The sequence below is a fragment of the Coffea arabica genome, chromosome 7c, assembly GCF_036785885.1.
Source record: "Coffea arabica cultivar ET-39 chromosome 7c, Coffea Arabica ET-39 HiFi, whole genome shotgun sequence".
Classification (NCBI taxonomy): Eukaryota; Viridiplantae; Streptophyta; class Magnoliopsida; order Gentianales; family Rubiaceae; genus Coffea; species Coffea arabica.
The window spans coordinates 1,102,363-1,169,811 of NC_092322.1; the positions used below are offsets into that span (position 1 = coordinate 1,102,363).

Sequence of the window (67,449 nt, forward strand, 5' to 3'; positions counted from 1 at the left end):
ATTGTTATTACTCTTCACATGAGTGTTCAGGAACCTTTTTTACGTGCCTACTACTGGAGGTGTTAAAATGGGTTATTTGAAAGGGTTTTGATTGATTAAAATGAGTAATGGGTATAACTGAATTAACCAATTTATATCCATTTGATTAGATGGAAGTTAAAAAATGAATTGGGTAATCCAATTATCCATTTATAACCCATTTATTTTAACTTTTTATAAACTCATTTAAATTTATTTTTACAAACTAAATTATCAATTTATACCACCCTTTGCACCCATCGTTAATTTTAAATATTTACTTATAATACTCAATAAGCCTAATTTCTAATTTTTTTTACATCCGTATTCTATGCCGCAAAATTACATATTATTTAATAATTGAACAATGAGAATATAAAAATTTGAATTAAGTACTATAAAAGTTAACATAAAAACTTAATCCAAAATTTTGAACCTCTAACATTTTTTTCGTGTGTAAATTTAAAATTTCATTTTGAAAAGGTAGGAAAAGAGGTTAAAACTTGTCATAAATTGATAATGCTGAAAAATAAGCAGGTTAACAAACCAAGAGAAAATAAAATAATAAGATAAATTAACAAATAATAATAATAATGAAATAAAAGTAGTTAACATCATGATAAAATGAAAATTTTTAAAAACAAAAATGGGTTGGGAAAGAAAGGAGGTTTGGGGAGAAGACAATTCTAAATAGGTTAATTGGGTTTAATTGGTGAATATTATTGAGTAATCCATTTTATACCCATATGCAAAAATTTAAGATATAAATAGGTATTATTAAGTAACTCATTTATACCCATATATAAAAATTTAAAATACTCATACCCATTTATTCAGAGGCGAATATGGATAAATTTAATTAAATGAGTTTCTTTGCCGTTACCTGCTACCAACATACCGTGAAGTAGCTATAATTGCAAAACTGCCCAGAAAATTGATACTCTGGCTGCAATTAGTTCAATGATCTACTTTTGGCTGTTTTTAGATTATAGGCTTACATTGAGAAAGTTTTAAGGAGGAATCTGAAATCTTCTCAAATCCTCTTACGTTGCATGAATGACATAGAAGGCATTTATTTGGAGTTTGTAAATCACCAATCATTATAAATTAAAATAACTCCCTAATAATCCAAATAACTCAGAGGAATCTGAGAGAATTTTATATCCTTTATCGAATCCCTCAGTCCAAATAAGTCTTTCAATTTATTACTTGGCTTAATTAGTACTAAAAAGGCAAACCGCTTCCATCATCCATCTTATACTTGATTCCTGGGATTGCTTTCAAGAACATGGGGCAAAAAAATTATCGAACCCCAGCAAAGAACATATTTGCACCTCTCTTTTTAACTTTGAAGGAAAAGAAAATTCAACTTTAAACACGAGTTCAAGCACGTATTTATTCCCATGATTCTCACAGGAGAGGAATATGTAAACAATAAACAAATAAAACAAAAGAAAAATAATCCAAGCCTGCACTATTTCTTTACTCTTATTATCATTAATGTTTGGGATGGATCAGCACCAGAGCCAGAATTATTTCTCACTGGGGCCAAAAGTAAATTTTTCCTTCTTTTCTAGACACATCTTACACACTAATAACATTCACACAGCACAGCCACTAATGCATATTTACTCGGTACTGCATCTACTTCTCACAAATCAGTGGAGGCACAAGTGAAGCCTTTCAAGAACCCATAACTAAAATATACATTTTCTTTTGAGTACCAGGCGCAAAATGTACCTCTGCCTGTGGACGGGGTGATACAGGAGTTGGCATGTAATGCAACAGGCCAGTTGTAAGTTAAGAAACCACGAATACCAAATGGCACCAATATGGTCGAAACAAGTACAGCTCTTTAAGCTAGTTCAGTAACTAATGGCATCACATTCCAAATATCAAGTATGAAATCACCCACTTTATATAAAGAAGATTACACAAACTAAGTGATATCCTTAGCTACTAAATCGTCCTGACCGGACACCGACAAAATTGCCTAAATTTACAAAGTTTCAACGGTCAATTTTGGACCCAAACCTACCCGACACCAGAGAGGTAGTTTGAATAACAGAAGAAATTGAGAGGTGGTAGGAAGTCTCGCGTAACATCAGCCCCAACAACTATTATGTTTTTACACTAACTGCTACGCGGGAGAGAGCCTATATGAACACCATCAAATGCTACAGCCCATGTTTTCTCATCAAGCATTGGATAAGTTGCCTAAAATTTTGAAAAAAATTCATGTGCTTCATAGTAACGGTCTAAGACAAGGTTATATAAGGGGTGAAGTTGTTCCAACAAATTAGGGTAAGGACCCAGTATATCTCTAGCCAGTGGTGGAGAACTAGCATCTGCAGATGAGCAATATTGACAAACGGATAATCCACTTAGACAGTAACATGTATGATACTGATCCCTAGGCTTCCCAGGTTTATCTCTGAAACCAGCCCCTTCCTGCATCAACCACGTAATGTGAGGACAGGAACTGCATTTAAACAAAATTGGCTAGGAAACAGGCAAGAATATGCCTTCACAAGAGGACAATTTGTACATTATTAGCAAATAACACCGTGACTGGTTAAAACTTGGATTTGGTACCTGTGAACACAAAAGAAGGTATTGCTGCAAATGCATGCTACTGAAAATAGGTGCAATTGCCCTCTTGCTGCTGATGAAATCAACACCAATGTCTGCAAAACTATCTGGATAAGAAAAATTATCTTGCCAGCAGCAAAGCAAACACAAAGATGCAAGTAGTAAATGTATAGCTCCATCAAAAGAAGCTGAGCAGTGTCCCAATTCATTTTGTTGGGGCAGCGTTCATGAAAGAAAGGTTGCAAGGTGCAAAAAGTAAAGATAAACTAACCAAACCTGTTTACATGGAAGACAGTAGCATTATGAAAATATGGTGTACCTTCTTTTCTATGATGGCAAGTTCCACCAAGAGGGCAAGAAGTTTCCACAGTGCATTCTTCTACATCAGATATATCTGATGTTTCATAATCATGATAACTTTCCGAGTCGCACTCAGAGTCTAAAACGTTTGACAAACCCAACTGTTCACAGATAACTGAATGCAACTTTTGTACAATGACAGCAACTCCTCCCTGCAATGTAATGTATTAAACACTTTAATAAGTTGAAATAAAAATTTCAAATGAGAAAATCAAGCAGGCAATTACCTGCCAAAAGGAATAGCAGCCATCAACCAGTTTATTTGTTCTCCCTTGAAATCCACCTTCAACACCTTGTCTGAAGACAACCCAGTCCTGGCACAGTTGTAAATGCCATCACGTAATAAAAGAATTAATTAATTTGCAACAAATCTAGCAAAAATACTCCCGAAAAGAGGCATATAAAATTGAGCTCCATATTGTTAAGGAGATGCATGTTCCACAACTAATCAACCTGAGCCTACATTCAAGACACCATGAAAATGGTAAACTACACCATGGTAAAACACAAAATACTGAATATCTATGTTGATAATAGTCCAGACTTTAGACTGAAACCTACAGAAAAAAGTCAAGTTCAGAGGCAAAATTCAAACAAAAAGAATCTTACAATCAAGCAAGGCAAATCCAACCGATGGACCTCATTGATCAGAATCATCGCTGCTAAACCACAGAATGTGTACCTAAAATGCAACCCAAGAAAGGGAATCAGGTCCTGGATGGCTGCATCAAGTATGTGAGCACCTAAAATACTGGTGATCTAGTATAAAATCTACGTACAGCGGATGAAGAAAAGAAAAGTTATTTAAACATCAAACACGACACCAAGTAGTTTTCTAAGACAATTATGTCAATATAGTTGACAAACAATTATAAATCATTATACAAGAATTTCATACTTCAATACCTAACCATTAATCTACATAAGTGAAACATTCATGACTTTCCACGGAAACATACATAGTTGAACTTATCCATGTCACAATAATCTAGTGCATCCAACATGTCATATTCCAATTTTCTCAAAAAGAATGAGGATGTGTTATCTCCAAGTCCTCTGGGTTAGGAGCCATCCATCTTTCATGTTCATAAGTGGATCTTACACACCTTAGCACTAGAGTATCTACTTAGTATATGACCGACATTGACATAACTAATATAACAGGAGAATGTAGCTTTACCCTCCATGAGCCTCAGAACCTGGTTCACCAGCTATTCCACCTTCATAAGTTTGGCAACTGCAGATGTAAACATGACTTTGAATCAAGGAAGACTAGTACCAAGCAAGTCGAACAAAACTTGATTTAACAAGGGTACAGATTGGACAAAAGACTTGGCTGATGCTACAAGATGACATCATCCAAAATTTTCAACTTCTTCAATCAGCAACGCATACATTGACTACTGCAAGCCAGTAAACTTTACTATAGAAATGACATAGCCAAGATGCAAAATGCAAAGACAATTCCATGATTGTCTGAAACAGCCTTGTTATGAAGATAAACCATCGGTAATGCATAAATTAATGAATCAAATTGAAGCAACCTTGTTATCACACCATAGCAGAAAAGCTTTCCATGCTTACAAAGTATGCTCAAAGCTGAAAGAGTATTAATCAGACAACAAAAGTAGAGCCATGCACAGACTATAAAGGAACAAACATCTCCACAGAGGAGAACAATGAGGCAGGATGAAAACGGTAAAATCAACTAGATCACTTAAATTTATTAATGGAAAACAAAAAAGAAGATATTAACATGTTCATCAAAGCAGACCCTCCATATATACAAGCTTAATACAATACATTTAAATCTTCAAGATATCACACCTTGGCTTCCGGTTTTGCATGATAATCAAAAGTACTGCATGGGCTATAGTAAGAATGCAGGTTGGAAGGAACTTTATAAGCAATTGTACCATCTATACATCATATGACTCAGGCACTCATCATTAACTCCAAAAGATCCAAAACAGTAGTTGGAGAACCAGCCAACCTGACAATGAATTTGCAGGCACAAATTGCAAATGACAATAAGCAGACATACTTGAAACCAACCTTAAAATGTAATCTCCAACATTTTGTGTCAGCTCATCATCCAGAATGTTCAGAACACTGGCAACCTAAAAGAATCAAAAGATATAGGTGGAATCAATTGAAGCTGGATGCCAAAAATGCAACCCATGAAGAGTGGAAAATAATAAGTCCAAGGCAACGAAGTTAAATTAGATAATGAAGCATGTACAATCCACATGATGAGAATACTTCACAAGAGAGAGAATATCTCCCAAAATTTGCCAGTGGATATTGTCATCAACTGGCAGCCCAAATGAATCAGCAGTCTATTTACCCTCAAGGTTTTACATTTGCACACTTCAACTACCTAGTACAATAAGGAAATAAAGGACATGGCTTCTGTATGCGAGTGTACGGGCATAAGTACACTCTATACCTCAGAGAGTGCTTAAACTTACAGAAATAGCAGTGTAGCAAGCACGAACGTCCACTTCTCCACCATCATGCATCCTGAGGATAAGCTACTTATAAGAAATAATTTTGCAGTGAGCAAAATATTATAATCAAATTAAATACAACTTTAGCAATTGTCCTGATTTTGTTGGAAAAGTTGCTTTTGGAGGAAAACTGACAAATGCCAAAACCTCCGCAATTATATATCAGAGAGGGAGGGAGGGAGGGAGAGGATGGAAAGAGAATGCTAATCAAAAGACAAGAAAGAACTAACAAGCTAAATGTGCAGGGAAAGAAACAAGACAACTTGTGAAAAAAAGGTGTAAAAACCAACAAAATCAAACAGACAACATAAGCACATCTACAAGTGAAGCAAGGAAGCACTAGCTAAATGGTAAATGAGACTGAAATGGGCCATGTGAAAAACCAGAACCTTTTTCACTTGCATTTATTCAGCACGATACAAACTAACATGTAAATATGCTCTGTTCTCCTTGTATGTTTCTCATTTTTGCATGACTATCTCATAAAGTAGAAGCACTGAGGCATGCATACAGAAAGCATGGCAAAAAGAACAATAGGAAAAAGCTAAGATTGGCTAAGCAGCAGTTTAAATTCCTCCCCTTTATCCTAAGATGATTTCCTGAGGGGAAAAATATGTTCCAAACTGTAAATAAACTTTTCAAATTCACCCTCGCAAAATTTCAAGATTCATTATATACTTGAATGATAAATTATGTTAAACCTGAATCCTCCACTTGCATCCTTCATTCGCAGCAAAAATGCACGCAACTTCACCCTGTAACATAAGAAACAATCAAACTGAGATTTTTTTTCCAATAGCAAAGGAACTAGCAAAATTTAATGATGACAAGCATAGATTCTGGAAGACCTATTTATTGATGACAAAGACTTGGGACCACCCAAGGTAATAAGTGAGTTCACTGCAGCATAGGTTGTTGCAAGATGAGGCATCTGAGAATAAGCAAGAAAGCAACTAAATACTTTATGAAGAGAAAAATTCTAGATTAAACAACTATCATTTCTTAATACAAAAATTTTGAATCCGACAACTAATCATTGTTGGCTACTTTGTTGGAATTTTGACAGAATAAACAAACATGACAAATTTCTACAAACTACTCTGATATTCTTAGTAGCAATGAAATAGGAGAGCATGAGGAGATCAACAAAATCTCAAAAAATGTGTGGCTCACCGGGGAAATGATAAATGAGCATATCCATCCAACGCAAACAATGGCAACTAGAGTATACTCTGTTCCAACTAATTCACTAGTATTAGGCAGCTGGTTTCAATTATAGTCTACAGTACTAGTGGAGAAAATATGTAAAAAATTATCAGAATAATGACATGTTTCATCATATACCCCATATAAAGGTTAGCTGGAGAGACACGTAAGCAAACAGAGTGAGAAACGAAAACGACAAATCCTGAAATCTTACTTAGTAGTTCTGCTATTTTAAATGATGATAAGCCACAATATCACCAGAACAAGTCGAGGAAAAAGATAATACTAAGATAGCAATGGCAAGGGTAAAACATTGCCATACAGGAAAAAGAACTTGCCTGACCAGGTCCACCACCATATCCACCGTCCGGATCCTATGGCATAACAGCGCATGTGAAACTCAGTAACAATCTATAAGACAAAATAGTCTTGTAGATCTCAGAAGCTATGATACATAGAGATTCTCCAGATCTAAGTTTTATGCTCTGCAAACTCGTGCATATTACAGAAATTCTGAAGGCATCCAACAAGTTATACAATTTCAAAAATGACAACATAAAGGGTGTTTCACTGAATTTCTCAGATATACTAGTACGACACTGCTCACAGTTGTAATGATGAAATTGCATATCTCAGTTCAGAAAGTGGCGATATCCCTTTCTTGGCTATCTTTTTTTTGTCCCTTTCTGTAATGTACATCTATTCATTCACTTTTTTTCTTTTCATTTCCTTCTCACTTTCCCTGTGTGGCAGAAAATGACATCCTATCTTTTGTTGGTCAGAAACTTGTAAGCTAGGAATGAAACAACAGAATCAGTCTTTAGTACAAGAGTGATAATGTACTGACTGATCTAGATTGTTTTCACTTTGGGAAAAAAATACACAAGGATATCCACAGATAATAATAGGGGTTCACTTGCATAAACCTAAATTCTGACACATCTGAAATGCGTTTCAAGCTTAAGGGAGAAAAATGCATCTAGCCATTAGGTCACCATGGTCAACTGGATGCTGGATATGAGTGAAAGTGCAAATTTCAAACGACACTATTAGTGGAATTGCAAACAGTAAGATTAGGAATTTTAATACAACACCATCCAACGTGTCTAAAATAATCCCAAGAAAGGAGAAAAATGAAATAGATAGCTCTTTTAATAACCAAGGTGCAGCGAGGGGGTGAGGCAATGGAGGTGGATGAAAGCTCCTTTAAGTGAGATTACGAGGATAAAGGCTGTGAAGACCAAGAAAGTCAGTTGAACTCTAGAGAATGCCATCCAACAGCCACGGTCAACTAACATTCTAGAGCAAGTGTTAATCTAAACTATAAGCAAAGATCAATAAGTTAAATGAGCTTCCAATCCAATCGCATTATAAGAAACGAAAAAGATCAAAAATAGAATAACATTGCAGCAAGAAGAAGAAACCTGGCAACGACTAAGAAACTCGATAGTACTATGCTCCAGTTCTCCATCTAACGAATCTCCCAATAGAGCAATTGAGTGAAGGATCCAATAGCAAATCCAAGGTCGACTGCAAATAGATAATTTGAACACCAAATTATACAGCAGCGACTCTTCAAACTCAATAAACGGATAAGTAAATTTCAATAAAGACTAAATGCGATAACTAATAGTTGCAATGCATAAGTTACTCTTTACCTCACTTTTTTACCGCACGTATGCAGTCAACCAATTTTATGAATGAAGATGAAAAACATAGAGTGTATTGTATAACAATGAGAAGAGTAGAATGAATACTTGGCATCGAGAGTTGAGAAAGACGGGGCAAGATTGTTTAGACCGTGCATGAGATATTGAATGTGATTATCCCGCCGGATCTCCAAGCTATTGCATATGGAGGAAGAAAAGTCATTAAGCATACCAAAAGTGTCAGCTCCTCGAAGCAAACACGATATACCGTTGCTAATGCAAAGAAAAAGGTACTATAAAAGCAGTGACAATGACTATATAATCATGAGACCGAAAACTCAATAATGGATTAGATTGGCAGAGAGGGAACGGCGGACTAACAAAACGGATTGGGCATTCGGCGGAATACTGCTGACCCATGAATAAATTTGGCCGACATCGTTCTCAACCATCCATTGCTCTTCTTGAGTCTTCGTCCCCCTCGCTTTCCTTGACGATTCCATCTCACGATCGATTGCTCCTTCTCACTGCTGCTTTAAAACCAAAAAAAAAAAAAAAAAAACTTTCCTTTTTGTTGGTTTCCTTTCCTTTGCCTTTCTCTTTTTTGTTTCGTTTTCAGTTACCTCTCGCTTCTCTTCTCAGCCTCTCACTGCAGAGTGCAGACGGAGGTCAATCGCAAGTCCCGATCCTAATTCCTAAATCGGATTTTCAAAACTCGGGACGTTGAGCGAACCAATCTGTTGTCGAACCGGTCTAACCAGTTCAACCCGATTACCCGCGCACGCACACACATATATATATATATATATATATATATATCTTTTCTACTTTGATAATATATGATTTTAAATTTAAATTATGATTAGCTGTTATACATAGAAACTTGACAATGTACACATAAGATTAATTCATGCTAGTGGACAAGGCATACATCAATGTGTGTACAAGTAATATACAAATTTTTTATTATATTTATTGAAATTATTTTTCAGAAGAATTGATTTTATATTTTCAAAATAGATATGTAGAAAATTCACCAGTCTAAAACGTATAAATAAATAGTTATTTTGGTAGTAATTGATAACTATAATTGATATTTGCTAAATAAATTGAAAAATAAAATAAAAAGAGATACGTGTTGCTTGATAGAAAGCCATATTGATAGTACATAATTATCAAGGATAGTTTTATGAAATACATGAAATGGCAGATTTCTGCTTACATCAAAAGCCCTCTCTCATTTTATATACAGTGTAGGTGTAGATATAGATATGTGTATTTAGATTAAAGAATGGAAGAATTTATAGGTTTTAGAAAACCTTGTGTTAAAAATATATTTATCCAAGAAAAAACAAGTTTGGGAAATTCTTATTCGATCACATTTATGGGTGAAGGAAGGGTTGGTTGGTTGGCGAGGTAGGAGAAATTGTAAATAAAATAGATTGAATTCAAGACATCCATTTATTAAAAAAAACACACACACATAACTAGGGATAAGGGTAGGGTCAACAGGTACCTACCCTGCCATGCTTATTATTAAATTTTTTAAAAACAATAATTTATACTAATTTAATTTTATATTTCACATATTCATTTAAAATTTAATAAAGATTTTTTTCTCAAACAAAGTCTCATACTAAAAAACAAACAAGCGAAGAGAACACAAGGAAAAAGAAAAAATTAAAAGAATTCAAAATCAATAAAAGTTTGAAATAAATTACACATTTTTAAACATATGTTCCACATTAATTAAATTATTTTTTATAAAACATAAAATCATGACTTCTACAAATAAAATTTGTAAACAAACTATAGTCTCTCACATTTGTAATGCAATTTGTTCAATGAAATTGCTTATTTAACTCTAAAAATATTATTTTATAGTATGTGCATAAAAATAAAAAATAATAAAAATATATATATGGGGTGAGTCAAGTACTCGCAGATTCTTAATTGCGTGACTTTAACCCGCCTCACATTTTAGCGGGTGCTTGACCCTCTTTTAATCAGATCAAATAATACAGATTGGGTAGCCATAATTTTTGAATAGGATTAGATCGAATATACCTAATTTTTGGATTTGTAGATAATTTTGCCCACCCCTAAGAAAAAGGGAGAAAAATTAGGGGAAGGTGGAGTGGTTGGGCGGTAGTAGGGTGTGGGAAGAAAGAAATAAAGAGGAAAAAGGGATAAGAAAGAAAAAAGAAAATAAAACATATTTTCTCCAAATCCTCAAACACACAAAAGTTTTTTTTATATATATATAAATTCTACAGTAAGATACAATAAATAAATAACTTTGCTAAATAAATAAATATATATATTTTTTGCTAAGTAAATATTTTCACCATTCACTTTTTAAATAAATAACTTTACATTTCTTACAAAATTAAATCAATAAATGTTGATCCTAACATAAAATTTCAACCACTTTTTTTTTTTATCTTGAATCTATCATGTAACCTACATATTGTCATATATTTAAGATAAAAAAGATTAAATCCTATTTATAGTTAAACAAATGATTCAATTCATATTGATTTTTATCTCTAAAAAAATAGAATATGGCATGAACTATATTCATTTTTCCTAAAAAATGGAATATGATCAAATTTATATTCATTTTTATCTCTGAAAAAATGGGATTTGAGTTTTTTATACATAAAAAATGACAACATGTGAATCACATAGTTATTTCAAACTAATCAGTGATTGAAAACCTGGATTAAGACTAAAATTTTCTAAAAGGATGTAAAATTCATATTTTAAAAGTGAATGGCAAAAAAAATTTATTTAATTAAATGTGAGACATGTTTTAAATAAATTTTTCTTTATATAAACACCAAAAAAACACATCATGTAAATGGACCCCAAAATTTGATCAGCAAAATTGCCAACCTAGTTAAAAATTAAAATTGAATAAATATTCCAAAGAATCCAAACTCATTAAAAGCTACAGAGCAAATTCCCAAATAGTCATTCAACTTTTTAACTAATTTACATTTGGTTTTCCATCTTAAAAATAGGACAGAATGGTTCTTTATCAAAATTTTTTTGGATAAAATTGATTCCTATACGACGGAGCGGTCAAGAAAAAGTAGGACTAAAGTGGTGATGGATTTGAATTTTCTTGACTATTTCGCTGTATAGGGACCAAATTGGTCCACAAAGTTTTGTTGGAGGACCATGGGTTCCATTTTTAAGATAGAGGCCTAAACATGAATTAGTGAAGTAGTTGAAAGATTTGTTTTGGGGATTTGCTCAAAGCTAAACCGGGATTGGCACGCTAGAGATTCAATTTAGCTGGTTGGTCCCTTGCACTGCACAGCTCACTCGATCACCTACTTAGGCTCAAAAAGGTGATTTGAATTTTTAATTACCAGAACGCTACAGCAGGTGCCCATGCATGTCAAGCTTTCCCCCCCCTCCCCCCCCTTTTTTTTATCTTCTTTGTTAGTCAAGTACAATTTTGTTTCATTTTGTTTCATCTTTATGTTTCTAGGTCTATTTGATTTTTTCAACTGTCGAGATAATTGAAAATTTCCAACAAAATTAGATACTCGAAGGTAATCGACGTCAAGATGCAAAGTACAATCTAAGGTGAAACCCACAAACCAACACCATTTAGTCAATTGGTGTTTCTGGGTATGTCAAGTTTTTTCCCTTTTTTTTTTTTCATCTTCTTTGTTCGTCAAGTACAATTTTGTTTCATCTTTATGTTTCTGGGTCTATTTGATTTTTTCAACTGTCGAGATAATTAGAAACTTCCAATAAAATTAGATTAACACTCGAAAGTAATCGAGGTCAAGGTACAAAGTACAATCTAAGGTGGAACCCACAAACCAACACCATCTAGCCAATTGGTGTTTCTGGGCATGTCAAGTTCCCCCCTCCCCCTTTTTTTTCATCTTCTTTGTTAGTCAAGTACAATTTTGTTTCATCTTTATGTTCCTGGATCTATTTGATTTTTTCAACTGTCGAGATAATTGGAAACTCTCAATAAAATTAGATTAACACTCGAAAGTAATCGACGTCAAAGTGCAAAGTACAATCTAAGATGGAACCACAAATCAACACCATCTAGCCAATTGGTGTTTCTGGATCTATTTGATACTCTACTTTTTCTTCGTGCTACCATAATAGTGACTGGATAGCACATTTATTTTAAATAATATTTTATTTTCTTCATAAATATATGTTATTATATTTTTTTCACATATATTATATCATGTCAAAAAAATATTACAATAGTTATTTTAAGTAATAGTTTGGTACTCCCTCCCTTTTTTTATAACTGACGTTTAAGGTTTTGCACACCAATTAAGAAAAGTTTTTCATTGTTTAAATTTATACACTACTTTCCTTTTGTATCCTCATTAATTGTCCCATTCACCCATATTTTCTCTCACTAGAGTATTAAATGGTATTGTTTTACTAGACCAAAAGTAATGCAAACTAACTCCCACCAATTATAAAAAGAGAGATAAAAGGATAAAATTATAAAAAAATAATTAATGCTGCATGGAGATAATAAAACGACAGATAAAAATACTTAAGAGCAAATTTCTTAAACGCCAGTTATAAAAAAAAGGGAGGGAGTACTACATAAAATATGGTGGATAGAGACGAGCTGATGATAATAATAGATGGTGGAGAAAGGGTTGACTTGCCTATAAATGGATGAAGTGAGGAGTCGTCACTCACCCTCACAGCTCGGAAGCCTGTAGCCACTGGCCAGTCACAGAGGTACAGAAACAAGAGATCTTAGTTGGCGATCCGCTTACTAGAAAATATAAAAGTTGCCTCGATCCGGTCGATACATGCAAGCAATTTTGGTTTTAATTAAGGAGGAATTGAGTGGGGTGAAGTGGCAAGAGTGAGAGATCAGAGATGGCGATGAAGCGTGTAGCTGCCTCTGCACTTCGTGCTTTTACTTCTTCGGGGAATTCAACTTCATCACTTCTCACCAGACGCCTCCATGTAGGTCGCCTCTTCTTTTTGTTGTTATTAAGTTTTACCCAAATAAATAAATAAATGAAAAAGAAGAAGAAAGGCACAACCTTCTTTTCTGTCGTCAATTTCTGACTACTGAATTCTTTGATCTGACCTTGTCCTGGAGGGGGAAAGTGTGATGAATGAATTACTATGATCATACAACATCCACTCCTTATCACGATCATCGGCAATGAACTGGGGTATAGACATACATATGTAGTTGCGTGAGGTGTTTGACTCTACCTTTATCTATTTATTTATTTGTTAAAAACCATATCTGGGTCTGACTTGCAACGGCTTGTGCTCGTCTAGTACTTTCTTCTACTATTAAATTGTAGTGCTTGAATTTTTTCTCCTCTAACATCGTTTGGGTTCCAATCCCTAACTACGGACATCAACCCATGAGGGCCATGACCTCCTTTTCCTCTATTCATGGCGCCAACCCTTTTTTTTTTTCAGGTGTTTAATTTTATTGTACCAAAAAAATTTAGTCGAAAAAGAAGAATTCTGAACCAAAATTTGTCCCAGATTGTTACGCTTCGATTAACAGCTAAACTCTTGCAATATTGACTCTCAACCTCACTTGTACATCAAATCATTGATTTTAAATGCAATAAAACTTTCAACAAGTAAGCTCGCACTGAATTACAGGCCTCTCCTGGTAGCAAAAAGATTGTTGGTGTTTTCTATGATGCAAAAGAATATGCTGCAAAGAATCCCAATTTTCTTGGCTGCACAGAAAATGCATTGGGTATCCGCCAATGGCTAGAATCACAGGGCCATCAATACATAGTCACTTCGGACAAAGAAGGACCACATTGTGGTAAGGAATTCAGTATCATATGGTAAATGAACATGTATGTTCAGTTAGAGCACAATGCTTAGTTAACTGGAATATGTATGCTGCTATTGATTAGCTGTTACAAGTCGCACAGTTTTTCGGTTCCTGAGAATGAATTGTGTTGCAATTGCCCCATGTCCAAGTAGTACATCGCTTGGCCGTTTGTTTTTGTGGAGATTGTTTCGTGATTGTAGATTGGGCATTTGGTATATTGGGTTTTGGTACTTTTCTCTCTGTGAGTATTGTATTTTCTAACATGTACCGCTAGTTCAACTTCTCAACAATCATGTTTGAGGACAATTTGTTACTGGATCTCACCCTCATGTTTTAGTATTTAAAATTCAAAGCAGCGCTGGACTATGAATATCAACTTCAAGTTAGCTTGTTTCCCTGACAAGTGCCTATAAGCTTTTAGAGTAGTGACTTCTGACATTGTTTAAATGACACCACTTACTTTGGCATTTCTGATGTATCATTTGCAGAACTTGAGAAACATATTCCGGACCTCCATGTGTTGATAACTACCCCATTTCATCCTGCATATGTCACGGCCGAAAGGATTAAGAAGGCCAAAAATCTGCAACTTTTGCTGACTGCTGGAATTGGCTCAGATCATGTTGATCTGAAAGCTGCAGCAGATGCTGGGTTAACAGTTGCAGAGGTCACTGGGAGTAACGTTGTGTCGGTTGCTGAAGACGAATTGATGAGGGTCCTCATTCTTGTTCGCAATTTCGTGCCTGGACACCATCAAGTCATAAGTGGGGATTGGAATGTTGCAGGTATTGCTTACAGAGCTTATGATCTCGAAGGCAAGACTGTAGGAACTGTTGGTGCTGGGCGTATAGGCAGGCTTTTGCTGCAGAGATTGAAACCTTTCAACTGTAATCTTCTTTATCACGATCGGATCAAGATGGATCCTGAGTTGGAGAATCAAACTGGAGCCAAATTCGAGGAAGATCTCGATAAGATGCTGCCAAAATGTGACATAATTGTTATTAATATGCCTCTTACAGAGAAAACTAGGTAAGCTGTGGTCATGCTTTACATTGTTGTGAGAATTGTGAACCGCTCAATTCTTTTGAATCAATCTCTATATTTTGAAACCATCGCTGTTTGTGTTTGAGCTAATATGGGGCGGACTTGTACCTTACTTTATTGTGAAACACCGAATCTTGTTGCTTGACAATCAGGGACATTACCCTTTTCTTTGGTTACTCATAAAAAAAATGATTTTTTTTGTAATCAGAGGGATGTTTGACAAAGATAGGATCGCTAGGCTAAAGAAGGGAGTTTTGATTGTAAACAATGCTCGAGGAGCAATCATGGACACACAAGCAGTTGTTGATGGTTGTTCTAGCGGACAAATTGGAGGTGATATTATCATTCAGTTTTTCTCATCACTTCAAATGATACAAAGATGTGACTTTCCTTGTAACTTTTATTTTCTGATAGCGAATGTCTGATGCGCCAACTTTGATAGAAATCAATGAACAAATTTCTTACTTTGATAGAGGTCAATGAATAGATTTGTTTTTCTTTCTTCCTTTTTTTTTTTTTTTTTTTTGTTTTTCTTTTCCGGGGGTGAGCATTTGAATTTGTCGGCGTTAAGTTGTTTATTTTTTCTAGGAAGAAAAAAGGGTTAACTTTTTATCAACCTCCCTCTTTAACTGGCTCTTTCTCGCTGCTTTTTCACAAGATTAGGTTACAGTGGGGATGTTTGGAATCCACAACCAGCTCCAAAGGACCATCCTTGGCGTTACATGCCTAACCAAGCTATGACCCCCCATATTTCTGGTACTACCATTGATGCACAGGTACTATTCCTCGAGTGTCGTATCCTCCCGTGTTTTGAATTTTTTCTTCTTTGTTCTTCAACTTTTCGCTTGATTTTTCACAAATAATAGTTGGAACTTCAATTCATCTTTTACATATATTTTTCAAGATTCCAAGGTGTCAAGTGCTTTCAAATTGTTGCATAGGAAAACCCATACTTGCACACACAGCTGCTATGTTTCGTGTTCAATCTTTATTTGCCAGCCTTTTACATAAACTCTAACATGATGAGAAAATGCTGCAGATACGCTATGCAGCTGGAGTCAAGGACATGCTGGATAGGTACTTTAAGGGAGAAGATTTCCCTCCACAACATTACATTGTCAAGGATGGAGAGCTTGCAAGCCAGTATCGTTGAATAAAAAATTAGCTTACGTTGTTTGGTGTGTGCAATAAGTGTCAACTTAGGAAGACGCGTGCAGAATATAGTATGTAGGAGCAGGTGTACATGGGACGGGGAGTCAACGCTTGAAGAGGAAAATTGGCTTTGTATTTCCTCTGAATGAAAGATTTCAAACATTACACAACATTTACGTATATGTATAAGATATCGGTTTGTGAATTTACCTTCAATTATGTCGGATACAGGATTCGAACTTTGATCCTGACAACACAAAAGTGCTGTAAGAGCCTCTTTTAGACTACGAGTAGGTTAACTCCATTGGTTGGGCAAGGTGAAGGTAATTGGTTTCATAAAACATCGTCGGGGGCAGGCCTGTTTTTTTTGGTTTTATACGATCTCGGGTAAAGGAAGGCTTTTTTTTTGGTCGACTTCCTGTGTCTGAGCCGCTTCAAAATGTTTCATGGAAAGAGAAGATGCCATTTCCCATTTTGTGTTAATAATTTCTTAAAATAGATTAAACCCTTTAAATTGGTAAGCATACCCGTAAGCGCTAGTGCTAAAAAATGGAGTTTCGTGTCTTGGGTTTGCTCCCAAGAGCTATTACAAAAGGAGGATTGAAGATTAGTATTCCACGCATAAGTTTTAGGATTTGAGCTGGAATACGAAGCAAACGGTTGCCAAACCCTTCAAATGGACAACTAAAGTAAGGTAGAATGAAACCTGTGATGACAAAATTCGATCGATTGAGTTAATTTATGTTCTGTGCGATTCTTGCGGGATTTGCAGCTGTAAATTGAGACAGAATGTAGCATATTCTAATAAACCTTAAGAAAAAAAAAACCATTTAATAAAGGGTTATTATTTTTGCTTAAAGGGACTAAAAAATTGCAGTAGTAGTGTTATTTGACCATATTTCCTTTTCCGTGATTGTAGTTTCAATTTTTTTGGTTAGTACGGACTGGAAAAAAAAAAATCGTAGTTGAGTTATAGCTAATTTTACATGAAAAATCATAAAAGGGCTGAGGCCTTGACCTAATGATTAACGTTGAGACTACAGAAATTAAAGATCTCAGGTTTAAATCGTCCTAATGTGAAGTTTTTTAAATTATATTCTTCCCCTACTAAAAAAAGGAACCAAAAAATAACCACGTTTGATAATTCAAGTTTCCTTTTTGTTTTTTTTTTTTTTTTGTTTCCACTTAAGGCGTATTTCGTCAAATTTGTGTATTTCCAATTGGAACCTTAGCTTTGACCTTGTTTTTGGTAGATGAAAAGTTTTAAATCCAAAATTTTCTACTCATAATTCTTTACGCAGTACCACCCGATCCGACACCCTCAGCTTTGATTTTGATACATACCAAGTGAGGAACTTCCCTTCTATTTTTTTCTTTTAAATAAAAATTCTTGGTTTGATGATCTGCTAGGATGGGATCCAAACTCCAAATATGATACAGATATCGGGTAGGCCAGAGGCCATCCAGCGGGTCAAAACGTGGACGGTCACGATTGCCTGAGAGGATGCGGTAGATCAACGGTCGGAGATCCAACGACCTTTCCTTCAGAGAGCGACTTACAAGGTCGCTCCAGACGTTTGTGCAATTAAACAGTAGAAAGTAGAAACAAAAATCAGAAGCCAGATCGCCTCCTCCCTCTAATCTCCGGCATCCGTCTCTCTCTGTCTATATCTCCCTCTCTTTCCAGCTTTCTCAAGGTGATTTTTGATGGACTAATTATTCTTTATTTCTTGTGTCAAACTGCTAAAACATCTCGAAGTCCCGATCTGAAGATTAGGGTCTTCGTTCATATTTTTTGCTTGTATGTAATCATTTGCTTATTTTGCAAAATTTTCCGGTTTTGGGAACTGATGTATCATTTATTTTTTCATGCATCAAAGTTGATGGAATTTCATGTATTGACTGATGGAACTTAGAAGAAACGTTTTGCAGTTAGCGACTATTTAAATACTGTTTAGGTGGTCATGCTCACTGTTCAAAAACATGTTGAATTTGCTTCAAGCACAGTGTTTGAGAACTAAGACTCTTTGATTGCATTTGGGATTTGAATGTTTCTTTCATTTGGTTAAAAATATTTTGCAGCTACCTACCATGTGGGATATAGTTATATTAGTGATCTTAATATAGGAGTGTCTGGGAAGAATTATGGTACTGTATTGACATGTGTTTTGGAACGTACTCGAATGAGGTGCAGGACATCGCATGTAGTGGAGTTTCTACTTTCTAACTCAGTTCCATTGTTATTTTGCTCTATCTAATAACTGTCTGTAAATTTCTTGTTTTTGTCACATGAACGATTATCAATTTCATTAGTTCTCTCTGTGTTTTTGTTTTAATTCTGTGCACCTCCTTTCAATTGTTTATGGTTTTGGTTTGTGCTCTTTAATTGGACCAAAAAAACTCTTTGTTATTAGGCTACCTTTAAGAGCTTATCTTGTTGTTCATCTTGCAATGAAAAACTGACGAGTGTATTCCTTTTTGCATGTCCTTTAGATTTTATTCCACAATGGCGGAGAACAAAACTATGAGGAAACCAGTTTTTACCAAGGTAGATCAGCTACGGCCTGGTACAAACGGTCATAATCTCGTTGCCAAAGTGGTTAGTTCTAAGATGGTATTACAAAAGGGCCGTCCAGATGGACCCCAAGTGCGCCAAATGCGAATTGCTGAATGTTTGGTTGGAGATGAAACTGGGACAATTGTCTTTACTGCCAGGAATGAGCAAGGTGCTATTTTGTTTATTGGCAATTTTCTTCTTGTTGATTATTGTGATCGTTATAGATTTGCAAAAATTTTTAAATCTTGTGAGTAATTGGGTAGTTTGTGTGTTTCTGGAGAGTGTAGGACAAATGAAGCAACACCTGCTGTTCCTTTACTATACGCAAGTAGTCATTATGTTAGATTTGTTAATGTATTTATCTTTTGATAAGAACTGATGACTGTTATTTAAATTTATGCTAATGCCACTATTAATATGTTAAGGATGTTTAGAAAGCCCTTTAGAGCAATGGCGCAACTGCTGCCTGGCCCCCGCCTTTTTTTTTGTTGGGGGGGGGTGTTGGATTTTGGGTTTGTTTACGAATTGAGAGAGTTAAGAGCGACTTCTGAGCAGTCCCTACTTCATGTATCATCCTCTGTTACTTCATTGGGATTTTGACAGCTGTTGGCTTATCTTTCTTTCTTCTGTTTTTGTTCTGGGGAAGCTTGTGAGCAAGTTGCAGCTGTTTTTTTTTTTTTTAATGTGTCCTTGTCAGTATGTCATTTAATTGATTCTCAATTATAGTTTCTGTGTAATTGGATATTTAGTCCGAGGTTGATTTTTTTTTTTTTTTTTGGGGTTATATTTCTTATTTGCAGTGGATATGATGAAGGTTGGAGCTACAATAATTTTGCGCAATGCAAAAATTGACATGTTCAAAGGGTCGATGAGGCTTGCTGTGGACAAGTGGGGTCGAGTAGAAGTAGCTGAACCAGCCAGTTTTGTAGTGAAAGAAGATAATAACCTCTCCTTGGTTGAATATGAACTTGTCAATGTGGTAGAGGAATGATGATTCGAATATGATCCCCTTTGCTTGCTGGAATCAAATCAGTGAACCTGGCATGATACAGACATTGTGGTTTTAGGAGGTTGGCAAAGTGATAATACGTTGTTCTTCTCCAAATGCTCTTGTTTTGCGTGATGCGAATGGAATTTCTGGTTAGGAAAGAAGATTCTCGTGAGGTTAATTGCATAGGGGGGAAAATGTGATCATAGCACGAGTGCTATCAGGGCAGCTGGTCGTATGAAATGGTGTCCTTGCACCTTTGGTGATTGATCGCTATAATGAATTGGGATAAAGAAGTTTTTTTTTTTTTTTTTTTTTTTTTTTTTTTTTTTGGTTTTTTCACATAGCATGGGCCTGAATCTTGTGCAATACATGAATTTTAAATTTTGTAAGTTTGTTGTGTGCCTCTTTATACTCCTCAATATATGTGTTCTTGTATACCTGAATTTGCGCCAGGGATGCATTTGGTTGAATGCAGGCTACCATTTAGTTAGCGATTTTGATGCACAACAGTAAAGGCAGTCATAGATAGGAGGGTATCCTTTGTAGACGAGATCAACGTAAGTGTGTGCCCTGCCGGTGTTCTTGGACGTAGTAGTCCTTCATAAATATTTCTAGGTTGGGTCACCAAAACTTTATGTCGGAGTTCCGGAGCATCCTCGCTGTACTAGAAAGGACTCTTTGAAATCTGTATGTATAATTCTGCAGAAAAATTGTGCCTCTGTTTACTTTAAACGGTAATAATAATGCCAACATATTTTTTTCTAGCTTTTTGCGTACTCTTGTTGTGTTTATTTCTCTTTTTTCCATTTAATGGAGTGAGTCGGATCTGTGTGATTTTTTTTTTTTCCACGAGAAGCTCTATTTTTTTTTTAGTCCCCACATGATTCAATTTTGTTGTCAATTTTCTGACTAATATCTATTTCATATTATTGTTTCAATGAGGGCAATGATTGAATTTCTTATTTTGCCCCTAATCGTCAACTTAAAAAGTTGATAAATTGGATGGATCAACCATACAAGGACTAAATTGGCCATGCAAATACAATTGAGGGACTATTTGAACTTAATTAAGATAGTTGATGACTAAATTGGCTCATTATAGAATTTAAGGACTGTTTTTGGGCCAAGGCCCAATAAGATGGCCCAAAAATCCCAGTAGCGCTGGTGGTGTCTTTCATCACCGCCGCGGAGGAAATGAGCTAGGGTTTTTGGCGAGCGGAGGGGTTTAAGTTTAACAAATAGCAGTACTACAGAAAAGATTAGGAATCGCAGAAATCAAAACGGAAATGTCGTCCAATTGCGCAAGAAGATTACTTCAGCAATCTTCATCTTCCGCCAAGGCATTCCTGAGTTCTGGCCCTCGAATATCTCTACCTTCCGTTGCCTCTGGTCCAACTAAGCTTGGGGGATTACCTTCCCCTGCCTCGCGCCTTTCCCGTCGCCACAACCTCTTCTCTAAGTCCAGGTACCTCCTTTCACTTTGTAAACATGCTTTTTGGTAGATTTTTGAATGTGTTATGTTTCTGATTCTTATTTGCAATCCCATTTCTAAAGCAATATGCCCTCCATTTTAATGTTTTATTTTATATTTTTTTTGGGCGATAAATAAGGGTAGGTTGTCATTGATGGGTGCAGGGTACGAATGGAACTGGCTTGCGGTGAGTCATTGATGCCTCTGCACTCCGTCACTGCTTCTGCATTGTTAAAATCTATGCTGTCTTCAGGAGTGGGCCAGTGGGGTTGTCTCTCTGAAGGTACTTACTTTGCTCTTTTACTTCGGGCGATGCATTTCTGCAGCTTCTTTTGTTTTGGTGTCTTTATATAAAATTTTCAGCACTTGTCTTCATGGAGTCATCATGGTTATTTGTTCTTGCTCCTATCACTCGATGAATTGCGATTGCCAAATGACTCATTCCTGGTCCTATTACATCATTTATGGCCTGTGACTTATTAGTTTCCAGATGCAATGGGTGTTTGCCAAGGCTCGATGTTTAGTCGTTAATCCCTTCATGTTCCTACCAATTTATTAACGATCCAGAGTATGGGTCCGTTTCTGTTCAAGGTTGGTGGCCACATTTTATAAGATAGGATTTTGAGGACTGATTTTAGAACTCTTCTAAGTGTTTTATTCGGGTCACAGAATTTCGAATAGTTCATGGCTATGTAAAACTTTGCCCTCTGTTTTGGAGCCTGGTTCATACAATTATGAGCCATTCAGTTCATTGCTGATGTTTATTTGTTGATTAATTTTCATGTAAATAGCCCTGTTAAACTCTCTTTGAGGACTGTGTAAAGAATGAAGGTTGGCATTAATGTGGGAATTCGATTCCTTGTACCTCTTTGATAAGGGAATATCAAGGTCGAACGTGTGAAAAATGTAATCTGACTCTATGCAGTACACGGGAGAAAATCTAGAAATGGCCTCTTCAGTCTATCTGGCTTACAGAGTTAAAAGGACTTTATGGTCCATGGTGCATATAGTGTGTCTCTGTGGCTACTGTGTGATTGTGTGTCTGTGTGTAGAGAGAGAGAGAGAGAGAGAGAGCGTGTGTGTGTGTGTGATAAGGATTTTGGACAGCTTTGAAGAATCATTGCATGTTTCTGCAAATTTATTAGTAATCATGTTCAAACATTGCATTTGAGTTGTCATATTGTTTCTTTATTATGAAATGAGTGCAGTGGAATGTTAAACTATTGTGCTTCAAACTTATGCTATGTGGATATAATGAATGCCATGAAATGAGAGAATTTCAGGACATTACAAGTTATGCTTGATGGTTTTGGTTATACTCTTTGTTTTCTTCTTCCATGACAGGATTTGCAACACCACTATAGCAGGGCCTTTGAATCATTCAGCTCACAAACACTTGGAACAATACTAATGAAAATTGCTCTCTTTCTTTTCTGTTTTCTAGCGCAAGAATAAGATTCTTGTAAAACTCCCCAGTGAAAACTAAATTTGTGTATTTCAGGAGGTGCTGACTCGTGATGTACATGCTCCTTTATAAGGAGAATTTCATTAGCAGCAATGCTTTTAAATTTAGCTGTTCTTCCAACTGGTTTCATACTCATTTCCGTCTGTAGTCATATGGCTGGTTGCAATTAGCAGTCTTCATGTTCAAGGCGGTGATCTATAATCATTATAGGTGCTTGTATCATCAGGAGATCGACATCTCCTGTTTGCTTGTAGTCTTAGGAGCATATCATTGTATTCATTTGCTCAATAACTACATATTGCTTTTTAGATCATTGGTCTACTTGTTACAGTAAGTGGTTTATGCATTTGTAGTGCCACTATATTCTTGGTTTCGTTCTCTCTTCTGTGCCATTTTGTTGAATGATCTCCTTCATGATTTTGGGCTTCACCATAATTTGTAGATGCTCCTGACAAGAAACAACTTTCCTTACAAGAAAGGAAATCATTCATATTTGCCTGGGCCACTAATGGAGTTTGACTTAGCTTCTCTGATAATCGCATAATTTTCTGCAATGAAATGAAAGTGGAACACCAATTGACTCCCGCCTTTACATTGCAGAAGGACGGGCATCATCAATAGCGTGATGTTATCTGTGGTACAAAACATAAGAAAATCTCTTGCGCTTCAAAATCTTATTGATCCGAGTACAGTTGGTTTGTCATTTTCAAATCCATTGGCAGCATGACTTTTGTACAACATTATCTTACCAAGGTAAGATGACTATTGTGTCTCGTTCATCTGTTTGAGGAATTGCAAGTCCTTCATCTGCATCTGCACAGCTTCTTTTGACAAGGGTTTAGGCGGTGGAAACTTGATTTCTTCACTTCCTTCTGCCACTCTCTTTATCTTGTCTTTCACAATCTTCTCAATCCCTGGTTGCCCTACGCTGGGAAAGACGGCATTGAGCATGATAAACAGTAGTTTTTCGTCGTCTTCTTCTATTGGATCCCCTCCAAAACAACAGACGTAAATAGCTTCAAGAGCTTTCTCAGCTCGAATTTCCATTGGGATTGTAGGGGCCGCAGTTCTTAATTTTGCCCGTTTCTGGGTGTTGGACATCAAGCAAATATTTAGGGAGAAAATTATACTATAGATAACCCAGTATTAACAAATATTATGGAGTAAGCAACATTTAATGAGAAGATCATATTGTAGATAACCTAGCGTTAACGAGGATTTAGACTCCAAAAGAGCTGTACAAAATTGACCATGTCGAACATTGACAAAAGGAGGACTCATCAGTAGGGAAAAAAAAAAAAATATATATATATATATATATGTGTGTGTGTGTGAAAGGCCGACTGACCTCCCTTGCGTCATTCATCATGGCTATGAATGTTTCCTCTTCAAATTCAATGTCATTGGATACCCGTAGCCTAGCTACCCCTTCCAATATTTCCTCCGACTTAAGCAGACCAGCGCCTACTGCAGCCAACCAGCAGCATAGCAGCACATACAAAGGGTCCCCTACCTACAAAGTGATTCTAAATCAAATGAAACCGGAAAATTTTCATGTGAGAGAGCAACAAGATAAAGCAAACGACATTTTATGACAGTTATAACGGGGAACGACGGTTGATAGATATTCATACTCGGCCTCGTCGTTCTTGAAATTCATAGAAGGCTCTTGAATCATTAACGGAACACTTGTTTCCGACCCTCCTCCTAAATTCAGCAAAATCAATTACATCACCGCCAACGCCTCCTTCGTCACTGAGAATTCTGGCCACAAGGCCTATCACGGGGAGTGAACCAATGACCTTATTGGCAAAACCAGAGAGAGTGTTGCTTTCTTCCATGTAAGCTTTGACGAGTAAGACCCCATTGCAGTTCGGAGCTCTAGGCCTAGTGGGGATTCCGTAAAGATGGCGCAAGTAAAGGGGAGACGGCGAGACGGCCTTGCAGGTATGGTTTGGGCAGGCAGCAGTAGCAGCAGTAGTAGAGTGTAGATTCGTTTGGAGAGAGGAGAGCACCACCATGATTGCCAAAGGATGGTCTCGTTTAATACTGGCCTCTCATTTCTCCCTTGCGTGATATTTAGATATTCGGCAATGTAGAAGAAAATATTTTAAACAACGGTAAGAGTTTATTAAGTTCCTCTTTTTCTACATTATATTTGCATGTTTTATATATTTAAAATACGGTTTTGTTTATATATTTAAAATACGGTTTTGTCTAATAGGTGGTTATAAGGCACTCGTTAAGATATATTTCAGATGCTATATTATTTGAAAAAATATAAGATTAATTAATAAAAATAAATAAATATAAGAGAGTGTAAGCAAGATTAAATGAAAAAAATATATAAATACAAGAAAGGATAATAATTATTAATACGCATATATATATATATATATATATGATAAATTAGGTGAATATCAGACGTGTTAATGAATGCTTTAGAAGCTCCAATTAGACTAACCCAACATTAAAAAAAAACAAAAAAGAAACACCACCCCCGAGATAATAACCCACTCCTTTACCTTTTTGTTTTTTAATGTAATCCTCCCAGTATTGCCTGATTGCGTTGAACTTCGATTAATTACTTATAATTAGTACTCAAGCACTGTTTGATTCTCTCAACATTATTATTTTATCCATGCACAAGATTCGGACTCGAGACCTTACATGACTGGAACCCAAGGTCTGAGTTAAACAGTAGTGTGTTAAATTCCTTATCGCTTAACCTAACAACCTATAAAACCTCCTTTATTATCCACACACCTAAGACATTCTACAGCTCACGGGTCCCACCCAAAATGATTGTCGTATCCTTGAACATTCCTTCCACAAGCGTAGCTGTTAGTAATAACTTTTCATTTTTCTTTTTGGATCAATTTTCCTTTATTACGAAAAGCATGACCAGGTTGAACATAAGAGTTTAAACCTGGAAAATAGGACTGTTCAGGCAAAGTGGGTTTAAAACTTTAAATCATATAATAGTTATTAAACCCGGCCCGGCCTGGCAATTGAATCGAGCATGAGCCGAGCTGGGCTTTAAATCAAATCATTTAAACACGTAAACCGTTGACTAGTCAACGATTCGACGGTTCGATCGGATTAAAACGAAAACTCGATCGATTTTGTCCACGAACGGGATTTTGTGGAAAAAAAAAATTTTTATTGCCTTAGCTAAAGTTCAAACCTTGACCTCTGGCCAACAATACACCATGCTTGCGACCACGCTACTTCGAAATATGTTAATGGAATGGCTTTTTTATAATATATAAAGGTTTTGTCAATTCTATCTTTTTTTTTATTCTCTAAAACAAATTTATTTAGAATTTTTTAATAAAAATTTATGACCCCCCAAACTCTATAAGTTATAAAATAGATTTCAAAAATAACATATTACATAATTCATTTTAAATACAAATATTATTTTTAATAATTTTTTGTACTTAAAATTCATAAATAAACTAGATAATTACACTAAACATAGATAAAATTTTACACTTGAAGTTTGGTGTATTATTAAATAACTTTATATTTGATTGATTCTTATATGAATTAATTATTTTATAGCAAATTAAATTAAATGAGCTTTTGCTATGGCATTATTTATTACAATTTATAGCATATATCTTATATAAAAAATTATGAAATATAGTATTTAAATATATTTAGTGACCCACCGGTTGAACCACTTATCCACTGGTTGAATCAGTAACCCGTTGACCCACCTCCTTCATCGGGTTCCTTCCTGAGTTGGGTTTAATAACTATGGTTTAAATATCCCACAATTGGCGCAAATAAAATAAGAGAGAATTGTAATTTTGGTATCGAATATTTAGATTTCAAGCATTTTTAGTTCCTAAAGTTTGGATGTAAACAAATGCAGTTCTAAATGTTTAAGTTTTCATTCACATTTAGTCCTAATTAATGATTTTTTCCAATTGATAAAAGATGACTACTTATTCATATTTTAATCACCTGAGTAATTAGTTTTTAACCTAAACTCTTTTTTTAAAAAAAAATTGGATTTTTGGATTCAAACATTAAAAAATTTTAAAAAAGACGTTAGATCACTCTGTATACCTTTTAGTCACCAGTTAAAAAAAAAAAAAAAAAATACAAACGACACAATTGGCGGCACTGCTTTTCGTCACTTCACTTCGCTTTACTACTCTGCCTTTCGCCCCGCAATCCAATCGAATTAGGGAAAAATGCAGAAGCTGCTCCAATATCAAATCAAGTGATACAGGAAAGAAGTTAGTCCACTCCACTACTGTCACTGAGTCCTCCCTTTCTCTCCCTCCAGCTCTTTTGCACCACAATTCGCGAAAAAAGAAGAAAAAGGTATACGCATGTTACTCGCAATTTTATTTTATTTTATTTTTTTTGGTAAAGGCGTAGTGATGATTATAACTAGTACTATTATTGAGTCGCTGATCGTCCGATATCAATTTCATATGGCACAATCAATTCTTGTGCTTTGTTGTTTCTCTGTCAATCATTACTTGTTGGAGTCAGAGTCGGAGATAGGCAAGGAGCAGAGAAAGGACTATGGGGGCGTATTGCAACGATGGCGTCACCTCATCGCCCAGTTACAACTTCTTTCCCTCTCAAGATATGAGATTCTCCAAGCACGTTCACGATAATGTCCACGGCAACATTTATCTTGATCCGGTAATCTCCTCTACTTTTTTCCCACCCCGCATTTGTTATTTTTATTTTTTATTTTTGGGTAAATTACTTCGTTCCGTGAAAATTTGTCCGGATTTTATTGGTATTTACAACAAATTGTGGATTGCTCGGTAAATTTAACCGCTGCAGTTGTAGTGCTAAAATCAATTGATTCTTAGTGTAACTAGAGTGAGTGATGGATTTGAATGGAATTTGTGGAATTTGTGCTACTTAGCCAACATCACCTTATCTTTTTAAGGCTTTCTGCCAGTAGTACGCTACCGTCTTTGAAATATAGGTACTTTCTTTTGTGCGGCTTGGAAAACTTTTATCTCGCAGTAGTGTTGTAAATGTGTTGCAAATCATTGTGTACTTTTGACTCCTTCCGATTTGTTGCAGATTGTTTTGAAGTTCATCGATACTGAACAGTTTCAAAGGCAAGTTTGCAAATATGTGTCCATCGTGTGTTTCCTGTATTGATATGATTTTGCGTTCCTTTTTTTTTACCCCCTTTCCAAGTCAGTTTTCTGATGTTTCATTTTCTTCTCATCAGAGCTATCCAAGTGACTGTTATGGGAATGGTATGTTCTGACTCGATATTTTCTTGTCTACTTGCAGGCTTCGCGATCTTAAACAGCTAGGTAAGCTCTCCTATATGTAACCATAACCAGCCGTTGGTTGTTCTAAAATCATGCCTCTAAAAATTACTTAGTCAAAGTTATTGCATGTTTTAGGTATGGCACACATGGTTTATCCAGGAGCAGTGCACTCTAGATTTGAACATTCACTTGGAGTCTATCAGCTTGCTGGTGAGGCTGTTCATCGACTCCAAAGCCACCAAGTATGATATCTCTAATAGTCCAGTAATTGTTTTAACCAAGCTTTTATCCTGCAGTCAAGTATTTTTAACATAGTTAATGGTCCTTTTGTAGGGCTCGGAGCTTGATATTGATAACTTTGATTTACAAACAGTGAAACTTGCTGGTAAGTATGGTTTCTAGATTATTATCATCCTTGTCTGGTAAAGAACATATTCATTTAAATAGTATGTGTTGAATATGTACTCATTTTGTCTTATTTTGGTTGTCTATTGCTACTTTATTGATATTTCATTTCAATTGGTAGGGCTTTTACATGATATTGGCCATGGGCCTTTTAGTCACTTATTTGAACGCGAGTTTCTTCCCAAAGTTCTCAACGGATCTGAATGGTAATCATATTCATTGGACGCACCATTTTTTTATTTGTCTACTTTTAGTTTTCACTTTCGGATGCTATAGTCTCTTAGTTAGCTGGCTGTTGCTTTCCTAGTCTGGACCGGAAATAGTAACTGACAGTTTAACAAGAGAGTAAAGACATTGTGATGTTCTATTTGCGGTAACTTTCTAGTTTCTGACTATTCTTAAAATCAGCCTTACATGATAAAAATGTTTAGGACCGCTTTCAGGCATTGTTGAACATAATATTCTGTCATATTATTTCATTATAGGTCTCATGAACAAATGTCTGGGGATCTGATTGATTATATTGTTGATACACATCATATTGAAGTCGACCTTGAGAAGATTAAAAGAGTCAAGGTAGGTTGATTATTCTGGATTTTCTACTACTCACAAATTTCCTCCTTCCTTGGCTGGGATGATTTGTGTTCTTAGGCCCCAGGTTGTATTTGGTAAAAGGCTTAAAGAAAATTTTTAAGGCAGCTTATTTATGAAACTTCATATAAATGTTCATCTGCAAATTGTAGTTGACAAACATTTTATGCGAAAACTCAGTTATAGTAATTTGAAAATACTAGATGTCAAGGGAAAGATACTTTAGCGAATTTTTTACCTTTTATGTCACCAACCAGATGCTAGGACATTCATCTAACCTAGATCTTTAAGAATTTTTGCCCTACAGTGCTTTTGTCAATTTTTACTGCTACTATATCTTGTATATTGTGGTTTTTGATCAGCTACTGTACTTATTGAATCGAAAGAAAAGCATTTACATTTGTATCCTTTAGTATACACTAAAAAACATTTTGATGGACGATCATCAAGTTTTTGAGTTTTGACTGGCATGAGATTCTTTCTCCAAATTCTCCTGATCATGATTTCTGAAGCATTCTTGTTTTCATGCATAATGTAAAAGATGCTTCAATTGACTTATTGGCATGTTTCTTGACATTTATTTTCTTATTATATAGAAGCTGCTCTTATTTATTTGTTTATTTTGTCGTTAATTCACAGGAGATGATACTTGCAAGTTCCAAATTTGCTTTGCCGAAGGTTGAATCTCTTTAGTTTAGTTCACATTTTCTTGATGGTGCCTGCAATAACCTTTTATTGCTTAGAGTGATAGTTATCTAACTTGTTCTAGTTAATTATGTTTATTTTCTTTCAATCTGTAGAGTGCAAAGGAAAAGCAGTTTTTGTATGACATAGTGGCAAATGGTCGAAATGGAATTGATGTTGACAAGTTAGTCTATTTCCTTGGAATTGGCATTAACTTCATGAAAGCCGTGCTTTGCTAATTCTTATCTTCTTTGTGCTATTTTCTTATACTACAGATTATTAATTTCTCAAGTGTCTGATGTATTTATGAGACTTCTATGTTGGCTGGCAGGTTTGACTACATGGTCCGTGATTCCCGAGCATGTGGTCTAGGATGCAGCTTTCTGTATCAGAGGTATAGTTGATTCTGTTATGACTTCCAAAAAGATACATAGCAGCATGATTGATTGATGCAAAGCAGACCAGGCAATAATGTTGAAACTTGTCTTCCATTTTTTTTTTTCCTTTTGTAGGTTAATGGAAACAATGAGAGTTTTGGGTGATGAGATATGCTATCTCGCCAAGGATTGTAAATATCCTTTTGAAACATTCCGGATTTGTTGTTAAAATATGTCCTTATGATAAACTGACATTTCGATATGGAAAATCTGCAGATCTGACCATCCACAAATTATTTGCCACTCGAGCTGATTTGCATCGAACAGTTTATTCTCATGCAAAAGTGAAGGTGTGCTGGTCGATGTCTTCTTACGCGCCTACAGCCTATTTGTTCACCTGAAAAGGACTCAAATGATTGGTGTAGAGTCTGACATGTGATTTTTATTTTTTAAAATTAATTTTTTTTTTTGGGCATTTGAAATATTTGGATTACTTGCAGGCAATTGAGCTAATGGTTGTGGATGCCCTACTCCAGGCAAATAATTACCTAGATATAACTTCTCATATACAGGATCCTTCTGAGTATTGGAAGGTATATAGACCCGTTTAGAATGATTTTCCAATGTGTGTCATTATTCCTGTAGAGGCTTCTTAATTGACGTAGCATCTCTGTCATGCTTATGTTTGCAGTTAGATGACACGATAATCAAAACTATTGAGACAGCTCCAGACCAAGAATTAAAGGAATCTAGGGATCTGATCCTTCGTATTCGAAGAAGAAACTTGTACCAGGTAATGAAGCTCTAGATTACAGTTAAAGAATTATATAATGAGCTATAATTTACATATCTGCTTATTTTGTTTCACCCATCTTTTGGTTTCTCTTTAGAAGTTATTGTGTTTTCAAAAGTGCAGTTTAAGCTTCATTTCTTCCTTTCTTCTTTTTTTTTTTTTTATTAAAATCTGTGTACAGTTCTGCAATGAGTATGCAGTTCCCAAAGATAAATTGGAACATTTTAAGGATGTTACTGCACTAGACATTATCTGTTCCCAGGTACTAGATATCATATCCTACAGTGAAGATGACATCCAGGCTTCTTTGCTGGAACAGAATTTGTTTTATTGAATACTGAGAATGTGTACCTTTCTTTTTTGGCATAGAAAAATGGCGGGGTGATACTAAGAGAGGAAGACATTGCCGTTAGCAATGTTAGAATAGATCTGACTCGTGGGAGGCATAATCCTCTAGAAAGGTATTCTGAAATACATTAGGCTTTTATGCTGCCTGAGTTATTAATCTATCTCTAGCACTGATGATTTTTCCTGAACATGTGTTCCTTCTTGCAGCATCCACTTTTTCAAGGTATTGATGTTTCAGTTGTTTTTCAAGCATGCTGGGTCACAGATTTTATACCTATTTCTCCTTTGATGCTTTTCAACACTGCATTTCCTGATAGTAATGTATTCAGGATTATGAGAGTGAGGAGAAGTTTTCCATTACTGATGATCGCATCAGCCACTTGTTGCCAACATCTTATCAGGATATGATAGTCAGAGTGTACTCCAAAAAGCCAGAACTGGTACGTATCCAACATTTTAATTTTGCTGGGAGATTTTCAGTATCTGTAATTTGAACAAACTTCTGCTACATATCTTTGTAGGTAAGAGCTGTCTCTGAGGCATTTGAGAACTTTCAGTTAAAGACTTATGGAACTAAAGCTCAAGTGCACGAAACACCAGAGAAGAAAAAACGTCGGATATGACATTTGTGGTTTGGGTTATCTATCCTTATCCGGTTATGACATTTACGGTTTGGGTTATCTATCCTCTATTTATTACTCTTAAGTGCTTCTGATTGTAAGACTTTTGCCCAAATGTGTACATGAACCCCTTCTGCACGAGACTCATTCTTGCCAGAAAATCTCAAATGAATTTGTAATGGTACACTTCCACCATGTACAGCCAGATAGTAAAGATCATTGCAGAAAAGCTTGAATTATCCCACTTAGCTTTTAGCACTCTCTAATCTTTTGATCATTTTTTGGAATATGCCTTGCTATTTGAAATTATTCTAAGTTATGTAAATTCTTCTCTGTTTACTTTTGTGCTGCAGTTCTAGATATAATCCTTTTTTTTTTAATTATTTTTAATGATTCTGGCTCATCTCAACTGCAAGAGTTGTCTGGTATACCTGATATCTGAATATATGTGGCTGGTGTAACTATAGCAGCACGGAGAAGCTTTAGTGTAGTGTACAATTTATTTTTGATTTTATATAACTATTTGTGTTGCTTTTTTCAGCATAATTAAATCCCTCGTGATAAATCAAATTGATCTTCTCTTGAATGCTTGGGTTAAGATGATTGTTGTTGCACGTTTGATCTTGCATGTTTGCTACTTCTGTTAGACTTTAAGCATATAAAATTTTAACCTCTCAGTCGGTCATATTTGGTGCAGTGAATTAATTTGAAATGGCAAATGGAAACGGCTGTGTAGTGCTAAAATTTCTATGTTGTCTGGTATACCTGATATCAGATATTTGTGGCTAGTGTACTATAACAGTGTGAAGAAGCTTTAGCATAGTGTACAGTCTTTTTTTGTTTTTGTACAACTCACTGCTTTTCTCAGCATCACTAAATCCTGCGTGATAAATAAATTTGATCTTCTCTTGGTTGCTTGAGTGAAGATGATTGTTGTTACATTTTTTATCTTGCATGCCTGCTACTTCCCCCAGACTCGAGTATGTAACTTTTGAACCTCTTAGTCAGTCATATTTGGTGTAGTAGATTAATGTGAAATGGCAATTGGAAACCGTTGTATGGTGCAAAGTTTTCTAAACGATACTAGTGTGCACTTTGTCTAGGAGCAGTTGGAAAGTTCTTTTTTCAACCAAAACACAAGCCAGAAAAATTCCATCCAAGCATTCAAGTTTATATCATGATATTGCACTCAAAAAAAAGTTTACTTGTGCCCAAATTAATAGAATCATGATATTGCAAGAAATAGAGAAAATCATATTTATATCATCGTGGACTGGGGAATGTTTCCTTCTTTGTATTTCTTTTTAGAAATTGTCTAAGCCATTGGAAATATTTCTCGTAGTTGTATTCATTTTGTATGTCAGGGGAGCCATGGGGCTAGACGGCTTTTGTTACTGTTTGGGCCTGTTACCACATTGAATATTGACACAGTGGAATCGTGGTCACACTTGTTGAAGTACAAAGGAGGAGGCATTGAATTTCTGTATTCCTTGCTTAGCTTGGAATGCTTCTAGATCAAACCTTCCCTTCGTGTTTTCGGGTATTACTGCACTCTTTCAAACACTGCGTTTGTGTCTCTACATATTATTCTAATTTATTTTAATATACTCTCTAAGGCTATTGTAGCATTGAGTTGCCCTCTGATGGGAAGACAACTTGGACAACTTGGTTTTGGAAACAAAATTTCAGATTTTATTTTGCTTGCATCATACACACAATTCCCAATCACCTTTTTATCTCACATACATCACATCACAAAAAGTGCTACAGTAACTGAATCAAATAAATCATTCAAATAAATTCTTATCCAAACAAACAACTCATTGGCTCGCTCAGTCCGCATTTTTTCTCTTGCGATCGTATGAGCTCTATAGTTTTTTAGGCACTTCAGACACCCCGTGGAGTTGGCAAAAATAGTTGCGTACAATTTTTTTAGAGACAGTGAAGACTGTTGTTTGGATGGCTTGTAAGTTGCAATCTGGATCCCTACACAAAAGCAGAAAATGGTAAAAAAGAGGCGGGATCACTCTGTATCTTGTGGTGGTTGGTTCCACGGCTCTGCATGAAATGACTGCGAGATCCAAAGGTAGGGCTGCAAGTCTGAGTCGAGCTACAACTACGTTAGGCATTGATGATGCGATCTGGTAATTCACTTATTGTCGGTTGACCAGACTCTTAATATCTAATACTACTACTGCTTTCTCTTTCGTCCAAGAACAAAGACAAAAACTTGTCTCTTTTTTTTAAAAGAAAAAAAAAAACAAAAAAACTTGTCTCAAGCCACGATTCAAAATCAGCCTTCGCTGACCATATCTTCAAGATCTGTTCCATTCATGTAATTGGCAATTCCGGTAGATATCACCAGAATAGAGGATTGATTGTACGGCACAGCATTTTGATCCTTACGCCAAACATCCGCCCACCATATGCTGCTTTTCAGACCTCTGGAAGTTTTGACAATTCACACTCGTTATAAATTCAGAACATTGAAAGAAAACTGAAGGATAAGAAGGTTTAACGGACCTGATCAAATATTAGGATCAAAATTCCGGGGAGGTCGGTTTACAGCTGGCTTTAGTAAAATTCATTCAAGTGCTTTTCTGGAAAACGAGAACTTGTGTAAAGAAAGTACACCCCACAATAAATCTTGTCTACTAACTCATTAATTTAATTGGGATGTATTAGTTTGATATAATACACAAATATATGTATATATGATACAACTACTTGTTACTCGATAATGTCCAATGGCATTGCCAGTGGCAGTTTACATATCTGCTGGTCTGTGTACCAAAAAAAAAAACTAGTATCATATATACTAGTCCGGACTGTATATAAAATTTGACAAGTTGACGAGGAAAGAAGGTGGAGAGAGCAAGAAAAGAATAGAAGAGGGAATAGGGAAATCTCTGGGAGCATACGTCGTAATCCATGTTGCCACATGCAGGCGGGGATGGGGATTGACTTTGGCTACTTGGTACTAGTTGATAATTTGTTATTAGGGTTAATTACATTTACCTCCCCTGAGGTTTGATCATATTATCAATTAATCCCTGTAATTTGTCCAAATAACGATCTCACCCTTTGAATGATCAAACATTTAACAAAAACCCCCTTAATGCCGAAAATGCCCTTATTGAGGCCATGTTGCATTAAAAAAAGAACATATTTTTATTTTATTAACCCTGAAACAATCCAAAAAAATAGAAAAAAGTTTTTGCTTATTATTTTATAAAAACCACATATCTTTGCTTCCATAAATAGTTTTGAATCAATAATTATTTTAAATCTTAAAAATGAATATTAAAAATTAGATAAATTGAAAGAAAAATAAAAAAAAAGAAATTATTTTAATTCCTGAAGTATGGTTCAAATTGAGGAAAACATGCCTTGTGCTCTCCGCAACATGCCTTGAATCACAAATTCGAACCATACTTGAGGATTTAAAATAATTGTTTCTTTTTTATTTTTCTTTCAATTTATCTAATTTTCGGCATTAAGGGGGTTTTTGTTAAATATTTGATCATTCAAAGGGTGAGACCGTTATTTGGACAAATTATAGAGATTGATTGGTAATATGGTCAAACCTCAGAGAAGGTAAATGTAATTGACCCTTGTTATTATTGGCTACTTTGGCTGCTTGGTACTAGTGGTAATTTTTTTTGAAAAAAAAATCTCTATCCAGTAAGTAGAATTAACTTAATCGTAGGAAAAGAGATGAGTTAAATGGTACGAGAAAAAAGACTGTAAATATGAATTTTGAATACGAAACTTTTTATTTAGTTAAATTAAGAAAGAAAACCTCCTAATCATAGAGTAGATTATACGAGAGATACGGCGGACCCCGTGTGTGTGCGTGTACATTACTAGTTATTGCTAGTATTTATTTTGCACAAGGATCAGTCCAAAAACTAAATAGTGATTGATAATAACGGTAGTCAGCAGTAGTAGTAGTAATAGTTAGTTAGTAGCCGGAACCAGGCAACCGTGAACCAAGCCACAAATCCCAATTCCCAAGTGCCAGAGAGAGTACTAAAGGACAGACAGCAGCGCCTAGCCTACTGCTTCTAAAGAGTAAAGAGTGATGAAGAGCGAATGAGGGCATGAAAGCGAAAGCAGCCCCTGCAAAAAGCGAAGTACTCTGGTACTCCAATTTCCACTCTCCTGCTGCTAGGGCTAAGTCCAGGTCCCGTTTGAAGTTTAAACCCTCTCTCCCTCCGATCCTGGATGTTTACTACGCTTTCCCGTCTCGCCCGACTTACCCTCGGTTTTTCTCTCTAGCTGCTTGCTTCTCATAATCCTAGTAATAATTGTGTATTTAATGGTTTACTCCCAGACCCAGTAATCAATCAGACTACTACTAGGACTTGCTACTAATAATTCCCATTCCCCGTCCCCACACCCATAGTGCCATAGAGAGAGAGAGAGAGAGAGAAGCGAAGATGAATGAGGGGGGAAATGGAAATAGAACTGGAAATGCCAGTGATGGGGATGGTGGTGTGGGGTTTGTGAGGGCGGACCAGATAGATCTGAAGAGCATAGACGAGCAGCTTCAGAGGCATCTCAGCAGGGCGTGGACCATGGAGAAGAACAAGAAAAACACTGATGATAATGGACAAGGAGAAGATGGTGGGAGGGGGGTACCAATCACGTATGACTGGGAAATCGACCCCTCCAAGCTCATCATCAAGTCCGTCATTGCTCGCGGCACCTTCGGCACCGTTCATCGGGGCATTTATGATGGCCTTGACGTCGCAGGTCCCCCGCAATTCTCTTCTTTTTATTCATTCTACCCACTTTCTTCCTCTGTTTTTTTTTTTTTTTTGCTTTTTAATTATTTCTAAGTTTTATGCGTTCAATAAGATCACCTCATCTTAATATGTTTGATTGCCCTACTTTTGGTTACATTTCAGGCTGGGCAAATTCTGTCCTTTCTTGTACCTGCATTACAATTTTGCCTTTTTCAATAGTAATGCGTTTTCCATTGCTTTTTGCTATCAAGAATTTTAAGTGTATAATTTTGTTTGATCTGATTGGCGCGGTCACTTCTGGTTCAGGCCTTGCTTGTCATGTTCGTTATAGACTGGTCCTCTCCTTGTATGTATATGCATGCCAAGTTGCCCATGTCAAGTGCCATAAGGTCATGCCATTTAGCTGAATTAGTGTCTATCAGGAGTAATCTCGTTTATATCCGTCATCTGCATATCGGGTTTTTTTTTTTTTGTTTTTCGCGTTTTTTAAGATGCTCTCCTACCCAAGCAACCCTTTGCCTACAAGTCCCAGTCTTGGAAAACTTAACGAATTACTATAACAACAGAAATTGATATGTCAAGCGGAATAATGTAATGAAATATCCATGCTGGTGAGGTCATAGTTTGACGAGTTTTCACCCTGTAGGATTGTGATTTAAGGTTCTGCTGAGATACAAGTTACCTTCTTCCTTTGTTTGTATCATCAGTAAAGCTTCTTGACTGGGGAGAAGAGGGTCAAAGGACTGAGGGTGAAATAGCTTCCCTTAGGGCTGCCTTCACTCAAGAAGTTTCTGTTTGGCACAAGCTAGATCATCCTAACGTGTCAAAGGTAGGAGCTATCTATTCATGCACTTTTGTTTTTTCATTTTTCCTGCTGTTTGGTTATTTAATAGCTCAAGAGTTTAGTTCTCAGCAAGACTTTACTTCTTGATACTCATATATATGCTGCTATCTTTTATCATCTTTTGTTTATATAGACTGATATTAATTTAAAATTCCTTCTACAGTTTATAGGAGCCACCATGGGCGCATCAGACCTAACCATACTGACAGATAATGGTCATGTTGGCATGCCACGTAACATGTGCTGTGTTGTTGTTGAGTATCTTCCTGGAGGAACTTTGAAATCATACCTCATTAAGAATCGGAGAAGGAAGCTGGCTTTCAAAGTTGTTATCCAACTGGCATTGGATCTTGCACGCGGGTGAAATTTACTGTTTCTTGTTATGCTATTTAAGAATATGATATTTGGTATTTTTTGCAAATTTAGAGACTTGGTTGAATTTCAGAGATGTTCTTGAGACTGCAACTTGGGTTTCTCCGGGATTTGGAACTGAACTTTTCTTAATGTTTTACAGATTGAGCTATCTTCACTCCAAAAAGATTGTCCACAGGGATGTAAAAACAGAAAATATGCTCCTTGATAAGACTCGAACTCTGAAAATAGCTGACTTTGGGGTTGCTCGTGTCGAGGCTTCAAATCCCAATGACATGACTGGTGAGACTGGAACCCTTGGTTACATGGCTCCTGAGGTAACCCAATTATCCAGCTAGGGTGCATATTTCTAGTGCATGTATGTATTTCGTAGCTTTGACATGCACTTTATAGCAAAAGATCATGTTGCTCTCTGTCAGCTTGAACCATCACATCCTCTAACCACTCAAATTTCTTCCAATCCTGTAAACCCAGGTTCTGAATGGTAACCCCTATAACAGAAAGTGCGACGTGTATAGTTTTGGCATTTGCCTTTGGGAGATATATTGCTGTGACATGCCATATCCAGATCTCAGCTTCTCAGAAGTAACTTCAGCTGTTGTGCGCCAGGTAAGTAACTTTTACTTCGTAGATGGATTTGCACTTGTTAACGCATTTTGTTTAATGGAAGATGTTTAAATGCTTCTATAGAAATTTAATCAGAAACGCGGGTTCAAGAATTAGCTGCTCATGACCTCTTTATGGATTGACAAGATTGTCTACGAAAATACTTAATCTATCGGCCTTTTAGGAAAGAATATTACCTTGCCTGAGTTTGAGTACTTCAGGATGAAGTGTGCAAACAATTTCGTAAATTATCATTGCTCAAGATACATGTGCGCAAACAACTATTAAGGTTGCTGTTGCTGAGATTTTGTTGTGGTCGAATACTGAAATTTCCTTTCTGCAACTACAGAATCTAAGGCCAGAGATACCTCGGTGTTGCCCAAGCTCTCTTGCAAATGTAATGAAGCGATGTTGGGATGCAAATCCTGACAAGCGGCCTGAGATGGATGAGGCAGTTTCCATGATAGAGGCGATTGACACATCAAGGGGTGGGGGAATGATTCCTCATGATCAAGCTCAAGGTTGTTTCTGCTTCCGCAAACACCGAGGGCCTTGAAAATTTTGATTTCACTGTGACAGGTTTGAAAGCTGTAAACTGGCAACCAAGGTTCCAGGTTGGATTGAACATAGGAGGAGAAAATTGGGTTGAAGGAGAAATTAGATGACATGATTGGGCTGTCAACAATGACAGTTTGGCTTATAGATGATCAAGCAGCTGCAAAGCAAGTAGAATTTTGTCTTGGCATGGATATTGTAAAGCTTTCCGTAGGCCTTATTTAGCATCATTCTTCCCTTTTCTAATTATCTGGCTGGTCCTTTGCAAGACCGCAATATCATCTCCACAAGATTGGTATAGTATTATTTTTGAGTATAGTTGCATTATTATTTAGAGATGTTATGCTCTTAAAGTCAGTTTGATCCATCATGCTTTTGGAGCTGTGAATAACATATGATGGTACTTCTGCGGTTTACTATTTCATTGAAATCAATGTGCCGTAACCATAGATATGAATTCATACAATTCATGGTGGAATTCTGTTTGTTTTAAGCATAATGAATCGCAATCATTTGTGAAGCGGACAGAAGAAGATAATATCCATCAGGCAGCATAGCTTTTAAACTAATCTGTACTGATATGATTGAATACGCAGTACTCCAATATTAACTCTCTATTATTAAAAGAATACAACAAAATCATTTGAATAGAAACGACCTAAAATGGATAACCAACAAATTCCCAAGTGACTCCGTACTGATCCATAGTGAAATATTTGTCTTTCCCAAATGACTCCGTACCGATCCATTGTGGATTATTTGTCCTTCCAAAACAAACAGGGACATCTAACCAGCAATCTTGTAGCTTGGATTGACAAGATTATCCAGACCAGAGACCACTTGAATTGACTCTATAACGTCTCCTACCTTGAGATCTGCCAAATAATCCTGATTTTCTGTTATGTAACCAAACACTGCATAGCGGCCATCCAGAATGTTTGCGTTGCTGGGAGTCAGTTCGCTTTCTTTCAATAGCCAAAATACTTGGCTTGAAGCAGAATTGTCCTCAAACTCCTGTAACCAACAGTTAAGTGACTTAGAACGAGATTTTACAGTATATATTCAATATTTAAAAGATAAATTCTTATCGTGTGGAGTCCTCACATCCCTAGCCATCGCCATTGTTCCAAAGGCATTGAAAGGAAGCCTAGTCTGAGCCTTGTAAAGACCTAATTCCTGCTCAGTCACAATACTTAAAATATCAATTTCTTCCAAAGCAAATTAATGTTTACCACAGCAAAACAGGGGAACTTGGAACCAAGTCGAGATGGGTAGACGCACTAAAAAAACAAATATCAAACTTGTTATCAATGATATGCACATAACTGATAAAAGAGGATGAATAAACTGCAGCAAGACGAGACTGGAAACCAATCTTTGAGAGGTTTTTGTGCTTGTCCTCGGTTTCTCGTATTTTACATGCATAAATTATCTTATCTTTGGTTCGAGAGCTTGAATACATTTTTATATGGAAGTGATGACCACGAGGAATAAGGATGGCAATTGAGAAACTTACTTCCAGAGTGGCTCCATAAAAAGGCGCTTTCTCTCCATTCGCCATAATTTCCAGAGGTATTGTACGGGTCTTTTCTGTACTTGGGTCAATGAAACCATCAGCAGGGCCTTCTGGATCTCCTGTTTGAACTACAAATCCATCCGCTGCAGAATGTCCAACAGAAGTATATCTATGAATGTGAACATGCACTTAAAGATTCATAAATTCCTTGTTTGTTATGTCATTTTTTTTTAACATCACCTCAACATGAATATTTAACATGGCACTAAAAATTTAATATCTACAACTTATTTACCTCTCTGAATCTCCATGCCATCGTAAAAATGCCTCTCTACCAAGTCTACAAAATTCCCAGCAGTTACTGGGGCATTATAACCATCCAGAACAATACGAAATATGCATTCATCCAGGCTGGGATTGTCTTTCACCTTGACCTTCATATCCACAGCTGCTCTCCCTTTCAGTAAAGGCATATTTTGATATTCTTCTGGTACTTCATATGGAAAGCCATCTACCATGTCTTCTTCAACACTGCAGAAACCCAATGCCGCAGGAAGATCTCAGCTGCAGTCAATGACAAGGGCTTAAATGAGAATACTGTACCTTAAACATTTACTTTTCCGTTTCCTTCCCAAGTTTATGTTTACAAGTCAATTTGCTTAAAAGCAAACAAGGGCTTCTAAAAATTTTTAATTTAAACCTTCTTTTCTAAGGCTCCATGCCCCATTTCCAAAAGGGAATAATAATAATAAATATAATTTTTGTTTTCCCAAAGAGAGACGTTGCTATGGATGTTCCAATCAAGGGGAAATACTGAACCGCTAGAGGCAGCTGTTAAAGCACAAAAGTGCAAAATGTGAAATGCATGTGTAAACTGATGATGGACCACTTTCCTTTTTTTTCTTGGGATAAGTAAATAGTTGGAGTTCTCAATTCTTTTCTGGAAAAATTCTAAGCATCGTCTTTTATCTATTTGTTTGTTTGTTCCATCCAGGATAATAAAATGAACAAATCAACAGTTTTCAACAAGTAATTGCAAACAATTGTGCCTGAGGGAAAATTCAACGGTGAAACTGTACCCAAAGAGTTCCAATCACACTCCAAGAGTTTCTAAAAGGCAATTTAAAAAAAAAAAAAAAAAAAAAAACCCTCTCCTGGCCCTGATTTATTATCAAGAAAGGTGGATGACACCTACTCATATAGACCACATTCTGTGTCTTTGAGAGTAAAGCAACTTTTTTAATTCGTCCATGTTTTTCCTTCAATTTCTTAGATTAGTGCAAGCGCCAGCATTCTATAGGTGCAACACATTTCTTAAGTGTACTTCAGCGTATAGTAAATGCAGAAAAGTTCACAACCCAAAAAATTGACCAATAAGAACACCAGTATCAACTTATAGTCAATGAGCAAGCATGAGTGATCAAGAAAATCAAAAAAGTTTCTCCAACTCACCCTCCCACATAGTTGAGCAGTTCCGTTTGCTTAGGGGATACAGCATCCCGATTCCTGTCCGCAATAATTTGTTCAAGTTCTTCCATCCCAGCCTCCAGTTTGTTAAGCATTTCAATGCCATGGTCAACCTTAGATTTTGCTAATCCTGACACAATCACAGTTCTACCCTGCTTGAGTGCCCGAGATGCTTGTCTGACATTCTACAAATAAACAAGATCACATACCAACAAAAATGATCACAATTCATTTCCATGACAATGTGATCTAATTAAGAGGGGGGGAAAATGGTAGATTCTCTCACTCTTTCAACAGAGTCGAGGGCCTTGACACCAGCAAGCTTGAGGCTGTCTGTAATATCTTCAAGCGGCTTCTGAACTTCCCTGATAGCCTTGTTATCAATGGGCAGTGCGTACCTCAAGAGCGCCCCGGGGTCCTTAATTGGCGGTCCAGAGATCAAAACCGATACATCTGGCAATGCTGGATTGCTGGTAGTATTGGCCAATGCTGGCACCCCAGTTAACAACCCAACTGCTAATGCTATAGAGATCGCGCATCCCTTTAGAGATGGGAAGAACCAGTTTTCCTGTTCAAAGACCCCCCCCCCCCAAAAAGAAAAGGAAAAATGTAAACTTTCATAAAAGTTAACCCAGACATTTGAAATCTAAATCGAAGAATTTTCAAATAAACCAAGCGAAGTAAGATAGAAAAGGGCAAAAATGGGGAGCTTGCCTGCTTAGGAGGAGACCGAAATGGAGGTGGGGTTTGGGAGCAGCATAAGGGCTTTAGCGGTTGAATGGGAGCATTGTTAGGAGAGGGAGCAAAGTGGAAGTTAGTGTGAGTAGCAGTAGAGGAGAGCTTATGGTGAACAGATTTTTTAAGGGGAGATGTGGCAACAAAGGAATATTGGTGGCAGGAAATGATGGCTGCCATTGAAGTTAGAGTCCAGCTATTGGCAGCGCGTAATTTAACAGAAGAAGAAGAATACCCACATCCAGTAGTAGGCTCTTGGTCCGAATGAAACACAACGGGGGAAGGGGCAAATTGAAATTCCACTAGCCTACTGCGGCTTGTTCGGCTGCGCACTATACGGTTTGGGAAAAAAGATTGTGGATATGCTGGGAAGAAAGGAGAGTGATAGGGATTGGTGTACAGGAGATAAGGTTTGGGATGCTTTGAAAGATCATCCGGACCAGACGATTGATTTTTTTTTTTGAGTTGGGACTTGGGAGTCGTACTTCTTTGTTGATGGATGAACCCTACAGCTTTAGGTCAACCTCACGCTCTGGATATGGGTAAGTTTTTCTTTTTTATTGAAAGAACGAACATGGTTAAGTTGGACTAAGCCGGTCAATCGAGCCATATAAATCGGGCTTTTCTAAATTCAAATTCAACTCATTTAATTTGTAATATTTTTGAGTTTTTGGTTAATAAATATGAAAATCATATTCAACGTACACAATATTCGAATTTTCAGTCTTATTCGAGTTTAATCCAAAGTTCCGAACTCACACATTACTGCTTAATTTTCTTAATATAATTATTATAACTATTAAATTGTAAAATTAATTCAACATTCAGATGACTACAACATTAAAATTAAATATGAACAAGTATTAATTCTTAAAAAGTATGTAAATAAAAAACTTTTCAACAATATTTATATCTAGTTCGTTCAATATACATGAAAAATATTAATAAAATATACGGTCATAAACTAATACATATTCAAGGTTTGGAACTTTTTCATAGCTGTGTAACTTAAATCCAAACATTCTTTGACGATTTGTGTTTCTAGACCAAAAAGACATCAATCAATATTATATCAATATAAAAATGTACGCAATCAATAAGAAAAGTTAGAGTTTCAGAGTTCAGTTATGCATTACTAATATTGCCTCTCAAGAAAGCTAATAGAGTTGTCTTCAGATTTTTTTTTGTATTTTGTAATTTGTATATATTTAATATTTAGTAATAATATATTTGAATATATAAGTATATATAATATCAAAATATAAAAATTATATATATTATTATTATTATATATATATAGATAATTAAAGAGTCTGGTCTCGTTTTCGAGTTTGAACCTAATGAGACCCAAACTTAACTCATATTTAATTCGAGCCTACTTTTTATGCCCAAACTTGGACCTGCTCGTTGAAAAGTCGGGCTCATCAGACTTTTTCCTCGAATTGAATGTACCGAATTCGGGGTGTTCCGATCGCACTGACAGTACTAAGTTGGATATAGTCCATCACTTGTACCGCCATACTAGTCTTATCTCAAAGTTGGTTTGGTAATAATCCAATTCATTAATTAAATTTAATAAATTCAGATCTTAACATGCTCATACGCATTTAATAGTAAAAATTAAAATATATGAATCAATTAAGCGACACTAAATTTTTTAGGTAAAAATTGCTGTAAAAAATAAGTAATAAACTATTCACTTATCATTTTATATGATATACACTTAAATATATCACATTTACCTCTTAACAATTCAATAACTTAATAGATTCAAATTTAAACACATCCTTAGTATCTAAACTTGATAACGCCATACCTTAACATGGCCAGACGTATCTAATTACAAAAAAATATAACATATTAACTAATTAATTAAGTGGTTTTGGATTGCATAGGTAAAACTTACTCCAAAACATAAGTGAAAAGCAATTCATTTATTGTTTAATAGAAAATATATTTATGATTTTAGCACTTAACAAATTCAAATTTCAGATTTTACATTTCAAACCTTAACTTTCAAATTTCAGTTCTGTAAAATGCATCCCATCCTAAGTGTTATTACTGATGTTGCTCTCTCTGGGGACAGGCACAACAGTTCAAAAGTTATTGACAGGGGCTTTTGGGCCTTCATGGGAGGTCCATCGACTGGTCAGATTCACAAAAGACGGTGGATTTCGGCTTCTTCCATGAAAAAGTTAATAAAATTGGGCTGACAAAACCAGGTTCCACCAAACCTTGAAGGATGCTCATCCCTATCCCGTGACTCTTCTCCCCTCTACTCACTTTCAACTTTTCACAAAATTTATAGCTCTTTTTAAAAAAAAAAATTTTTGTACATTTGTATACCGATGTTAGTGCAAACTCCAAGTTTGAGGTTCATGAATTTTACAACCACGATGAGTCAAATCTATCCATCAGCCCAAGGTGTCAAAATGTTTTCTCTGTAGAGGTTTCTTTTGAAGGGGCCCGATTGAGGTGGTTGGGCCTTCACCCGTCCACCCCGTTGTGACTGTAGCATACAGGCGATACAGCAGGCCTGTCAATGGTCCGGGTCTAGACAGGATCCGGATCCGTGAAATTAATTTGGGTATGAGCAGGAATTTAATTCCGTTACCCGGACTCAGATCCGGATCCGTTTTGTCAAACAAAAAAATAGGTCGAATACGGAATATAGTATTCCGACCCATATTAGACCTGAATCCGGATATAAATGGATTAATAATTTAAAATATGTATATTTAGCAATATAATTTGATTAGAGTGATGTATTTGAGTAAAGTCAATTTGATTTATTTTCTTATTTGGTTTTTTTTGTATTAGTTAGAAATTAGTGTACAAAAATATTTTTTTCTCATTTTTACTAGAAATTATAAATTTTCATAATTTTTTTCGGGTTGACCCGGACCCGAATCCGAAATGTATAGTAGAAGACCCGTCGGATAAACGGGTCGAATCCGGATCCGATTTGGTTATTCCGGGCCCAGACCCGACCCGTTGACAGACCCCTATCACCCGAAAAGGAATAGTGGCGCTTACTTTAGTCTTGGAAGCTGGGCTAATCAGAATTTGAAGTCTAGGTTTTTCTGTTCACAAAGGTAATATGCCTTTTTTTTTTTTTTTTTGGAAAATTGTTAATGGTGCTCTACTTTTTTTTTTTTTTTAAAATGGCACTTCCACTATTATTTTATCATCTGATTTTTATTTATTGTATTATATAATAAAACAAGTTATGAGGGTGTCATTGTTAAAAAGTGGAGTACTATTTTTTTTTTTTGAAGATAAAAATATCTATCCTTGATTCATCAATTCCACAAAGCACACTACTACCCGGTGCCGCCTATGAAAGATATCAAAATTTAAAATTATTCTCTAAATACATTACAAATTTATATAATAAAATATAGTAAAATTTTAGCTAAACTCCTTAAAAACACACATCATTCAAACGCACATAGCAATATGTACATTACTTTGAAAAGGTATAAACAGTGTGACAAAAGTACTAGCAGATAAATGTGTAAGGCTCCTACGGACTACAAGAGCTGCAAATACGAAGATGAGCGAATATGCGTATGGGAACCACCGGTCTTTGGACTAGTGGCCACCATCAATGCATTAAAGTTCGGCACCAATTTGCCACATTAAAGTAGTTCTGCTTTAAAAAATTCAGATGGATGTATAGTGCATCCATCAGTTCCCTTCGAATTATCTTTGAATTTCTTCATGTCCCCTCCCCTTAGTATATGATAATTTATCGTTTCAGAAAAAAAAAAAAAAAAAAGAATATGCGACTGGGGCAAGTCTTTGTTTGGAGAGGAAGTCCCGCTTCGCTTATGCTAGAGGAAAAAAGCAGCAGCAGCACTACCTTCTCTTTTGCTCCCACTTTCAGATCATTAAAAATCTTCGGAATTTATCGACCATACAATACAGACGCACATTTACACTACACTGAACACAACACGCAGATAACATAAACTAAAATATCTCCACAAAAAGCAGATTATGTTCCTCATCAGGTGCTTCCTGATCCCTTCTTTTCTTGGTGTAGTTATTACTTTTGGCAGCCTCTCCCACTTCCCCTTCTCCTACCTCCTACTACTAGGCTAATTAGCTACCTCTTTCTTTGGGTTTGGTGTTTAATTTGGGGTTCCAAAATTCCATCTCATCATCCCTTCTACCTTTATCCAAAGTTGAAAACCCATGACGAAACAAAAGTTAAAAAGAAGTAAATTCTTCAATCCAATCCATCCCCTTCCGGTCAAAAGATACCTCCATTTTGATATGGGCTCTTACCTTAGCACGTAAGGAATTGAATAAACAAAAAAGCCATGCATCATGCATCCCCCCGCCCCTGCGGCACCTTCCTTCCTTTCTTTGCCTGTCCCTCTCTCACTCGAGCACTCAAAAGCCCACCACACGTCCTCTTCACTAAAGCTTTCTGCCACTTACCGTCTCTTTTCTCTCTCCCTCCACCATTTTCCCATTAATTGCGGTTACTTTAACGGGAAAAAAAAAACAGAGAGAGAAGTGGCCGGATTCAATTCACAGCAAAACCAGCAGGATTTAAGCTGAAAGCGGGCAGCTGGAAACCATTTTCACTAATTTGTTGGAAGTACCTGCACGGGAAAAAAAAAAAAAAAAAGAAGATGCATGCATTGGATTAATGCATTCGATGATTACTTTGCTACAGTACTCGTTCCATTTCACTAACACATTATTGTAGGGGCTCTAGTTTGACATTTGGATTTCTTGACAAAACGATATATAAACACGTCGTTTAATAGCAACGAGTTCAAAAAAGGTATACACACACATCGTCTAATAGTAATGCGATTGAATTTGCATGGATTTCTTCTCTAGCCAATCCACAGGTTACCTGTGTGATTAATATATATATATATATATATATAGATATATATACACGCGCGCGCGCGCGTCAAGGAAAAGACTTGGCTGGACCAAAGAATTAGAGGGATACAAGTACGCTTACCATCTTTAATTAATAATTAATCTTTTATACACTGACAGTGTATACACTTTCACCATTATATACATGACATATAATTCGAATTTGAATTTGAAACTCAAATTTTGCATATGTGTCGTGTATCCAACTATGATCGTATATATATCGTCAGTGTATACAAGATTTACTCTTAAACTAAAGTATGCACCATTGCACGACTTTTAAAATTTACTATAACCATGCTTTCATTTTGTGGTTAACTCTCTTGAAAACGAACGTAGATGTACTAGAAGAAGAGTATTGAATGACGATCGAGCACAGGTTCAGGAGTGTCTAATGAAATATGAAGCTATATATATAGAGAGAGAGAGAGAGAGAGAGAAGAGACATATATTATAGTATAAGTATTGACGTACAATACATATGTTGCGCGAAAATTTGTTGCAAGCTCGCGGCACACCGTCATTTGTCGGTGATAATCGCAGTGGAATCTGTTTTCATGTGCAAAGCAGATGCTCACACATGCACCAAAATGTTCTCCACACAATTTGCATGCTTCTGCCAGTTTGGATGAAATCCTTCAATTGGTGCTAAAAATGAATGGTAGTATAGTTGATGATCCAAAAGATTCCCCATGTCTAACCTCTGGATTCAATTTCTCCGTTTGGAAGTTTCATTTTATTATGTAATCAACAATCAAGCAATGCTGCATCCTATATATGTCTGGTAGAAATTAGGGATAATTGCAGAAACCTCCTTGAGGCTTTTAATAGTTGCACTCACCTCTCATAAGGTTTCGAAAATAACACTAACCTCTTCTGAACTTAAGATTTTGATAGTACATTCAGCCCATGTTACAAAAAGTGCCATTAAAAAAGTCTTTTGAGAAGAGGGATAATAATTTTGTTCCGTCTATACCCCTTTTGCCTCTTGTAAGGTTGAATTAGTAAAAGAATGAATAAAATCAAAAGTTGGAAACAATTAGTGAAACTCATATAAATGCAAAGATAACAAGTGCAGCACTAACAACTAGAAAAAACAATGAACATACATCTAGAAATCTAAAGCATATAATGTGTACAACCAACTTCAAAAACTCTTCTCCATTAATGTGCATAGAAACTCTGTGTATTAAGTTGAAACTACAAAGGATTGCTTAACTATTGTCTTCTGATTGTTGCAAATTTTTAACCGAAAAATCCTCAAAATTTGGCTTGATTTTTGCTTTCTTTATTCTTCCATTTCGTGAATGTCTAAGATGAAGTGAACTCAACCAAAACTATTAGAACATATTTTCTTATGAAGCCTTACTTGGAGGTTTATTTTCTTTTGCTTTTGCTTCTGCTTCTCTTATGTGATTATATATGACTTGGATTGTTCTTTCAAGTATTCTCAATCACAAAATGATGCCATGTTGGGGTATCAATTAACACTATTTTATGATGCTATTTTATAAGTGCACTTACAGTGCCCAATCAGGTAAGAAATAGCAATTAACTTGTTTAATTGGTTATTCTAAACTTGTTTATTGCCCCTATTTTTTTATTCCAAATTTGTTTACTAGTAATATCAAATCTTAGGATATAGAAGTAAATTCACCCTATCTTATGTCAACTATAGGCCCAAATTCATGTTAGGAAAGGTAAATGCTGTTTTAGAAACCTCAAGGGAGATGAATGCAACTGTTAGAAACCTCAGGGGAGATTTCCGCAATTATCCCTAGAAATTAAACAAAAGAAAAAGAGATAACGATAACGGTATGTAATTTGGAATCACTGCTATCATGAGCATCATTGTGACATCTTATTATTTATGAATTCACTAACAAAATTTTTGTTGTATGAAAATCAAATTTTTTGAAACCAATTGCGTTAATTTGCCCAGTTTCAATTTCAATTTTTCGACCACACCACTACTAAGGTAAGGAAAAGTTTTGATTCTGTGCATTGGGTTCCAAATCCCAATATACGTGGTTCTCCCGATAAGTGCTCTTGAAAGTTCAAAAACCTGAGAATTAGATGCCAAAATAAAATTGTGCTGCGCATACACTCTTTAGAAAGAAGCTAAATTGGTCATTATCATCTGCAAGCTGCAACTGCAAGGCTTCAAGCCCAACAATCCCAGTTAGATAGAATCCCTTTGAACGTTAGACTACTACCTGTGACGGGTGTATGCGGACAGATCCCTCGTACCAATCAATCTTCAGAGTATGCTGCTGGTTAAGATAAACAGTAATAATCCTGCAAAATATAAGAATTAAGAAGGGTCATGTTTGACTATTTTATATGTTGGTTCTTTGACCAAAATAAATTGTACAAGTAACAATAATTTCTCTAATAAAATTAAATAAAAAATTTAATAAACATTTCATACCTCAATATGGCATTAAAAAATGCAAATAATTTGAACCATAAAAAATAAATTTGGCGTAGGTTGAAACGGGGATTAGGTCACTCTCTTTAAGATGTTCGGGTCCTTACGGAATATCTCCGGTGTAGTAAATCTCAACAGGTCAGTCTCTAAGATACAACAGCCCAATTTTTTTGTCACCGTAGTCTACTCCAATCTACACTATTAGAGTAGAACAGAAATCTCACATAACACTGTTCTTTGCCCTATAAACTCCATTTATAGTGAGAGAAAGAAAAAATAGAAAATAGTCTAAAGATAGCAAAATATGTGTGTGTCTTGGTTGATAGATGCCTCTGATTGAAAAAACAAAAAAAAAAATGTAGTTTTGATGCAAGTAAATAATTTGTGTACAAATAAATGCATTCCAAACGCATCCACACCAGGATTGGAGTGGTATTATATTTGTCGGTGTATGGTACGATTGGAGTAACTTAATGACCCAGGGTGGTGCGCTGTGAAACCTTTTATTATTGGGGTAAGCCATACCTCTTAGATTCCCATTGTGAAGCCATACCTCAGTTTAATATTTCAGTCTCAGTTGACGAACTTTTGCTTAGATAATAATGTCACAATTACGATATGTGTTGCTCGTTTTTTGAAATAATCGTCATGCAGGATCACTACGCGAAATTTTAAGCTTTTTCTTTTTCAGAAGTCGATCGAGGCCTTAGTTTAGTGATAACACAATCAAGGTTGAGAGCTTACCACTTAAGGTTGTGTTTGGATTGCAACTTTTCGTCGGAAAATTACGTTGTTTTCTGTGATCACATTTCCCTATTATCTTTTTTCCCTCACATACATCAAATCGCTACAGTATTTTTTCCATGAAAAATCATGAAAAATACAATCCAAACGTAACCTAAGATTTTGAATTCAAAAATATCATTAGAGAAGTGAGTTTAGGCTAATAATAATTAGTGTGTTTGGATTGTAAATTATTTGCCTAAATATATTTGCTTACATCATCATTACAATTTCCAATACACCTTTTTATCTTCCAAATTATCTTTTAATCTCACATACATCACATCACAAAAAGTGCTACAGTAAAAATATCTCAAATACTCCCTCCGTCCCACTTTGATAGTCTTGTTTTCCTTTTTCGTCTGTCCCAAATTGTAGTCCACTTTCCCATTAAGAAATGTAGTAATCTTTTAAATTGTCTAAAATATCCTTATTAAATATTTTGTTATTAATATATTGTTATTAAATACTAACCCACTACATTGAATACATTGAACTTTTCCAATACTAACCCATTAGCTGTAACTGATATTAATTGGCACTCTTCGTGATTAGCATAAGGGTATTTTAGGAAATTAGTAATCTAAATTTATGTTTCCAACCAAATTAATTACACTTTCTTATTCTGTGTGAAAAAAAAAAACCAAAACTAACAAAACGGGACGGAGGGAGTAACTTACAATCCAAACACACTTATTAATGTTTGGATTGATTACGATGATGCTGCTGAGTTGTAATTTGTACGTATATCTCACACCATTGAATGCAATTTTATACATATATATATATATATATATATATATATATATATAACATACGTTGGATCACGGTTGTGCCAAATAAAGAATATAGTCCAATAATGTATTACTCACGTAGGCTTATGAACCTAGAGGCTCGTTTGGATTGCATTTTTTTAATTTTTTATATAAAAATTATTATAATAATTTAATATATATAAAATAAAAAATATTAAAATAATATCCACTTAAACGTAGCAATTTTTTTCAAGAAAAAATTGCAATCCAAACCAGGCCTGAGATAATTCAATCTAGGCAGAGTTTGTGTAATTACAACCGCCAAAAAAAAGAAACTCTGGCAGGAAGAAGATGGCTTTTTAGTTTTTAACCGCAGCCGACAACCCCCCGACCGCAGACGCTGGGCACTATTTATGGTTCTCTCTCTCTCTCCCCATCTGATCTGGCACTGGCCTTCCGATTCCGGATTCCCAATGTCCCTAGTCCCCAAATTGAGGAGGTTCCCCAGTCACGTGCGCGCAAGTTACTCATCACCCGTTTTCCATCCATCAAGCACGACCCAATTTACTCAAACACCCCCCCCTATCGGACCATTGGATCACCGGGAGTGTGTTTGGAGAGGAGATTATTTATCTAAATATATTTATTTATATTATTATTATAATTTTTAATATATTTTTAATTATTTTTTTATTTCATATAAATCACATCATAATAAGTATTACAATAAAAATATTTCAAATAATTTACAATCCAAACACACTCCAGATTGGTAAGTGCGTGCAAAATGCAAACTCCTGAGGGTCAAATTCGTAACTTCACCATGATATTACGGCTATAAAATGCCCTCTCCTTGCCTCTTTCGACTTTAGCTGCAAAATATACCTACCCAGACCATTAGCAAGTGCAGAGAAGGAGCAATCCCAGCGACCACAGATTTTTCGATTGAATTACCTAATATACCCCCGAAATACAGTTGTACGGTAGTCTTGTTTCTTCCGGAAGCAGCAGATTACTAGCTAGCCTGCTGCGGTTGAGAAATTCACCGATAAAGAGTCGCCGGCGGAGCTGGGTACGGTTATATCTGGCATGATGGGATTTTGCATATGTCCTCTGGAAACTCCGGCGAGGTTGCTGTGGAGCACCAGTTTCTTCCGCCACAAGCTCATGCTTTTCTAATCAAAAACAAACATCCCTATTAAGTAAGTACACGATAAACGTAACCACGTCTCGTCGTCGTTTCAATACTTTCACCTCACCTACCCAAAGATCACTACCCGTCTTCACCTCACTCACACCCCCGCATCAATAACCCTGGTGTGTGACGTCTTTCGCCGGAGATCTGAAACATATACTTGTAACTAACTATACTAGTGCAATGGATTCCGGGCGTATCTACTTTGATCCATCGTGCCACGGCAACATGTTGTTCCTCGGAAGTGGTAATCCAGTATTCCCCGGTAAAATTTTTTTTTTTACTGCCACTGTTTTTTTTTTTTTTTAAAATTGGTCTCATTTTATCGGTTAGTTCTACGTAAAATTCACATATTTTACGCTTGGAAAAAAAAAACTATTAGCGCCATTTAAAAAATTTGAGATCATGATGGAGGTTATTAGCACCATTTTACCCATCGTTGATCTTTGAGATTATGGTTTAAAAATTTTGATCATGTAATCATGATTGCCATGAAAAGCGGGTATTATTCAGAGATTAACCTTTATAGGTTGGATCATGATGGAGGAAAGCTTTTTTTTTTTTTTTGGCATAGAAAAACTAAGTTGTACTAGAAAGCTCCTTTTTTTTTTTTTTGATGGTGCCATCATCATGCATGTGGTGTATAGGAGCAAGATCGGTGTTGAACGTGGAGGAAACCTTGAAGAGGAGACCTTTTCTCCGCTCGCCGGAAGAACTCTTCGACGAAGAATATTACGAAGAGCAGTTGGCCGAGAAAAAGCGCCGCCTAACTCCTGAGCAGGTCATTCAAGTCTCCATTATGGCATTTGTTTATTCATTTTTTCACATAACTGTGCCGATTGGGTTTTGACATCGAGGCATGACGTTCTTGATTCCTCATGTACGTGCAAATATGTTTGCTCTTGCTTTAGGTTCTCTTGAGATAAGAGTGCACCACTCAGTTGGCATCTCACGCTTGATTTATACCTACAAATATACCCTCTCGGTATCGCGTATCCTTACGATTTCATTGACCTCAAATTCACGTCATATCTTGAAAAAGAATATATTATTCAGGATTTTGTAGTAGTGAATCATATCTGATATGCTTGGAAGCAGAAGAATTTCTTTTTTTTTTTTTTTTTTTTTGTTGATTTGCCTGAAAATATGGAGCGCTAAGGGATGTTATTGTGGTGGTGGATATAGGTGCACTTGCTGGAAAAGAGCTTTGAGGCTGAAAACAAACTGGAGCCAGAGCGGAAAACCCAGCTGGCCAAGAAGCTGGGCTTGCAGCCCAGGCAGGTGGCCGTGTGGTTCCAGAACCGCCGTGCCCGCTGGAAGACCAAACAGCTTGAGAGGGACTATGATCAAGTCAAATCTTCCTATGATTCCCTTCGGTCTGACTACGACTCTGTAGTCAAAGAGAATGAAAAGCTCAAAACTGAGGTATAACTTGCTACTAATCTAATTATGTCCAAAACTGCAATTCAACCTCGACGAGACCCTTTGTTACTCTTCAGTGTTCGAGTCATCGCTTATGTTTCCCGATTGATTGGACTGATCTCTATCTGTAAATGTTTCGTGTTGGCTAACAGTTGAGTTTGTTACTACCACTACCACCCAACACGGTAAATCACGCATAGAATCTTATCGGAGGCTTCTTACTCACTAGATGATAAATTTTTCTTATTACTGGAGACAATGACGATTTGTTAATTCATATATTTCATACGTTGTACGAGGCCACCAATTGTAATCCGCAAAATGAATGGGACCTTCGTGTGGATGCCCCTTCTCGGTGTCACAAGTTCAACAGTAGGATTCCCAATCAAATAAATGGAAGTTAGCATCTTTTCTTCTAATTTCTGAGGACCATCTTAATTTTTAATCCCTAAAGGAGAATATACCTCGGTAGTTCCTTCAAAATATGCCAAGAATCCTCCTTTTTAGATGAGAAATACCTGATGATGGAATAGTGGAAAAGGCAACAAATTCTATAATGATAACCATCAATTATATATCACTTAAAAGGCATCTGTGTGTGTGTGTGTGCTCTGTGGTGGGGGGAGTTGATTTTCTGGAAGAAACTGACTGCCAGGCTAAGATCATCAGATGAGCAAGTAAAAAACAGTGCATGTGATCTGATGCTTGCTTGGCGGAGAAGTGACCTCCTTGTTGCATCAAAACAGGTTCTTTCCTTGACCGAGAAGCTGCAGCAGGGCAAAGAGGTGGTTGTAGAACCCCGCTCAAAACAGAAATCTGATGCACTTCCAGTGGATGAGCTCCTTGCTTCGGACCCTCAGTTCAATGTGAAAGTGGAGGACCGCCTGAGTACTGGAAGCGGTGGGAGTGCGGTGGTAGATGAGGATGGTCCTCAGCTGGTGGACAGTGGTGATTCTTACTTCCCTTGTGATGATTACGCAGCTGGATGTGTTACTCCAGCAGCCGATGGTGTTCAATCGGAAGAAGACGATGGCAGTGACAATGGCCAGAATTACTTGTCCAATGTGTTTGTGGCTGCTGAACAGCAAAACCAGGAGGGAGAGCCGGTGGGCTGGTGGGTCTGGTCATAGGTCAATTTACACCGCTGTACAAGAAAACGCCGTAGCCTTGTATTGCTCCGTGTCATGTAATAGCAGTATATATTTCCGGTGGTCGCTTTTGGAGTCTCAGAGCAATTACTTGTAGGACAAAATGACTCCCCAGCAGAAGGTGACCTGTGTGTTGCCTGCGGATATAAAATTATAAATAAAAAAACCAAGTGCTTTGGTTTTAAGTGTTGCATGCACCTACAATTTTTTCTTTTTACTCTGCATTAAATTAAAGTTCTTGATAAGAAGAATTGGAAGGAGTTGGCGGTCTCTAGGTCTGGGTTTGGACGATGGACCTTTAAAGGGCCCCGATGAAATTTGATTGCTGTATCAGTAGTCCAACTAACAAGCGCCGCCCCGCATCCGGCCTAGAAGCTTGGCCCAGGACGACCAATTTTTTTTTGCTTTTCTTCCCCAGTCAGGTTCGTAGAATCCAAAAATTTAACTACAAATATTATAGAAGTGGGAACATAAGCAACATACGCGCACACACCGAAAAATATGTGCCCAAAAAAAAAAAAAAGAAGGAATCTATATGTTTGGATAGCAAATTTTTCCAAAATTATTTTCTATATGTTTGGATAACAACCTATAAAACCTCCTTTTATTCTCGTGTATTTTCTAGTTAAAGAAACATTCGGCGGATAACAATTTTCATTTCTTTGGCTTCACTGATAAAATATTAGATCTGATAATTACTGGCAATACTGTAACAGGTTGGCTCCCATGTGCTACTGTTACAAGTAGACACCCTCGCTGGGTTTTTATAAGCTTGGTCATGTCAATCAATTCCAACAATGTCACAACCTGTCCCTCGAAATTATTACTTATGTTACGTTATAATTTTGGCACCTATTCTTACGGATTGGAGGTTCCTCATGATTGGATTCCAGCATATTAAAGTGGATGAGAATCGCATTTTACCGCGAGGCTTAAAGAAGTGCCGATCTTCTGGCAAAATTGCGCACCAGAATTCAACAATTCAAAGGTCCTTTCAAACTTCAGCTATTGGCGCTGCTTCATTTGCTCTCGAGTTAAGCCTCAAACTTCAACTGCAAAACAGAACATGTCATATTCTCTAGCCTTTAAAAAGTAATAAAAATAAAATGAAAGCAAATAGCTTTATACAGACCTGTCAATGGGTCGAATACGAGTCGAAATTGAACATTATGGACCCGAATCGGCTATAATATACTCGTTCGCTGTCTTGTACTTGTAATCTCGTAACTGGGTCTGATATGTCTCGAGTCAGGTTGATCTAACTGATAAAAACAATACCTAACAAAATTTTGCAATTTGTATGAAACATTTGGGTTTCGTAATTTGGGAAAAGAAGTATTATTATATTAATAAATATTTATATTTATCAATTATTAATCTATTTAAACGGGTTCGGATCGAAATCCTATATTTCGCATGCAGTTGCCATTTTTTTAAAAAAATAAATAAGTACGAGTCCAAGTCTGATAATGGAATTATATTTCAACCCATATTTGAAAAAAAGAATAGTAGTTCTATCCCGACTCGAATCCAGACCCGAATCGTTGATAGGCCTAACTCTAGAACATAGGCCTATGTTTAGGTCAATCAAATATCTGATCGATCACTTGTACACATGTCAACATAAGTTGGTTCAATTGATAAAAACGAATTGCTTCCGCATAAAAAATCATGTGTTTGAATCTCATTGTCGATGTAAAAGCTATATTGATAGACGATCTGTAAAAATTTTTGTAAAAGACCTATGATTCTGGAGGCATGTCCCGATCTGCAGTGGTGATCGGAGTCGAATTCATCCAAACTATTTTTTATCAAAAAAACAAAAAGAGATCACTTGTGCACGTGATTGAGATGTGCTGCAATAGTCTGTAACTATACTAACGTTGCGGTCCAGACCGTATTAATTTACTCCAGGACATGTTTTCTTTTTCTTTCTTTCAAAAAAAAAAAAAAAGATTTTCCATCAAACTCGGAATCCTATATCTTGATAACGTAACACGCATACGATACAAGGAGGATCATGATTTTGAAACAACAGAAAATTGAAGATCACGATTCCTGTAATCATTTTACTAATTGTAAAAGACGATCGAAAAGTTATAAAAAAGATTTTGTGTATTAATGCCTTGGCATGAGAAGAACGGATTAATTAATGGGGGTCCTGGGGGAGAAAGAGCAAGAGTCCTAGTCAAAATGATGCTGCATCAATTCAAAATTGCATCGCCCTGTGGTTGAAGCGTCAGTTCAAAATTGTGACCAGTAAACGAACACACGCACGCACACTCTCTCTCTCTCTCTCTCTCCCTCTCATCTCTATCTATTTACTACAAATAATTTATAATTGGACGTCGCCTGACGCCGTCGCGCTATTCCTACGTACTTTTCCTCACGGCGTACAGCCGTACACCAGTCACGAACCTTGGTGTTGGGGGGGAGGGGGATTGGTCTATCCCAGTTGGACTGCTGCAGTCAATTTCCAGTCGCATCTCCTCAAAATAAATTTTTGGCTGCTTAAAATTAGATGTCATTAATTTTTTCTCCAAAAGGATGATTCCTACTATTGTTAAAAAGATTAATTAATTGAAATAATTTATAGTTAAAAATAAATATTAATCTTTATATATATATATATATATATATATATATATTAATAGTGCATCCACTAGAGGATGAATGCATACAAGAATTTAGCTAAATCTTTAATCAAATTTGCAATGATGCAGCTTTAGATATAGAAAGATAAAATACAAAACTTATTAAAAAAAATGATTAGTTTTAAAATTTAGTTAAATATATAAAAAGATTTTTTTCTTTTTCGAGTGATTCTAAAGTAATGTTTTTATTCTACACTCGCTGTGTATACATACATTGTCAATATTGAATGAATAACAATTATATAAAATTCAATTTTTACATATATGTCAGCGATTATGTATACACTACTATCAATCAGTGTATATAAAGTTTGTTCTTACTTTATATGCTTATTCTTTTCTCTAAAATCAATAATAGATTCGATAAACTTGAAATTTGAAGAAACGATCAAAATAGAAATAATTTTCGAATATTATTCCATAATAATTCAGAGAGATTTCAAACAGCAGGGATTGGATTGAAAGGGCAAAGTCGGGCTAAAATTAGGAGTGCAAGCCAGCAAGGTTGTAGGTACACCATTGAGCATACACTTTGAGAAGGCAGACACTTTGCAAGCGAATATCGCAAGGGGTAATTTAGGCAGAGTCACACAGCGGGTTTGATGAATTTAATAAGTCCTTCTTGACTGACTCTCTCTCTCTCTCTTTCTTCCCACGGCGGTCACATGTCAAGTGCCCGTGCTTGCCGGCCCGATTGGGGCAGCATATAGTAATACTGACAAGTAGCAAATTTCGGCCGTCTCACATGACACCGCCTTTCGCCGGTTACATACACTAAACACTAAATCCCACATAATCCCTCCCTTCCTCCTTTTTTATATATCCGAATGAATGAATCCATTCAACCACTAGATACACAATTTAACATCCGAATCCTCCCATCTCTTTCTTTTTAAGCATAAACTCTCTCTCTCCATCGCTTAACTTAATTTTTTTTTTGTGTCCTGCTCCGGCGCTTTCATATCTGCAGAAGTCGATCAGTGCATATCCTCGTCTGCGGTAATCTTTCTCGCTTTATCCACAAATTTACACAACTGGTTAGTTGTATTGCGTTTCATTCTAGCGATTTTTAGTGATGTTTTTTCAAAATGCTGTGTGGTAGTGCAAGAATTCGATGTTTTGTCATGCTGAATTTTAATTTCGTACCGTTCCTTGTCATTTTTCTTAAATTGTAATTGCAAATTCTACACTGAGATCTTCTTCATAGCGCGCTCGCACTTGACTTTTGTTCTTGTCACCATGCTTGCATTTTTTCTTTTCACTTGCTTATATTTCGGCTTTCTTCTTCTTCTCTGCTTTTCCTCCGAAATGGAAATGACAGATCTCTAGTTAGACGACTTTGCTGATTGGCAATTTTGTTTAAAACGAGAACGATACTGGATTTTCGTTTATGTGATTGTTGCTCAGTGCGATACGTTCCTGACAGATTAGCTTGATTGATTTTTGATATTTATGTCGGAAAAATACTCTGTGTCTTTCACTTCTATAGTCATTCGCTCTTGAACTGAATTGGCGGCGCTGTATGTTACTTGATCTGGTCTAATGAGTGTTACAACATAGTAATGTTGATGTGCATGTTACTTTGTGATTTCCTGGTTTGAGATTAATATTCATTGAGATGAACTAATTAGATAGAGATGTGCATTATGTTCTGTGAAGTCATTTCTCCCTTTTTTAATTTGAATGCAATAAATTGTACGCGAGTTGCTACTGGTCGAATACAAATGTGCTTGCTGTGGGCTGGATTTAACTATAATTTGGATTAGTTGAAGTACAGGAGTGAGTGCCCAGTGTTGGGCAATTTGTTTTCGAAAGCCTAAGTGTACACACCCAAGCTCGCAGTAGAGTCGGAAGAATTTAATTGGATAATGGAATGAGCCCTGTAGAATGTTACCTGATCAAGTGTTGAACAAGTGTATAATCTGCTGAAACCTATTAAGAAGGTGTCAGTTAGGGACTCTGATTTCTGGTTTATTTTGAAGGAGTTTTGACGAAAAGTTAATATCTCAGAACATTTCACTTTCTATTGATAGCATGAGTTTGCTATAAACATGTCAGATATGGTGATGGAGCGGAACAGGGAAAGTTGCAAAGCTCTAGAAAATCAATGATCCATAGGTTTGATATAATCTGGTTTCCATATATTGAACTTGAAGATTCAGGTTTTAAGCTATATCATTTTCACAGAAAGCAGTGAAGAACTAAAATGTAAACTATATAGAAAGGTCTTGAAATATGTTGCTTGCAGACTGTCATATTATCTATAGGATGCAAGGCACATCGAATTTCTGCCTAGATTTTCTCACTGTTAAGTGGCTCCACTTTTCTCTCTTGATGATGGTTCTGCTCAATCACTTCAGTATTGAAGAATTGATAGCTGTAGATATCAGTTTTATTCTTTTAGGGGTTCCTGAGCCTACATCATGTCTGAGAAAGCTCTTAAAGATCTCAATATGTTGCCTGAATCTGGAAGGAAGAACAAAAATACCAGTAATGGGAGCCTCAAGCCTGAGATCGAGCAAACTGGTGAAAATCTTGAAGACAGTCAAAAAAAAGTTTCTTCACCAGGGGTTGAGAATCCTATGAATGTCAATGGAGTAGGGAATTCTGTGCCGGAGGTGGGAAACTCTGAAGTGGAATACATTGAATCAGAGAATCTGAAAGATGTAGAAGATCTGGAAATGAGTTTGAAGGTATACGTGTACACAGATCATTTTGCTATCAAACAAAGCAGGTGTCCCATCCCTAGCTTGATAACTGACAGTAGATTCTCTTAATTGTTGGGTTATATCGAACAAGCTGTACAATCATTGACATTTTTGGTTTGTCTCAGACACTCTTAGCCGGACTAGACTCCAAGGATTGGGTTTTGGTGTGTGAGGCACTAAATGATGTAAGAAGGTTGTCTATATTTCACAAGGAAATGATGCTTGACATTTTGTAAGTTCTGCTATTCACTATGCTGACATGAGTAGAACATTGTGTGATCCATTAGTCTTTTCTTTCATATGAAAAGATGTTTTTAGCAATTCCTTACGATGATTCCAATTGATTTTTCTTTTGGTGAATAGGGGAAAGGTGGTTACCCTAATTGTGAAGTCCTTGAAGAATCCAAGAAGTGCTGTTTGTAAAACTGCAATTATGACATCTTCCGACATTTTCAAAGCATATGGTGACAACATAATTGATTCATTGGATCCAATGGTATATACAGTTCTTGCAATTTAATGTCTGCTGTAATGTGTTGCATGGTTCTCTACATGGTGGGTTTTCTCTTAATGTAGTTTCTAACTTTACTTTGTTTCTGGCATTCTGTTAACGTTTAGCTCGTACAACTTCTTCTCAAAGCTTCACAAGACAAAAGATTTGTATGTGAGGCAGCTGAGAGAGCTTTAGTCTCCATGACTACCTGGGTTTCTCCTGTTTCATTGTTGCCCAAATTGCAACCTTATCTTAAGAATAGGAATCCAAGAATTCGAGCAAAGGCGGCTATGTGCTTTTCTCGTAGTGTACCAAGACTGGTAAGAGGTTTATCTTTACCATTATTGAGTTTGATGCTGAAACTACCTTATTTTGTCTGTTTTTCTGCATAGTTCCTTATCCCGAAAAGAACATCTTCAAGTGCTCGAATTGTCTTCTCGTTTTTGCCCTTCTATTTGCTTATTGAAGTTGTTCTTAGACCATGTAGACTACACTTTGTTCTTGGAAGAATCATTCAAAGAAAGTCACATCGATTGATGCAGAATTGGATTTTAGGAAATTCTTATTGTACTATTCTGCTGGAGCCAAATTATGGAATGAAAATTTTGTGCAACAACATTTCTACTATCCTAGCACATTAATTGCTAACAAGTATGCTACGGGTCTTTCCTTCAGTTTAACACGCGTGCAAGTGGAGTATTGGCCTCTTGGCCTTGCAAGTATTGTCAACTCTGGATAAATTTAGTAGCAGCCAAAAAAGGGAGGGGCAAAAATTACTGCATTTTTCTAATTGGAGGAATAATTAAGTTAAATTCATTAATTTGGAAGGCAAAAATTTTAATTGTCTACTAGATGTCATTTCCTTTCCTCTTGAAGTATGGACATCTTGGACCATTGTGTTATGAGCTTTCTTCTCTTTTACAGGATATAGAGGGGATTAAAGCATATGGAATTGACAAACTAATAGAAGTAGCAGCATCCCAGCTAAGTGACCAGCTCCCGGAGTCCAGGGAGGCTGCTCGAGGTCTACTGGTGGAGCTACAGACCATGTACGAGAAATCTCATATCTTGAGTGCAAATGGAGTGTCTGACGATCGGGAGGTGACTTCCTGGGAGAATTTCTGTCAGACAAAACTTTCACCTTTAAGTGCTCAGGCTGTCCTTCGTGTGACCAATATTGTCCGAGAGGGTCTTGTACTTGGTTCCTAGCATTGCAATGCAGTACGTATTATAGTTTCATTGAGTGCTATATTTGGGCACTTCCCCATGCTTTCTTTTTTGTTCCTTATCCAACACTTGTATATACCTGAAAGTTTGAGATGCTTGGTAAGACAGTCCATGTCATAGTTGAGCTATAGATCCTACAACGATTGATACAATTGGTTTACCATGTATTGCTGGTTACAGAAACCATTTATGGTTGCTCAAAGCTACGGTCTGCTAGCAATTGATCTATTTTTGTCTTTCCAATCATATGTAACTTGATCAGTTAGCGTTACATTTCCTGGTGTATAAATCCCTTATCTGATGGTATTCTGCCTGAGAGTTTGTTTGGTTCTTAGCAGTTAATTTTGACAGTCTAATATGGGCTTGTGCGCACTTGCAAGTAGCAAGCCTGAAACCACAAACAAAAATGGTGTTTAATTTGCTTGTGTTGGAGTATACAGTATTCTGTTTTTTTTTTTTTTTTTTTTTGCCCTTTTCCTCCCAGATTCTTATTCTCTCTGTTTTTTGTGTTATTTTTTTGGCTGCCGACCTGGTTTCACTTGGACTTCATATTTTAGGCTTTTGGCTACTGGACTACAAACGCTTCTTTTCCTCTTTGTTTCCGTCTTTGTTCCAGTGTGTGTTACTTCTACACAACAAGGACGCAGAAAACAGTAAGAAGGCAAGATTTGATATAGCATACGTTCACAGTACCTCGACTCGCTGCTGACACTGCGCAAGGTACTGACGGAATTGAAAGAAATCAAAAGAAGCAGCCAAGCAGACACTAAAAAGAAAATTTTGTTCACTGTACAGTTGCCTTTTTGTTGATCTCTTCAATGCCTAAAAATTGTTTCTTTTGTTTCCCACCCACTCCGAGGACCTTAACCCAATCCCCCGCTACCATTAATTTATAGTACTTGCTTAACATGCAGAAAAGTGTATGCTCGTCAGCTGCTTGCCCAATTTGGGGACTATACTATACTTGCCACTGTTAGACAACCTGCACATATGTGTCCTACGGTTCCAATTTCTCTCTTAGGAGGAGACATAAATAAGTGCGTAGACTTGGATTTGGAGTTTGGGGATGATCGGAGAAGAATCAAAATATTCTGAAAAGGGTTGAAAATTGTCGGGCAGTTAGTGGGCATGGAAGAAGATTCTTGGAGATGAGAAATCAAGTATTGGGTGTTGCAACACAGGTTCCGGTGATGGCAATTGTGATACCCTTGGTCTTGTTGTTTGTAGGTATCGGCATTATAGTCGTAATTCATATCTGCATGGTTGGGAGGGCTTTCAGGAGGGGATTTGGGAACAGGAACAGCAGCAATAACATGGTGGTGGAGAGGGGGGGAGCTTGGGAGCAGAAGCATGTCCAGAGAGGAGTTGGAGAAGCTTCCTTGTTTCGATTTCAAAGCAAAAGAGATAAAGGGCGCCACTCCTAGTCCTAGTCCTGCGGACTGTGCTGTTTGCTTAGAGGGCTTCAAGGCCGGAGAGAAGTGCCGGTTGTTGCCTCTGTGCTGCCACAGCTTCCATGCGGAATGTGTTGACATGTGGCTTTTGAGGACTGCTCTTTGCCCCATCTGCAGAGGTAGTGCTGATTTTAACAGGGCTGTTGAAGAAAGTAGCCGATATGTAATGTGGCTGCTGGGGTTCGCAGAGATCAATTCAATAATATTATTGTTTCTGGAACAGAGGCGGGTACTTTACTTAGCCCCAATCAGTTAGTCTTGAATTTGATAGCTTGTTTCGTAGGTTAAGAAAAAGGCCCGTTAAATCAACTGGCCCAACTGGTGTTTCTGAACGGGGAATACTTCGGAGTTCCAACCTCAAAGCGGAAATCAATTTTGTACAAGCACTTTGGGAAAGGAAGCCCCACGAAGGAGCTCTTTAGCACTACTTTCAAGCCCGTGAGCTATAATTGGTCCTGCTCAGCTTGTCGGTTTTTGGAGAGACAGGTCCACCAGGACCAACCTTTTATATATATATATATATGTGGATATCGACCACATATATGTGAGGATAGAACCAGTATGTATATATGTGAGGATAGACGGATGCCGTGCCACAGACGATTCTAAAGTTCTCTTCTCCGCTGTATAGGGACAACACACGGGGAATGTCAGGACCAAGTTTAAGAACTCTGAGAGCGCCAATACAGTAGAATACTATTTTTAGGGATGAGCCTCACAGCCGAGTCTTAAAAGCAGCCAGGATTAGTTTCGCCGCGTGCCTACTTTGTGGCCTACTTTGTGACGAGCAAAATTGAGTGCATATTTGATGGTCGACGTAACTTGGGGATTGGACCACTGTTTTCAGTTATGAGTCGTGAGGGTAAAGCCGGTTTGCTTTATTTTGTAGCCACCGGATCGATCATCCGAGACGAAAGAAAGACGTCATCCTCTGATCATCAGATCAGAGGGCTACGTGTACTGTGGTTCAATAAACGTTGGTCCTTCTGGTGATAATTGCAGGATTGATGCCTGCATGGTAAACTTTTCCGGAGGACCCTCGTTTACCTTACTAGCAGTACACTGTATCACATGTTTCTGCATAACAATCAAGTTGATGCAAAGTGGATGAAAGTTGTTTTCGCTTTCTTAGAGGAGGAGAGGACAAACTCTATTCTATTGCCCTCGCAAGCTCTTTTTCCAATAAGGGATAATATCAGAAACCTCCCCTGAGATTTCACTTAATATCACCTATACCTCCATTTATTTTGTTATTTGTGTAACAAAAGTTTTAAAAATCCTAACTACCCTTTTACTTGCTAAATGAAAAATACTCCAAAGTCACTACTTTGTTTACTTGAAGAAAACTATCACTTGAAAAAACAATCTTTAGTAGCACTACCAAAATGTCACAATATTATAGTCCAAAAATATATATATATATATTTAAAAAATTAAAAGATACTTATAAAGAAATACACTTGCACCAATTTAATTCTATATATTCAAAATAAATTTTTTGTGAACTTTATATTTTTTTTTTCCAACTTCTTTTCAATCCATGCCTAAACTTTTAAATTGTACTGATCATTATAAAAGTTAATTCAAAATAAACAATGAAATTATCCCTCATTCTATCACAATCATAAAAAGTGAAAGACGCATAAAATTCAATGGACTATAATTTACAAATAAAAAATCACAGTCATCAGAAAAAAAAATGAGTAAGGGAAAATGTTGGAGAAAGAAGAAAGAGAAGAAAGTGACTTTTTTTTTAGCTCTATTTATTTGATATGTGAATTATGTATCATGAGGGTTAATATAGCTCTTTATAATTATCAGGGGAGGTAAGTGATATTTTGAAAACTATAAAAGTATCAACTGATATTAAGAGAAATCTCAAGGAGGTTTATGATATTATCCCTTTCATTAATTAGTGCTGCTTGATTGCGTTCTTTCCTGTGGACTGTGTGTATCTAGCAGTCGCGTCAATTTTCAAATTGCCCATTCTCAATGATTATTTGTTGTGCCCTATTCCAAATGATTATTTTGTCTTGCTCTTTTTCCCTTTAATCTTTCTCAGTTTTCAGCAAGTTCAAGCGGGCGGAGGACATCAGGAGAAAAAAGATTATGAGTCCGTTTGGATTCTTATTTTTTGACCTATTTTTTAAAAATTATTTTTCACAATCCAAATTCAAATAGCAGTGATTAGCAAGTTATCAAATTAAGGGGGCAAAGAGACTTTCGGGGTTCGATAGTACGAGGGATGTACTGCTAAATGATTTCACAAAAGCTGCCGCCGCCAAAGTTATTAAAATAAAATTTAGGTCAGAATTTGAAAGTTGAAAATAAGGGAGAAGAAGGTTCTAACGGTCGGCCCTGCCGCGCAAATAATAAACTGACATGTAACGTATGAGAGTTCCCTGGACGTAATTTTCACAACGACTGGACTTGTCGCTTCGCTTCGCTCTCGTTCTCATAATCAACGAGATAAATCTAGCACTCCATTAGATATAGTATTAGATATATTGATTTAAATTTTGTCACATCTTAGTTGTGTGTGTTTAATACTTGAATTTATGAGATATCATGATAAATTTTGAACCACTTAATGTATAAGTAAGTGGAATAGGTCTATCTAAATCTTTGCCTTTTCTCACACCCTTTCAATTATTCTTGCGATTTTATGAAATTTTTTTTTCTTTTAATCGTGCAAGTATCTAAATATAAGGGTGCAATAATATGTATTATTCCATTACACATTAAAAAGACTAATTTAAAACTGTCACTAACATGTATTATATATTTTTCTAAAGAAAACTTCACAAAATTATATGATGCCAAAGATCAATTTAGCAATGTAATATGAACAGATTTCAAACTTTAAGAGCAAAATAAATAAATAAATGAATTCCAAGCATCAAAGATGACAAAAAACTAAGTATAATTTCAATGTCTCGTGAATAAAACACTAATATTTCAACAAGTCCACTAGGAATAACTCATATAATCATCATAGAGAGAGTGAAACTTTCTAGTATATTTCAACAAAAGCATTATAGCATCTAGTATCCAAATGATACAATGGAACCTCAATTGTGCTCATCAAAAATTTGCAAATTTTAAATTGAAATAAGAATATGAAAACAAATTTAAAAAACAATTATGTAGATTTAGAAAAAAAAAAAAGCAAAGGTTAATTTTTTTTATCTTTTGGACATGTACGACATTTGTGCCCAACCTCCTTACATGTGAACACAAGATAGGGTAGGAAAAGAAATTAGGTCAGAGGTAATATGGTTTATCAAGATGAAAATGGATAATTGGAGTGCAAAAAACATCGCTCTAAATATAAATGCTTGTATTCATATGATAATAAAAATGATAACTTATATATAATTTATTTTCTTATTTGGATTGTCATTTTTCTAATTTTTTTAAATATATTTCATGAATATATTTTTAAGTACTTTTTTATCTCATATATATGTATAATTATAGAACTCTTTTTTTGTATAC

The 67,449-nt window shown here is 36.2% G+C and overlaps 11 protein-coding genes across 18 annotated transcripts; 8 read left to right on the forward strand and 3 right to left on the reverse strand.

Moving 5' to 3' along the window:
* Positions 1–1,913: 1,913 nt before the first annotated feature.
* Positions 1,914–9,109, reverse strand: LOC113699277 (protein farnesyltransferase subunit beta). The gene is made up of 14 exons (XM_027219525.2): positions 8,717–9,109; positions 8,444–8,530; positions 8,111–8,216; positions 7,025–7,060; positions 6,329–6,411; positions 6,182–6,235; positions 5,442–5,493; positions 5,026–5,090; positions 4,151–4,207; positions 3,580–3,652; positions 3,198–3,284; positions 2,930–3,122; positions 2,614–2,717; positions 1,914–2,469 (listed from the first exon to the last, which is right to left on the reverse strand). The coding sequence occupies exons 1-14, from the start codon at positions 8,836–8,838 to the stop codon at positions 2,236–2,238; spliced, it is 1,353 nt and encodes a 450-aa protein (XP_027075326.1). The 5' UTR covers positions 8,839–9,109; the 3' UTR covers positions 1,914–2,235.
* Positions 9,110–12,970: 3,861 nt separating this feature from the next.
* Positions 12,971–16,577, forward strand: LOC113698758 (formate dehydrogenase, mitochondrial). Its single transcript, XM_027218693.2, has 6 exons — positions 12,971–13,315; positions 13,982–14,153; positions 14,654–15,194; positions 15,418–15,542; positions 15,873–15,985; positions 16,249–16,577. Exons 1-6 carry the CDS (start codon positions 13,226–13,228, stop codon positions 16,360–16,362), a joined length of 1,155 nt encoding a protein of 384 aa, XP_027074494.1. The 5' UTR covers positions 12,971–13,225; the 3' UTR covers positions 16,363–16,577.
* Positions 16,578–17,919: 1,342 nt separating this feature from the next.
* Positions 17,920–20,023, forward strand: LOC113697866 (uncharacterized protein At4g28440-like). Its single transcript, XM_027217461.2, has 3 exons — positions 17,920–18,058; positions 18,855–19,087; positions 19,719–20,023. Exons 2-3 carry the CDS (start codon positions 18,868–18,870, stop codon positions 19,907–19,909), a joined length of 411 nt encoding a protein of 136 aa, XP_027073262.1. The 5' UTR covers positions 17,920–18,058; positions 18,855–18,867; the 3' UTR covers positions 19,910–20,023.
* A 1,041-nt stretch (positions 20,024–21,064) lies between these two features.
* On the forward strand, positions 21,065–23,657 carry LOC113700101 (uncharacterized). 4 transcript variants are annotated; one of them, XM_027220558.2, is made up of 3 exons: positions 21,065–21,374; positions 21,545–21,663; positions 23,288–23,657. In XM_027220558.2, exons 1-3 carry the CDS (start codon positions 21,196–21,198, stop codon positions 23,362–23,364), a joined length of 375 nt encoding a protein of 124 aa, XP_027076359.2. In that variant the 5' UTR covers positions 21,065–21,195; the 3' UTR covers positions 23,365–23,657. The 4 variants fall into 4 exon arrangements, with proteins under 4 accessions (XP_027076359.2, XP_027076360.2, XP_071913020.1 ...); XM_027220559.2 differs by having other exon boundaries at positions 21,066–21,374; positions 23,446–23,657; XM_072056919.1 differs by lacking the exon at positions 23,288–23,657 and adding an exon at positions 22,882–23,158 and having other exon boundaries at positions 21,066–21,374.
* On the reverse strand, positions 23,355–24,931 carry LOC113698825 (photosystem I assembly factor PSA3, chloroplastic-like). The gene is made up of 3 exons (XM_072056918.1): positions 24,480–24,931; positions 24,194–24,358; positions 23,355–23,931 (listed from the first exon to the last, which is right to left on the reverse strand). The coding sequence occupies exons 1-3, from the start codon at positions 24,864–24,866 to the stop codon at positions 23,608–23,610; spliced, it is 876 nt and encodes a 291-aa protein (XP_071913019.1). The 5' UTR covers positions 24,867–24,931; the 3' UTR covers positions 23,355–23,607.
* Positions 24,932–26,962: 2,031 nt separating this feature from the next.
* On the forward strand, positions 26,963–32,174 carry LOC113697817 (uncharacterized). 2 transcript variants are annotated; one of them, XM_072056943.1, is made up of 20 exons: positions 26,964–27,186; positions 27,361–27,516; positions 27,913–27,950; positions 28,132–28,154; positions 28,248–28,354; positions 28,446–28,497; positions 28,639–28,723; positions 29,003–29,093; positions 29,748–29,786; positions 29,909–29,976; positions 30,124–30,186; positions 30,305–30,360; positions 30,446–30,519; positions 30,670–30,762; positions 30,861–30,962; positions 31,144–31,224; positions 31,332–31,423; positions 31,518–31,533; positions 31,640–31,750; positions 31,832–32,174. In XM_072056943.1, the coding sequence occupies exons 2-20, from the start codon at positions 27,394–27,396 to the stop codon at positions 31,931–31,933; spliced, it is 1,416 nt and encodes a 471-aa protein (XP_071913044.1). In that variant the 5' UTR covers positions 26,964–27,186; positions 27,361–27,393; the 3' UTR covers positions 31,934–32,174. The 2 variants fall into 2 exon arrangements, with proteins under 2 accessions (XP_071913045.1, XP_071913044.1); XM_072056944.1 differs by lacking the exon at positions 31,144–31,224 and having other exon boundaries at positions 26,963–27,186.
* A 3,717-nt stretch (positions 32,175–35,891) lies between these two features.
* Positions 35,892–39,488, forward strand: LOC113698827 (serine/threonine-protein kinase 52-like). The gene is made up of 6 exons (XM_072056920.1): positions 35,892–36,688; positions 37,389–37,510; positions 37,689–37,885; positions 38,040–38,214; positions 38,372–38,506; positions 38,853–39,488. Exons 1-6 carry the CDS (start codon positions 36,373–36,375, stop codon positions 39,057–39,059), a joined length of 1,152 nt encoding a protein of 383 aa, XP_071913021.1. The 5' UTR covers positions 35,892–36,372; the 3' UTR covers positions 39,060–39,488.
* Positions 39,489–39,616: 128 nt separating this feature from the next.
* LOC113698744 (peptidyl-prolyl cis-trans isomerase CYP38, chloroplastic) lies at positions 39,617–43,265 on the reverse strand. The gene is made up of 7 exons (XM_072056921.1): positions 42,756–43,265; positions 42,328–42,609; positions 42,027–42,226; positions 40,870–41,105; positions 40,575–40,717; positions 40,163–40,234; positions 39,617–40,072 (listed from the first exon to the last, which is right to left on the reverse strand). The coding sequence occupies exons 1-7, from the start codon at positions 42,954–42,956 to the stop codon at positions 39,845–39,847; spliced, it is 1,362 nt and encodes a 453-aa protein (XP_071913022.1). The 5' UTR covers positions 42,957–43,265; the 3' UTR covers positions 39,617–39,844.
* A 9,258-nt stretch (positions 43,266–52,523) lies between these two features.
* Positions 52,524–55,603, forward strand: LOC113699070 (homeobox-leucine zipper protein HAT5). Of its 2 annotated transcripts, none has more exons than XM_027219133.2 (4): positions 52,524–53,113; positions 53,496–53,629; positions 54,034–54,273; positions 55,017–55,603. In XM_027219133.2, exons 1-4 carry the CDS (start codon positions 53,032–53,034, stop codon positions 55,398–55,400), a joined length of 840 nt encoding a protein of 279 aa, XP_027074934.1. In that variant the 5' UTR covers positions 52,524–53,031; the 3' UTR covers positions 55,401–55,603. The 2 variants fall into 2 exon arrangements, with proteins under 2 accessions (XP_027074934.1, XP_027074935.1); XM_027219134.2 differs by having other exon boundaries at positions 52,526–53,095.
* Positions 55,604–58,643: 3,040 nt separating this feature from the next.
* Positions 58,644–62,816, forward strand: LOC113699367 (uncharacterized). 3 transcript variants are annotated; one of them, XM_027219695.2, is made up of 6 exons: positions 58,644–59,071; positions 60,463–60,765; positions 60,906–61,012; positions 61,144–61,276; positions 61,399–61,593; positions 62,198–62,816. In XM_027219695.2, the coding sequence occupies exons 2-6, from the start codon at positions 60,496–60,498 to the stop codon at positions 62,480–62,482; spliced, it is 990 nt and encodes a 329-aa protein (XP_027075496.1). In that variant the 5' UTR covers positions 58,644–59,071; positions 60,463–60,495; the 3' UTR covers positions 62,483–62,816. The 3 variants fall into 3 exon arrangements, with proteins under 3 accessions (XP_027075496.1, XP_071913024.1, XP_027075497.1); XM_072056923.1 differs by having other exon boundaries at positions 58,663–59,109; XM_027219696.2 differs by having other exon boundaries at positions 58,663–59,071; positions 60,477–60,765.
* A 1,034-nt stretch (positions 62,817–63,850) lies between these two features.
* On the forward strand, positions 63,851–64,373 carry LOC140010288 (RING-H2 finger protein ATL39-like). Its single transcript, XM_072056841.1, has 2 exons — positions 63,851–64,131; positions 64,235–64,373. Exons 1-2 carry the CDS (start codon positions 63,851–63,853, stop codon positions 64,371–64,373), a joined length of 420 nt encoding a protein of 139 aa, XP_071912942.1.
* The last annotated feature ends 3,076 nt before the right edge of the window (positions 64,374–67,449 follow it).

Bases quoted from the DNA above. Each gene is read 5' to 3' on its own strand.
- LOC113699070 (XM_027219133.2), top strand. From the start codon at position 53,032: ATGGATTCCGGGCGTATCTACTTTGATCCATCGTGCCACGGCAACATG. The intron at 53,114-53,495 runs GTAAAATTTTTT...TGTGGTGTATAG, and splicing joins TGGTAATCCAGTATTCCCCG to GAGCAAGATCGGTGTTGAAC. The intron at 54,274-55,016 runs GTATAACTTGCT...GCATCAAAACAG, and splicing joins ATGAAAAGCTCAAAACTGAG to GTTCTTTCCTTGACCGAGAA.
- LOC113698825 (XM_072056918.1), bottom strand. From the start codon at position 24,866: ATGGTGGTGCTCTCCTCTCTCCAAACGAATCTACACTCTACTACTGCT. The intron at 24,359-24,479 runs GTATGAATATCT...ATCACTTTGTAG, and splicing joins TTCAAGAACGACGAGGCCGA to GTAGGGGACCCTTTGTATGT. The intron at 23,932-24,193 runs GTCAGTCGGCCT...TCCAACACCCAG, and splicing joins TGATGAATGACGCAAGGGAG to AAACGGGCAAAATTAAGAAC.
- LOC113698758 (XM_027218693.2), top strand. From the start codon at position 13,226: ATGGCGATGAAGCGTGTAGCTGCCTCTGCACTTCGTGCTTTTACTTCT. The intron at 15,195-15,417 runs GTAAGCTGTGGT...TTTTGTAATCAG, and splicing joins CCTCTTACAGAGAAAACTAG to AGGGATGTTTGACAAAGATA. The intron at 15,986-16,248 runs GTACTATTCCTC...AAAATGCTGCAG, and splicing joins GTACTACCATTGATGCACAG to ATACGCTATGCAGCTGGAGT.
- LOC113697866 (XM_027217461.2), top strand. From the start codon at position 18,868: ATGGCGGAGAACAAAACTATGAGGAAACCAGTTTTTACCAAGGTAGAT. The intron at 19,088-19,718 runs GTGCTATTTTGT...TCTTATTTGCAG, and splicing joins TACTGCCAGGAATGAGCAAG to TGGATATGATGAAGGTTGGA.
- LOC113699367 (XM_027219695.2), top strand. From the start codon at position 60,496: ATGTCTGAGAAAGCTCTTAAAGATCTCAATATGTTGCCTGAATCTGGA. The intron at 60,766-60,905 runs GTATACGTGTAC...GGTTTGTCTCAG, and splicing joins ATCTGGAAATGAGTTTGAAG to ACACTCTTAGCCGGACTAGA. The intron at 61,594-62,197 runs GTAAGAGGTTTA...TCTCTTTTACAG, and splicing joins CTCGTAGTGTACCAAGACTG to GATATAGAGGGGATTAAAGC.
- LOC113700101 (XM_027220558.2), top strand. From the start codon at position 21,196: ATGTCGTCCAATTGCGCAAGAAGATTACTTCAGCAATCTTCATCTTCC. The intron at 21,375-21,544 runs GTACCTCCTTTC...TGATGGGTGCAG, and splicing joins AACCTCTTCTCTAAGTCCAG to GGTACGAATGGAACTGGCTT. The intron at 21,664-23,287 runs GTACTTACTTTG...CATAATTTGTAG, and splicing joins GTGGGGTTGTCTCTCTGAAG to ATGCTCCTGACAAGAAACAA.
- LOC113698827 (XM_072056920.1), top strand. From the start codon at position 36,373: ATGAATGAGGGGGGAAATGGAAATAGAACTGGAAATGCCAGTGATGGG. The intron at 37,511-37,688 runs GTAGGAGCTATC...TTCCTTCTACAG, and splicing joins ATCATCCTAACGTGTCAAAG to TTTATAGGAGCCACCATGGG. The intron at 38,215-38,371 runs GTAACCCAATTA...CTGTAAACCCAG, and splicing joins TTGGTTACATGGCTCCTGAG to GTTCTGAATGGTAACCCCTA.
- LOC140010288 (XM_072056841.1), top strand. From the start codon at position 63,851: ATGTCCAGAGAGGAGTTGGAGAAGCTTCCTTGTTTCGATTTCAAAGCA. The intron at 64,132-64,234 runs GTTCGCAGAGAT...CTTGTTTCGTAG, and splicing joins TATGTAATGTGGCTGCTGGG to GTTAAGAAAAAGGCCCGTTA.
- LOC113699277 (XM_027219525.2), bottom strand. From the start codon at position 8,838: ATGGAATCGTCAAGGAAAGCGAGGGGGACGAAGACTCAAGAAGAGCAA. The intron at 6,236-6,328 runs GTCTTCCAGAAT...CTTATGTTACAG, and splicing joins TCTTTGTCATCAATAAATAG to GGTGAAGTTGCGTGCATTTT. The intron at 5,091-5,441 runs GTAAGTTTAAGC...TGATTCTTTTAG, and splicing joins CTTGCTACACTGCTATTTCT to GTTGCCAGTGTTCTGAACAT.
- LOC113698744 (XM_072056921.1), bottom strand. From the start codon at position 42,956: ATGGCAGCCATCATTTCCTGCCACCAATATTCCTTTGTTGCCACATCT. The intron at 41,106-42,026 runs GTGAGTTGGAGA...GGGTTTCTGCAG, and splicing joins CTGCTCAACTATGTGGGAGG to TGTTGAAGAAGACATGGTAG. The intron at 40,073-40,162 runs GTGAGGACTCCA...TGTTGGTTACAG, and splicing joins CAATGGCGATGGCTAGGGAT to GAGTTTGAGGACAATTCTGC.
- LOC113697817 (XM_072056943.1), top strand. From the start codon at position 27,394: ATGGGGGCGTATTGCAACGATGGCGTCACCTCATCGCCCAGTTACAAC. The intron at 27,517-27,912 runs GTAATCTCCTCT...GATTTGTTGCAG, and splicing joins GCAACATTTATCTTGATCCG to ATTGTTTTGAAGTTCATCGA. The intron at 31,225-31,331 runs GTACTAGATATC...TTTTTGGCATAG, and splicing joins TAGACATTATCTGTTCCCAG to AAAAATGGCGGGGTGATACT.